At 48.9% G+C, this 70,753-nt stretch overlaps 3 protein-coding genes across 8 annotated transcripts; 2 read left to right on the plus strand and 1 right to left on the minus strand.

Moving 5' to 3' along the window:
* Nucleotides 1-5,181: 5,181 nt before the first annotated feature.
* On the minus strand, nt 5,182-16,929 carry LOC127307303 (protein SLOW WALKER 2). The gene is made up of 16 exons (XM_051338033.2): nt 15,954-16,929; nt 14,559-14,634; nt 13,129-13,248; nt 12,533-12,608; nt 11,520-11,588; nt 11,276-11,356; nt 11,051-11,122; nt 10,756-10,848; nt 10,279-10,473; nt 9,838-9,921; nt 9,586-9,729; nt 9,293-9,382; nt 7,918-8,000; nt 7,554-7,841; nt 6,967-7,204; nt 5,182-6,233 (listed from the first exon to the last, which is right to left on the minus strand). The coding sequence occupies exons 1-16, from the start codon at nt 16,795-16,797 to the stop codon at nt 5,553-5,555; spliced, it is 3,234 nt and encodes a 1,077-aa protein (XP_051193993.1). The 5' UTR covers nt 16,798-16,929; the 3' UTR covers nt 5,182-5,552.
* Nucleotides 16,930-25,614: 8,685 nt separating this feature from the next.
* LOC127307301 (uncharacterized) lies at nt 25,615-38,687 on the plus strand. Of its 6 annotated transcripts, none has more exons than XR_007855394.2 (6): nt 25,615-27,106; nt 36,009-36,116; nt 36,261-36,365; nt 37,254-37,544; nt 38,135-38,229; nt 38,413-38,687. XR_007855394.2 is itself a non-coding variant. In XM_071822738.1 (6 exons), the coding sequence occupies exons 2-5, from the start codon at nt 27,084-27,086 to the stop codon at nt 37,524-37,526; spliced, it is 345 nt and encodes a 114-aa protein (XP_071678839.1). In that variant the 5' UTR covers nt 25,615-26,618; nt 26,799-27,083; the 3' UTR covers nt 37,527-37,544; nt 38,135-38,687. The 6 variants fall into 6 exon arrangements, 5 of the variants coding, with proteins under 5 accessions (XP_071678839.1, XP_071678837.1, XP_071678840.1 ...); XM_071822738.1 differs by having other exon boundaries at nt 25,615-26,618; nt 26,799-27,106; nt 37,418-37,544; nt 38,135-38,687; XM_071822736.1 differs by having other exon boundaries at nt 25,615-26,398; nt 26,487-27,106; nt 37,418-37,544; nt 38,135-38,687.
* Nucleotides 38,688-41,249: 2,562 nt separating this feature from the next.
* Nucleotides 41,250-42,694, plus strand: LOC127310327 (MEIOTIC F-BOX protein MOF-like). Its single transcript, XM_051341010.1, has 3 exons — nt 41,250-42,236; nt 42,313-42,468; nt 42,581-42,694. Exons 1-3 carry the CDS (start codon nt 41,250-41,252, stop codon nt 42,692-42,694), a joined length of 1,257 nt encoding a protein of 418 aa, XP_051196970.1.
* The last annotated feature ends 28,059 nt before the right edge of the window (nt 42,695-70,753 follow it).

A 70,753-nucleotide genomic window follows, 5' to 3' on the forward strand; every position in this document is an offset into this window, starting at 1 on the left:
ACACATCGCCTTTTTAATGCATTCTCTGCAAAACAATGTTGCATTTCTAAAAATGCTACATACATAGAAAATATTGTTATGTTCGGGGTTTTTTTGCAGCATTGAGAAAAAAATTTGTGACTTCTACATACTCTGGAAAAAAATTATTACATATGAAATTTTGCTATTCCCTCCATCTCGGTTTATAGGTTTTGCACGTATAGGTTGCTAATTTCACCAACGTAACATAAGATATGTATTACAAAATATATATCGTTAGAAAGCTTAGATCTTATACTTTCTAATGGTATAATTTTTATAGTGCAAAATTTATATTATATTGATCAAATTGATGATCTTGGGATACGTGTAGGCCCTGTAAACCGGGACGGAGGTAGTACATTGATTGGACGCGCGGGATTTGCTCACTTAAATGCATCGGACGAGACTTCGAAGATGGCTGATGGTTTACAATCTGCAGCCACTTAAGGACATCTCCAACGAGGCGACCCATCCCGTGCCCGCGCGTCCGGATGGGTCGAACCGGACAAAAACCCGACCAGCGCGCGGACCAATCCCAAAACGGATGGCCGAGGCATCCGGGACGACCCAAAGTCAGCCCAAATCTGGGGCGAGTTTCCGTGGCCGCGTACGTCGATCGCTGGCCGCTTGCGTCATCCCCTTATTCGCCCCTGGCCCGCGTGTCATAGGGAGATAGTTTCTTTCTTCATTAAAGTTAGCCATTACATTTTTCTTAAATCTACTACTACTAGTCTTGGTACGTATGGGACCGGCGGCCTCGTCGGTGACCCGCCGTCGACTCGCCACCGGGGCCGTGGATTTCGACGCGGGCGGCTTGTACGCGTTAGGATTCCACTCCAACTTAGTGGAGTGGCTCGGCGGCGGCCCTCTTGCTGCGTTCCGCGGCCGCCCTCCTCCTTTCCGTCCTCGCAGCTTGGGCGCGCTCGCGCTCCGCCTCCTGCGGTGGCACCAGCCGCTTCCCGTACAGCTCGAGCTCCTGCAGGGCGGCGCGTTTCACAGCGATCCGTGCCTCCAGGCGGACGCGGCCGGCGGCCTGGGCCTCGTGGTTCTCCTCCCGACAGCGCATGCGCTCTTGGCGGACGCGCTCCGCCGACGCAGCAGCCTCCCGGGCGCGCCGCTCGGGCGAGGCAGCTGGATGAGGTGGTGATTTGCTCGCATAACGAGGAACTGGTTCTTCTGGCCGAGGAGGTCGCCTAAACGGCGGCGGCCGGCTCGGCAGGTGGCTACGTGCTCCTTCATCACGCGCGTGAGGTCGGCTAGACGCTCCTCGATGGCGACGTTGATGTTCGCCAACGCGAGGTCGTCGAAGAAGTCCTCCGCGTCGACGGACTCCGCCTCCTCCTCCGCGGCCTCGTACCAGCCGTCCGCGGTCTCGTGCCAGCCGTTCGAGGCTGCCTCCACCAGCTTTGTGTCCTCTTCATTCTTCGCCCCCTCAGCAGCGACGCGGAGCGTCTCATCGTCGGCGACCCAACTCGCGTCCTGCCACTCCTCCTCCTCCGTCCGCGGGAACCTGGCCCGAGCGGCGAGGGAAAGCTTGGCCCACGTGGCTTGCAGGGTGCGCGGCATGGCGACGGAGGTGTAGATTGCGCCGGAGAAGGAGGAGGGGGAGAGGACGGCGGAGCGTCTGTGAGGCCGGCGCCGTCTTTTATAGTTGTCGCCCACGGCGGGAAACTTGGGCGCGAGCATGCGCCCATGGCCTTTTCGCGCGCGCGGGTCCCGCCTGTTCTCCCGCCCGCTATTGTTGTCCCGTCGAGACATGCCATGGCGCAGCGCCGCCCAGGGAAGACAAACCATGTTGCGGCTTTTTGAGTCGCCGCATTGGATGCAGTGTGCGATCCAAACAGACCAGCGCGTCCATTTGGATCGCCGCGTTGGTTTGAGATGCCCTAAGTGCATTGGACGACTCCGAAGGAGGTTGGTGGTTTACAATTTGCACCCACTTAAGTGCATCGGACTCCGTATGTTTTTTTTCTCAAAAAAGACTGACTCCAAGGGCGGCTGATGGTTTACAATTTGCAGCCAGCTAATGCCAGTGCTTGCCTAAATTTTATTGCCAAGTCATTTTTTTAAGGATACGTCATGGAAAGACGTATCGGAATCAAGAAGAAAGGCCAGAAGGCCTAAGGTACAACACGTTCGGGGCACAGACGCCCGCGCAACGCAACCCCACTACCCAGAAGGCAGCACACACACGGAACCAGACTACTCGCGGCATCTCCACTTACCCACTGAAGCAAGAGAGCCTCTAAAAATCCTAGCAATTCTCCACATCTCCGCCTCAGTGGCGATCGCTGAAAGCACGACGGCTTTGGAAGGAGCAGCCTTATCGAACACAATGTCGTTGCGGTGTCGCCAAAGACACCAGCAAACGAGGGCAATACCTGTCCAGAGGTCACGGTCCCCTCCAGGTCCACTACGCTTCTCCTGCAGCCAGGCCACGAAGCTCGAATCCCACTGCGGCATCCAGCGCGGCTTTCCCCACCAACGCAGACACGCTGCCCAGACATCCCGGGACAGCACACAGCCCAAGAGCAAGTGGTCTAGAGTCTCGGTGCTCTGATCACAGAAGGGGCAAGCAGCCAGATGTGGGAGGCCCCGCCTACTCAATCTGTCAGCGGTCCAGCATCTGTTCCTGCTTTCCAGCCAGAGGAAAACTTTGCAATTAGGTGGCGCCCTCGAACGGCAGATCTGGAGCGCCCCTGGCATATCCACCCTGGCTCCAAACAAGGCTCGGTAACCTGAGTGCGCGGTGTAAGAAAAGTCTTTCTCCCAGCCCCATCTGAAGCTGTCGTCCACGCCCTCAATAAGGGCAACATCCACCAGCATATCAGCGACGAGGAAAAGCTCCTGGATCTCTAATGTATCAAGATCCGGCGAAATATCATCCAACCAGGCCCCGGCCAGCCCTTCACACACTTTCCGCGTTCGGAGCGAGCGTTTAGGCACCGCCCTCAGAAGATTTGGAGCAATATCAGTCAGACGGCCCAGCGGTAACCATCGGTCTGTCCAGAAGAAGGTGGACGCTCCATCCCCTAGTATCGAGGAGGTAGCACCTTCAAAGAGATGCCGCACCACTTGTGGGACCTGGATATTGAACTCCTTCCACGGCTTTGAGTCATCAACTCGTTGAAGCCAACCATCTGGCCCTCAAGGCAATGTTCATAAACCGGAGATTGGGAATCCCAAGCCCCCCCCCCCCCATTCCTTTGGGGCACAGACTTTGTCCCACGCCACCAGGCAGTGGCCCCCTCTCACATCCTTCCTACCCTTCCAGAGGAAACCTCTGATGATCTTTTCCATGGCTGAGACCGTCTTCGCTGGGATGTCGAGAGACATCATGGAGAAAATGGGAATCGCCGAGAGGGTCGCTCGAACAAGCTCAAGGCGTCCGCCCCTGTCCAGAAGGGAGGCCTTCCAACCTGGCAACTTGTTGGCCACCTTATCCACTAGGTACTGTAATTGAGCAGCAGTCGGCTTCCTCAACGTCAGGGGTAGACCAAGGTATCGAAGAGGGAAGGGGACCACTGGACAGCTTAGCTCCCGAACCACTGCCTCCTCATCCGCCTCAGAGCATCTAATGAGATTAGCTGAGCACTTAGCCATGTTGGTGCGAAGCCCAGAGGCATCCCCAAAGTCCTGAATGATCGCTGCGAAAACCTTGAGATCGAGCGCCAGGGGGCGTAGGAAAGAAACCACGTCGTCAGTGTAGATGGAGGTGCGGTGGCGCAGACCAGATGAGGCCAGCGGGGTGAGCAGCCCTACAGCCGAGGCCTTCTAAATCATCAGGTGAAGGACCTCAATGATGAGAATGAAGAGCTGCGGCGATAGGGGATCTCCCTGCCTAAGTCCACGCCTATTGGCAATACGAGATCCGGGGCAGCCATTAAGCAGCACACGAGTCGAAGCCGTGGAGAGAAGAGCGCAAATGCAGGAGAGGAACCTTTCCCAGAAACCTAGCCTCCTCAGAACCTCAATAAGGAAAGGCCACTCCACTGTATCAAACACCTTCGTAATATCCAACTTCAAAAGAACAGCAGGGGTTGAGCAGCTGTGAAGCTTGTGAGCTGTTCCCTGTACCATCATGAAGTTGTCATGGAGGCACCTTCCACGCACGAATGCACTCTGATGCACCCCCACCATCTGGGGTAAGATAGGGGCTAAACGGGTGGCCAGCACCTTGGCTACAAGCTTGGCGAAGCCATGTATAAGGCTAATAGGCCTGAAGTCCTGCACCCTCTCAGCTCCCTCCTTCTTAGGAATAAGAGTGATGAGCGCTCCGTTAACCGCCCCGAATCCACGACAATCAAGACGGGACATAGAGTTGAAGGCTGCCATAATGTCCGTCTTAATGATACCCCAACAAGCCGTGAAGAAACGAGCGGAGAAGCCGTCCGGCCCAGGACATTTATCCCTCGGCATACTCTTAAGAGCAGTCCACACCTCCTCAGAAAAGGCACTATCAATATGCTGAAGATCCAATGTCGGGACTCCAAGATACTCCAAGTCAAGGGAGAATCTCCTGTCTGACGCGGATCCAATCAGATCATCATAAAAGGAGTCTACGGCTTCGGCCTTATCTGCATGTTCTGTGATCCGCACATCATCCATGATCAGGTGACCAATGGAATTCTTCCTCCTCCTATGGCTCGCATGCAGATGGAAGAAACGGGTGCAGGCGTCTCCCTCCTGAAGCCAGAGGATACGGGAACGTTGCATGGCGATTGTCCTCTCTAGGGAGGCGAGTCCAAGTAACCTCTTTTTGAGCATAAGACGTAGAGCTCTCTCGTCACACGACAACTGTCGTGAATCTATTGCCAAGTCATATCCACGTACGTAAGTATCTATGATTAGGAAGTCCATTAACAGACCCAATGATGATTTTCTCTTCACAAACTTAGCCTGGATAATTAATTGCTACTAAGATAAAATATACGAAAAAATCATATTATGAGTATTTTACTATTTTTAGATATGTATGTACATGGCCGACTCTAGGATTTGGAGGGCCCTAGGGCAAATTCTATAAATGGACCCAATTTAAGCTACGTGCATGCTAGATGGGCTTAAAAAAAAGTCTTCTACCTTTTTCTATATGCACTGTGCCAGAAATAATGGCCAGAGCCGGCCCTGTGTATGTATTGCACATGTATTTCGCAGGGATTTTATGACGAAGGGGATAATCCCATGTGAAAATCGTTTCTTCTCAGCATTCCGTTTAAATAATTGTCAAAAAAATTGCATGAAGCATGCACCAAATGTCAAAATTATAGCATACATGCTGTTCCACGCGACCGATGCTAGGACGAGATAGCTGATGACAATGATACCTTGACGTTCTCTTCCTGCAGGAGGAAGCCTTCCACCGGTCACAGAGGTGACAGGGGCAACTAGGGAAGCGAGTTTCAAAAGGTAACTTAACTTGCTGCAGCCACTTGCACATCAAATGATCCCCTTGCGTCTTCCATCCAGAACTACAAAACTTCAACGAACGTAATCTGCAGGAACATTTCCATCATGTTATATGCTCGTTCTCATTCAGATCTCTTGGACTTTCTCTTTCGTGATCCTGACTGTTTCGGCCTCTCCTTACGGCCTACATTGTCGCCAGCTTCCTTGTGTTTCCTCTTCTTATTCTTCAACGTAGACTTCTCGGCATCCCCATCCATGAGATGTTCGTACTCTTCTAGACTTGCAAATGGAGTTGAGCCGCTCTTTGCACCATGCTTCCGCTTTTGCCCACGGGCTGCAGCCTTTACGTCAGGAATGTTATCATCTGAATCGTCAGCACTCTCGGCTTCAGAGTCCACAAAGGACATGTTAAGATCATCATCTTCGTCTTCATCATTTTCCATTCCTTCATCGTCGTCTGAAATGTCAACCAACTCATCAACATCACTGTCATCTCTAAGCATATCCTCATCCTCCTCAAATGCCTTGGCATCCAGATTGTCGTAGTCATATTCGCCATCCGACGCAGACCCATCTTCCAGCTCCTGCATCTCGTCGTCACTTTCATCACTAGCATCATCAGCTTCATCAGCTAAGAGCTCTCCAGTATCTTCATCGACAACTGAAGCTTTCTTCTTTGCCTTCGGCTTGATAGGGCCAGTCTTGTTCATGTAGAAACGATGGAAAACAACATCTTCTGGAGGAACTTCATTTTCTTCAAGTTCTAGCAGATCTTGTCCAATGAGACGATGACCCAGGTCAAGCTGCGGAGACACGACAGATAGATCAGCCAATGAAATTGCAGCAGTGGCAACTCGTACTAAATTTACATTATGGAGAGTGCCACATATGCTGCGCATGATGATAGAATGCACAGCAGATAACACAGTCAAACATCATTATTGAACATGTGGCCAGGTAACAAATAGGCAGCTATCTTCAGTGGCCAGCAAATATATGCAGAGAGATTGATCTTACGTAAGCATATTCAAATTAATTATGAAGAAGATAAATGTGTTTGTGTAATGACCCTTAGGCCTGATCGAGGTGTCACTGCACTTAAATGGGGCATGTACAGAGGAGCACACACGCAGGGAGAAAGTTAAGAATGAGGAAAACCGATATATATCTCGCTTAATTCCAAATGTAACAATGGCCATTCTTACGGAAAGGTGGTACAACCTAGAGGATGGAAACACACAAAAGATAGCACTAACTTAAAGGAAGTACTTTGTAACAAGTATTGAGAAATGATCGCAATTTAGCAACGGTTGCAGTACACGCTAGTCTATGAGTGGTTTACTGGCTTACTGTCCATGACACATACGGGCATTATCTGACACATGACCAAGGCAAAGCAACAGTACCAATACATCATCTCCTATTAGTGAGGCTACATGGGAACCATGACAAACATACGAAAAAATAACACAAAAAATGTTAAACAAATGCACAATTCGAATTCAACAAAAGAAAATAAAGGGAAAAAATCCATACCTTTTTAGCTGGTGCAATTTGTGATCCACCATGCCATTTTCCTTCAGCAATGCGGTTTCCTTTCGGTTTCTTCTCCATGAATTTGTCAAGGAAGGCAGGAAGCGACAGGTCTGTCAATGGATCACCATTATAAACAATATTGTTCCCAGATAGCAATGTCCTAGCCATTGTAAATACTGAAGGGTGCACATGTGAGGCCAATAACGTTAGCTCCCACCAACTGGCACGATCTGCATTGCTGAGAACACAGCAAAAGGCAAAGGTGATGAAAAACACTGCTTGTAGTACAAAAAAAAGGAGAGAACAAATATCATGTTATAAGTTGCTAGAGATCTTCAGTCAGAAAATATGGTGGCTGACTATGTATAGCAAGTGACCAATACTTTCTGAGATTTTTCTTGCAACTGGATTGCAATAGTATAGCATTTTGAGATAAAATAGATTACATATTAAGAATGGTACACGATAGCATTGCCACTAGTGGTTCACAACGTATAGCAAGAAATTTATTATACACTTGGATAAGATAGTAGTGCTAATCATAATAATTCCCAAATTATGCAAAATATAGGGCAAAAATACAATACCAGTAAGAAGGCTCTCTGTGTCGTGGATTATACACTTGGATAACATGTGATGTCGACCCCTCAGCTGATCCATTGGTTTGACCCTTCTCATGACCAGAGACAACTTTTGCTTGCTTCGTAGTATCAGAACCATCCTCAGAATCAGAATTGTATTTCTCATGTGAAGCCAACATACCATCCTGCATATTTGGAGTTGTTGAAGCAATAGCAGGTTCCTCAGGATTCTCAACAATGTCCTCAAAGTGTTCAATACCATCATCGACAGATTCATTCTGGAGCACAATCGACCTGAATTTTTTAAATGTAAATTATGCATTCAATAATATTCGATGACATGCCATGGTATTGACAAGTAACCACATACCATAATGGTGGCTTTGCTTTAAGAACCTCAGACAGTATGAAAAGGCATCCACAAGCATACTGTGGAGGGCGTTGAAGAGCCACCTGTTTAGAGACATCACGATTAATTATAGATCCCTAGTTCCGTTATATTCCGTAAAATAATTAATAATACTGGTAAAACTGAAACATTGAACACTTCAAATTTGTATATTTCATTTTGCTACTCCAGTGAGCTGAAAAAACGGACCGCTAGTTGCGTGCTATGGCGCCAGCTTTGATATACATATTGTCCAGATTTAGAAATGACTATGGTCTAAACATCGATTGAAGTCTTTAAAATGAGGTTGGTTTTAGTCCTGAAATTTTGCACGACTGCATCAATGTACAACATATAATCTTCATCTTTTCTCAACAACAAAAAAAAAAAAAAACATATAATCTTCATAGTACTACAAATTATGAGTTTTTAGGCTTCACTTGATTGGTTGTATTTCAGCCCATTACCATTGTATTCACTCAGCCCAGGTCTGCAATAGGAGCTAGTATGGCTAGTTTTGGGCGGCAAAAAACCAGTTTTGATACGCCCAGAAAAAGCATAAACTAGTGAGACATTCATGTTTCTTTATCCACAAACATCGCGCAAACCGAGAGCGCCTAAGGGCCGCGAGGCGGCGGCAAACCACCACCGGAGAGAGCGACGCACGGCAGCCAATGATTAAAGTGCAGCAAGTGTCCACCTGGGTTGCGGCAGCCAGCTATTTGAAGCATGCATTCTGATGCCACCTCAACGCATCCAGTCTTCTCGGCCGGAATGGAAGGCACCGGTGGTTCTTTTCCAAATCCAGAGCTGCCGAGCTCAGAGTTCTTGAATCCTCAGACATGGCAACCGTCATTCCCTCCACCAGACCTATCCTTCCAGCAGGCAAGGAGGTGACCATTCATGTTGGTTAGCTCAGCGCTTGGATCGGCACTGCAGCCAAGTCTGCTGAATTGACGGTCGAGGATTTGTTCGTAGCGCTGGGGAGTAGCCGGCGGATCATTACACAATTATGCCTCTTCTCCCTCAAGAGGCATTGAACCCAAACACAATAAATTGCAGAGGCTTCATTTATGCCCAAAATATGCGAATGCATATTAATTACAGGCATTACAAAGCTCCACAGAGGAGCCTTATGGAAATTTTAAACCCATTTTCATGGAATTTACAACTTCTGGGAAATTTTCACTTGGTATTTCCATGTGCAACTGTGTAGTTTTTAGCTCTAGTGTATTTGTTTTAGTGTTGTAGAATAATGTTAGTGCCGTAGAGTTGTAGTGTAACTAGTGTCAGTCCTTTATGCTCTTCCTGGTCATTCAAGTCAGCTATCATGTTAAAAACAATTCAAACAACAGACCTGCAGTAGTCGCTTCGAAAATGCAGCTACTCTCTTTAACATTACATCATTCTTCATCGCTTTCACCAGTAGACCTAGAAATAATTCCGGCTGAAATATGCAGACATAACTAGTCAGGTAAACTATAGAAAAAAGACTACTAACAATATATGAGGGTGCAAAGAGCATAGCCACATTTTCATGGTTGCGTTATGCCAGTAAGAGACATCAAAACCAAGTTACTGTTTGAAGATCAAAGTATGCTAAAATATAGAACAAACAGAAAGCATGACAAAAGGACCAGCCACTGAAACCTTTGATGAAGTAACAGCTGAAGGACTCAACAGTTTCGCATATAATGCACGGTAAAAACGGTCACTTGCAATTTGATTTTTTGTCGAGATCTGGTACAAAAGCATTAACGACTGAACACCAACATTGAAGTTCTCAGAGTGCACCTACATGCAAAATAATTGTCAGATAGGGTCCTTACAGAAAGCTCTATGTGCTTCAGACAGCAACTTATCAATGTACTTTTGATCTTTTATATTAGCTAATAACCTCACCAGTCTAAAAAGAATTGGTGTCTGAACTTCCACAATATCATCAACTTCAGAGCTTGCAACATATGGTAATGCTCTATTTACGCCCTGCATAGATGAAAGGATTAATACACAACTAGAGACACGAGTCATTAACCAGTTTGAGCACCATAAAGGGAAACACATGCATGTAATCATACTTAACACATACTCCCTCCGTTCTGAAATACTCCGCATTCTAGGAATAAAATTTGTTCTGAAATACTCTACATTCTAGCTTTTAGTCAACAAGAATACGGAAAACGACGTGGTCCTCCTTTATCTATTGGATGTCACTATTTTCAATGTAGTAAATGACTACTAATTTGTCTTATTTTTCCTAGAATGTAGAGTAAAAGAGAACTGAGGGAGTAATACGACAAAGCAAAGACAATACTACGCAAGTCTGCAGAGTGCAAAACATACAGTTAAAAGTGCAGAGAGAAGGCGGGAATCCATCTCTAAATCTGATCCTGCTGGTGGATTCACTTCATGGCTTTCATGTGAATTAGAGTCATTGACCTTGTCCTTTCTTCCCTTTGTTTTTCCGTTTTCATCTTTTTTCTTGCCATGTTTACTTCGTTTTTCTCCTTTAGTATCACGAGGGCAAGACATGAGTACCTGACAACAGTTCCATAGAACAAGAAAGACAATTTTAAATATTTAAAAACAATTAACACCATACAAGTGAGCAGACTATGAAAATGAACTTTAAGCCATAGGAAAAAAATTACATTTAATGTGAAAGGCAGAAGTGCAGAGAGCCAGAGAGAAACGGGGCTAACAAGATGGAGAACTGAGGATGTGATGAAAAGACAGTAAAACTAATGGTTGGCAGGAAAAGGGCCAACGGCTAACAACTCCTAAGCACAACAATTATAAACTGCTGAACCACATCCAAACCTTGAAAAGGGCAATGTAGACATCCACCAACCGCTTAGCAAGTTTAGGTCCATCTCCTTTTTTGGCAAGAAAAATATGGCTCAAAAAGTTGACCTGTACAATAGTACCTTCAGTTAAAAAATGCATAGGTAGGATACTTCCAATACATAGCAGCTTGGATAGATGAGCATATTTCGGTCACTCAAAAAGTGAAACTTTTCAAAAATGTTAACAGTAAGAGAACCAATTTACCAACCTGCACTGTTTATGAAAGTAAGAAGCAACGAGTAAAATAGTAAGGAAAACAATAACATACAGCTTGGTATTTGGCCCTAAGCCCAACATGTGGTCTGAACAGAAATGAGTCCACCTCATCTATCACAACCATCTGCAAATTTTAAAATGTCCAAGAACACAAAAGAATTAGGTTTTTTAAGTCCTTAGTCAGCAAAATATTATACAGTTAACTATCTTGATCAAATAGATAATTCATGACAGTAACACAGGTGATGCATCTTTTTAACGAAACAAATGAATATACCTTCATATTGGGATGAGTGGACAGGAGACCTGTTAACAGATAAGCGGCACTTGATGCTGCCCTTCTTTCAGGATCTCCAAGCTGCCATAGATTTGCAACAGGATGACTAAGAATAAGGCCGCTTCCCGTAAAAATTGAAGGTATTGCTTCTCATAAGTAATCTAGTATTGTACTATGAACTATATCTGCTCTGGGCACATTATAATAAGTGAAAATGGAGGAATAGCAGAAAATAACAACTTACTTTGTTAACAAGAGCTGTAAGTAACCGGCGCTCCTGTTCAGATTTACTCTTTAAAAGGGTGGAAACCGTCTGCAGAGAGAGGAAAACAACGAACACGCATTCATGACAAGGAACCTTATGAATATTCTTAGTGATCCTAGTAATAGCACAAATTAGCGAGAATTATATTTAACGAAGCTAGGATAACTAAATCCTCGAAAAAGAATGCCAGCCATTTGCCAGATAATCTCATGAGGGACCAGTGGCAGAGTTAAAGCTTCCAGATTCGTCAGAATCCCCACACTTAGCCAGAATCGGAAACCAACCAGTTACAGGTAAGAGCAGTTTCGAACCTCCTGGTTTTCTTTCAAACTTCAATACTCAATAAGGCAACTACGCTTTCACAACTGGTTGCTGGGGAACTTCGGCTGATTCGACAAATTACTGCCAGAAACTAAGCTGGTTTTCAAATTTTCTGATGCCTGCCAGGAAATCCAGTTCCCTACAGGAAGCTAGTTCCCATGCAATATATATCTGAACAAAAGACTGACTTGAAATTGTCTTGCTTAATAACCCATGTTAAATCAGTTTGAAAGATGATGCAATATCAACTCAACAACTAATCTCCGCAATTTAGTTTTAGACAAATTTGAACTAAAACTACGACACTTATTATGGATAGGAAGGAGTTAGGGATGCAGCTTCAGTCCCAAGACAGACACAGCTAAACTAGATGTGATGCAAGTTTGTCTTGACAAACCATGCTTAGCTGTCTCAAAACCGTACTGTTGTAGCAATTTTTACTGCAGCTCCAACACATCTTGTTAAATGTTTGCTATGATGTTTTGATTTTTCGCAACTACTTTCTTGTGCTCAATATTTCCAAGTATCTGATGTGATGCAGAAAATAATAGAATATGGCGCACTACAAGTTCCCCAATACGCTCATTCTGTGAGGGCATAATGTTATGTCTTTGCCCAGAACCAGAGCAATGATAAGGTTTGTTTCATATAAATACACAATTTGGGCTAACCTTCATTGCTTTGTCCTTAAGACTTGGCAGCATATCTTTCAATGCATCCTCCAGTGCAATAACAAACTTCTCATACCTGTAACAGTAATCAGAAAATTAAAACAGAAAAATAGAATGATCACACACCAACAAACAACATGAAAGAGTTTGTTCATGCATGTATATCATCCATTTCTCCATTAACAATCAATTCAGATCAAGTGTTCTGTAAGAATCATGGGTAAATTTCACATAACTCGGGTTTTTGAGCATTGGCAAGTGGCAACATAAAGCTACAGTTTTTCTAAAACTTTCACATAACCATAGATATTTGGAAAATTGGTAGCATAGACCCTAGCTAGCCCATTTTCTCCGCTAATCCTTGTTTCTGACAACAGAGGAAGTCCTCCCAGTGCAGCAGATATAATAATGGCAAGGGAATTAAGACCTAGACAGCACAGAAGGTGTAGTGCCTACATTTGATAATAGTGATACTAAAACCCTTGTTAGCAACTGTTGCTTTTTAAGTCAGTAGGTACCTAAATTGAAGGCTTTCTTCTTCCAGAGTTCAAACCTACATATAGCATCTACTTAATACCTAGTAGACTGAAAAATACCTCTGTTTCAAGCAGTCCTCCCAGTACCAGAATAGCAGAAGCGAGTAGCCATCTTTTGTTTCGGGTAAAATGTCCAATGGGCGCTGAATAAGACTTTTCAACTTTCGATCTGGCAATAACCTAGCAAGAGAATGCAATTAATAACCAAGATGACAAGAAAATAAAAGAAAACAGAGAGCTTATGTGATAATAAAATTGGACAGTGCTAATTAAATAGTCTGGTTAATGTTCTAAATAATGTCAGTAATAAGACAGCCATTACCCTCTCCATTCGCCTGTACACATGCAGCATAGTTCGTTCACAACTTAACTTTCCCACATTACTGCCCCAATAAAAGTAGAGAAAAGGGAACAGAACAGGTATGCATCGTAACTTGTTTCTTTAAGTATGTACATGTAGACTGACCCTTGCAAACCTCCCCCCCCCCCCGCCCCCTCCCCCACCCCACGCACACATACACACTTTCATGTATGGGAATTTAACCCAAGTAGAGCGAAAAGTTTAGTTGAAATCCAGTAAGAATATTGACAAAAATGGCAAGTGGTAGACCATATTAAAGCAAGACTTATTTCAGCCTTTGTGTTGCAGGCGTAAAGCATTATTTGATTTCTCTACACAAATAATACTGCACACTTAACTCATATGTGTGTACCAACTAAGCGGGCAAATAAAACCCACCAGTGAAGACATGGTAAGCAAGAGTACAGTTTTCAGCGTTTATGTTCAAATAGAACATTCTTATGCAAACTAATATTAACATGTCAAATTTTCATTGACAATTTGACTAATTGCGGGCATGTTCAAATGAGCTACACTGAAATCTGAACTAGTATCAAAGGTGTAAACACAGGTGAACCATTAACCCGTTTCCAGCTTGCCATATCCAAATAACTATTGTGTCATCAGATCAGGCTTTTATGGCTGGTGCATTTTAATGTGAATATTTTTTCACTAGACAAACGATGCGCATATTGTAAGTAGTAATCATAGCGGAAGAAAATTAGAGAAAACTAAAATAAGAGGTAACAAAAGCAGGTAACGTGAGACGGCCTAGTCAGATGTTTAGAGCAAGAAATTACTATGCTTGAAAGTCAAGACATGCAAAATTCAAATACATGTGTTCTGAAATGCTTTTGCAGGCATGTAGTTTCTTTTCCCTAACTTGTGTAAGCCTAGCAAGTCTAGCAAAAGAAGACAGCGAATAATTAATTTAAATTAATAAACCAATGGTGCAGCCCATTCAGGTGGCTCCTGCAAGGATGCATTCTATTTAAGGACATGGCAGTGGCAGTGGCAGAAGGATCAAGAGAAAAAAAAAAGGAGGAAATATAGCAAAAGAAACGCCACCAATTTTGCTTTAGTGTGTCCCAAGAGGGAAAAATAGTATAGCTACAAGATAATAAAAGAAAAAAGTCCAGAAGATGCTAACCTCATTTCAAACAATTCCCTCAGTGCATCAAAGCCTGTGAATGCATATCTCTTACCAGCCTTTGATGCGACCATACCTGTATAAAAAAATAAAAGGAGGAAGAATCTCTTTAGGATATTCAGAAAAGAAGAAAACAGAAACAAGATAATCTGCAAAATGGCAGATGACATGAAAAGTCTACTCCCTCCGTTTCATAAAAGGAGTGTAAATTTTGTCCAAAGTAAAACCATGTAAAGTTTGACCAAACTTCTAGAAAAAATATCAACCTCTACAATGTCAAATCAATCGCAATAGATACATTATTAAACATATTGTCATGTATGTCTATACAGTATTATAAGTGTTGATAGTATTTTATATAAATAAACTTGGTCAAACTTTACATGGTATGACTTTAGACAAAATTTATGCGCCTTCTTTTACGGAAGGGAGGTGGTAGCTATACTGATCGCAAAAAAAAAAAATGAAGTAATCCCAAACAAGGTAAAAAATGCTTTACACAAACTTAGAACTGCAAGAAAAACAAATTTCAGAACATGTAACTTGAGACGATATCAATTTGCTATTCGTGATATATCTTGAAATTTTCAACAGATGATGAAATTTATCTGAAATCATGTTAATCCATCGATATCATAATGGCCTTCCGGTGTGCCTGGATGAGTCCAGCAAGATTCCACTACTAAAAGGATTGGTTATATACTAATATTATCAACAGACAACAGTAAAATTGTGACCTCAGTTTTAAAAAGGAAATTTACAAGAAGATGAAACTAGAGGCAGAAGGTAAAGCTTGACTCGTAAAGATGAGTCATCTTGTAAACTTGAGCCATATTTCTGCAGTGGCAACGAACACATTCACAGACAATGACCTTTGCTGGTGTTTACACAAGACCACTGGCAGTGATTATATTAAGTTGCCCACTACTACCTAATGATAACAACGTTAATAGTACAAGCCAATGAGTGCAGCCACTTAAATAAAGCCTACTGAACATATTTATCTCTCTGCACAACTGCACATAATGAACAGATAATCTACTCTGGAGTTCCTCGGTCCAGCATGATATAGGTTCACTCATGACTCATCTAAGATCAAAACATTCATGGTTCATTTTCTGATCTGACTCACTGGATCCTTTTCCTGGTTGCAGTTACAGTTCATGTTGGCGAATTGTTTCAAAATACAACTTCAACTCAGAGTGTTAATGTGATAAAAAAGCTGCCACTATGATCACATCAGTTGCTAAGTTATCAGGATCACTTCCCACATTTTTTCCCAGCACATGAAGAATCTCAAATCTAGCATTCTAGGTCTGTTTCCATGATATATGAAAAAAAATGCATCAATGTGTTCAATAAGCACTGAAGAGAGTATTCAATAGTGCAACTCACCGATGAGAGAGTCAAGAGCCCGCATGTTTGCTATTGGATTGTCCTCAACGAGACACGTGAACGCCGACACCTTATCGGACGATGTACCGGACTTGGCCGACATCTCCAGGAGCTTGAGGTCACCAGTCCCCCGCCGCCCCGTGTCGTAGTCCCTCGAGTACTGCGCCATGAGCTTCTCCGCCAGCTCCCGTTTCCGCTCCACCAGCCGCTGCATCTCCTGAAGCCCCATCGCTGGTGGGGCATGCTTGCGGTCCCCTAGGACCTTGGTCTCCAGCTCATCAGCATCCGCGTACCACTGCCCAGAGAGAGCACCCGCCTTTACCAGCGGGTAATTGGTGGCGGCGCTAGTAGTGGCGGCGGTATGAGGGCCATGGAGCTCGAGAGGATGCGGCTTCTTGGTGGGTTTGGGATTTTGGGTGTTTGGGGCCGCTTCTGGGGTTTGGGGATGCTTGGGCGGTTTGGGGGCGTTTATGGGGCCGGACTTGCGGAAGTCGGAGTCGTCGAAGCCGGACGAGCTACCGGCGCCGGGGACGAGTCCCAGAGAGGAGGCGAACGAGGCGACGTCGGACTTGATTGCGTCAAGGTCGCCCTCCTCCCCACTGGCGGCGAGCTTCTTCTTCTTCTTCTTCTTCTTGGCGGACTTGGGGTTGGGGTTTACGTCGAGCTTGACCGCGTCCGCGGCCTCCTCCTCCCCGTCGGCAGCCGGCTTCTTGGATTTCTTGGTGGGCTTCAGTCTGGTGGGGCTTGCGTCGGACTTGAGCTCGTCCATGCTCTTCTCCTCCCCGCTGGCGGCGGGCTTCCTCGCTTTCTTGGCGGACTTCGGTTTGGGATTTGGCTCAGTCATGGCTGGACGCCTCGGCGACGGGATATGTAGGCAGCAGTGGGGCGGGATAAGGACGGCGAGGCGGCGGCGGAGGCGGAGGCGAGGTGGCGCCGGTGGGGGGAGAGAATTAGGAGGCGGCTGGGTGGGCGATGTTGAGAAGGGTTTTTCTCGAGGGAGAGGTTGAGGAGATGGACACTGACGGGCCGTGAGGCCGTGATGATTAAAATTAGGCCCATCACGAAGGCCCGTTTATTCTTTTTGTTTACATCATCTCCAACATTTGGAATGCCTTTACCTAGCTCCTGGCGGCTAGGGTTTAGGCGATTACCCCACCGGCGATCGGCGATCACCGGAGGCAGGGGCCATCGATCCCGCGATCTGAGCGCTTCCTCTCCCTCTCGCGGGCAGACTACTCGGGCTGACCAAGGGGCCGACTGGCTCGGCTTCTCGGCCTTGGTAGTTTTCTGTCTGTGGGTTAGGGTTTGCGATCGCTCGGGTATGGCGGCGGCAGGAGACGGTAAGGGCGAAGCCAGCGGCAAGGCGGGTCAGTCCTGGACGGAACCAACACTGGAGGAACTGCTGAAGAGTATGAACCTCAAGGGTGAGGACATTGGGGGAGTTTTTGTGCCGAAGAGCGAGGTGGAAGCTCTAAAGGAGGAAACAAAGTGGATGGCGGTGATGCGTTTGCTCACTACGAAGCCGTTCAGTGCGACGTCTCTGAAGAAGACGATGAGATTCACTTGGGCTCCAGCGCAAGAGGTTTCTTTCCGTGATGTGGAAGCAAATAGATTCCTGGTACAGGCGAATTGCTTGGGAGACTGGAAGAAAATTACGGAGCAGGGTCCTTGGCTGTTTCGGGAGCAGGGACTACTCATCAAGAAGTATGATGGGAGTTGCAGTGCTAAGGCTGTTGAACTAAACATGATTCAGGCATGGGCACAGATTCATGATGTGCCAGAACTCTACCGTAAGAGGCATCTGGTAGCAGGGCTTGCGGAGAGGTTGGGAGAGGTGCTGATGGTGGACATGAATGGAGCTGGTTTTGAAGGAGGAAACTACGTGCGAGTCCGCGTTTGGCTCGACGTAAGGAAGAGGCTCACGGCGTTTGTCTCTTTTGATCCTGAAGGTGAAGCAAAAGTGATCATGAGGGTGCGTTATGAGAAGATCCCGCGCTACTGCGGGGTTTGCGGGCTGCTGGGCCATGAGCAAGACGAGTGTGGCACGGGCGAACATGCCCAGGAAGCAATCAAGTATGGGACATGGCTCATGGCCGAGTCGCCATGGAACTGGACTAGGCTGCATGGAGATATCCCGAAGCGTCCTATGGGAAGGGAAAGACAGAATGATAGCTACGGCACGCCAGGTCGTGGGGCGGGGCGCGCTGGTAGGGGTGGCCGGGAAGGTGGTCGAGGGCGAGGCGGAGGACCTGAAAACCGTAAACGCTCTTCTACTGATGCCCCACTGACAGAGGTGAGCCCCGTCAAGACAGGGGTGGTAGACACTAGTGACAAGGGACCTTTACTTCTGGGGTGGAAGGATGCCAAGTTAGATGGCAGCCCGGAGGGGAGCGCAAGGACGAAACTAAATTTTGAAGAGAAGGATACTGAGATGGCGGCGGGCCGGGGAGCGCCTGAGGGGGTTCCTCCTCCACCACCGTCAGCTAGGGAGCCCAAACACACAAAGAAGCTGGCGGCAGCAAAGAAGGACAAGTCCGTGACTGGAGTGGCGGCCTCCGCATCGGAGGGTCGCCAGTCGCAATGAGTGTTCTCAGTTTAAACTATCGTGGCCTAGGCGGGGCTGCAGCAGTTCGAGATCTCCGTCTCTTGGCGGAGCGCCACGCTCCCTCTATCCTATGCGTTGTGGAGACCCAACTCCATAAGTCAAGGGTGGAGATTTTACACCGTTCTTTAGGTTTTAATAAAAGTTTTGCTGTTAGTAGTAGTGGTCGCAGTGGCGACATTGGTGTGTTTTGGAATGATGAGTTAATAAAGATGGAAGTTTTACCCTACTCGCAGTATCACATTGATCTTGTTGTTACGGAGGAGGGGAAGGATCCCTGGCGTCTCACGGTGGTTTATGGTGAGGCACAGGTTCAGGAGCGCCACAAAACGTGGGATATGCTCAAATTTATCCGATCGGCTAACGATCTGCCATGGATGTGCATTGGAGACTTCAATGAAGTTCTCCGGCGTGAGGAGCATGACGGCGTGGCGGAAAGGAGTTGGGGACAGATAGCGGGTTTCAGAGACGTTGTTGATGTCTGTGTCCTGTGTGATTTGGGCTATAGAGGTGTCCCGTGGACTTTCGAGAAGAAGGTGGCTGGAGGAGCTTACTGTAGAGTACGTCTTGATCGTGCCCTGGCGTCACCGGCGTGGTGTGCGCGGTTCCCGTCAGCTGAGGTTCACCACCTAGCAAGCTATGCAACATCTGATCATCTCCCTATTCTGTTGAGGATGTCGCAGCGGCAACAGAGATCGAGTGCGCAGGCCAAGCTGTTCCGGTACGAGGTAATGTGGGAAACCCACGACCAGTTCGCACCGGTTTTAAATGACTCGTGGCAGGCTTCCAGCCCGAGCGGTACGATAGAGGACTTGAAGCATAAATTACAAAACGTCTCCTCCAGCCTGGCATCTTGGGGCAGGGAGTCGTTTGGCAGTGTGCGTCATCAAATCCGGATGCTACAGCGTGAGTTAGCAGAAATGAGGTCCCAGGAGAACCGGGATGGACCTTCAATCGCTGAGCTCAGGCTGGTTGAAAAACTCGCTGAAGCACTGCACCGTGAAGAAGTAATGTGGAGGCAGCGCTCTCGTATCCAATGGCTCGCGGAGAGGGATAAGAACACACGTTTTTTCCATCTCCGAGCTAGCCAACGGAAGAAGAAGAACCGGATCCTCGAGTTAACTAAGGCGGATGGTTCTGTTACCAGAGATGAGGCTGCCATGGGCCTAGAAGCGAATGGTTTCTACCAGAACCTCTACACGTCCGAGGGTGTCTCGAACATGGAGGAGGTCCTATCTTCAGTACCGAGGAGGGTGGACATGGCGATAAATAGTAAACTCGACGCCCCATTCACATGTGAGGAGGTAAAAATGGCACTCTTTGAGATGTACCCAACGAAGGCGCCGGGTCCAGATGGTTTCCCAGCACACTTCTTTCAGCGCCATTGGAGTGTGTGTGGGGAGGAGGTGACAGGGGCTGTCCTTCGAGTTCTGGCTGGCCAGGATAGCCCTGAATGTGTCAACAAGACTTTTATTGTGCTCATCCCAAAGGTAGCGAGCCCGACGAAATTGGGACAATTCCGGCCTATCAGTCTGTGCAATGTGATGTACAAGATTGCGTCCAAGGCGGTTGCAAATAGACTGAAAGTTATTCTACCGGAGATTATTTCTGAGGAGCAGTCGGCTTTTGTTCCTGGAAGACTCATCACGGATAATATTATTACGGCGTACGAGTGTCTACATTTCATGAAGCGCACAAAGGCCAAAAAAACACCGGTTTTGTGCCCTGAAGTTGGACATGCGGAAGGCATATGATCGGGTCGAGTGGAGTTACCTCAAGGCCATCATGCTGAAGCTTGGGTTCAGCACATCCTGGGTGACTCTTGTTATGAGACTAGTTTCTACGGTCTCCTTTTCAATGCTCTTTAATGGATCACCGCAAGAGGAGTTTCGGCCGTCAAGGGGTATTCGACAGGGCGACCCCATCTCTCCATATTTGTTCTTGCTGGCAGCGGAGGGCCTTTCGTGCCTTTTAAAAAACCAAGTTCAATCATCAGCGCTTCAGGGGATTAAAGTGGCACCGACTTCACCACCGGTGAACCACTTACTTTTTGCGGATGATAGCCTGCTGTTTGTCGAAGCAAGTATTGAGGGAGTAAATGAGGTCAAGACTGTCTTAGAGAAGTATTGCCAGGCTTCGGGGCAGCGTATAAATATGGACAAGTCTTCTATCTTCTTTAGTAAGGGTTGTTCAGGAGATCTGAAGGAAAGCATTAAGGGGATCCTAGAAGTTCAGAGGGAGACCCTAAATGAGAAGTATCTTGGAATGCCATCTGATGTAGGGAGATCCAAGAGTGGAGCTTTCAAGTACCTCAAAGATCGAGTCTGGAAGAAAGTCTTGGGGTGGATGGAACAACTTCTGTCGGTGGGGGGAAAGGACATCTTATCAAATCGGTTGCACAAGCTGTTCCTACTTTCTCTATGTCATGCTTCAAGTTACCAAGGGGATTATGTGACCATATCAATGCGATGCTCAGGAAGTTTTGGTGGGGAAACAAAGAGGGTTAGAGACGAACGTGTTGGGTTTCGTGGGAGAAAATGACTCAACCAAAATCTGATGGCGGCCTGGGCTTTCGGGATATTGAGCTTTTCAATTTGGCTTTACTAGCCCGGCAAGCATGGAGGCTTCTACAGGAACCAGGATCGCTGAGTGCGCGAGTACTCAAAGCAGTTTACTATCCGGATGCTGATTTGTTAGAGGCCGAGCTGGGCTCCCACCCGTCCCAGGTTTGGCGGTCCCTTCTGGAGGGACGTGATGCCTTGAAGCTAGGCCTTATACGGAGAATTGGTGACGGTGCGACTACGCATGCTTGGCGAGATAACTGGCTGCCGCGGGAGGAGCGGATGATGCCAGTTGCGCCTAGGAAGCAAGGGGAGCCCCAGCGTGTGTGCGACTATATTGATAACACGACAGCTTCCTGGAAGGAGGACAAGCTCGAGGAGTTTTTCTGGCCCATGGGTGTCGAAGTGATCAAAGGAATTCCGCTATGTACCAGGCGGCAAGAAGATTTCTGGGCGTGGCAGTTTGAAAAAACAGGTGTGTTCACTGTCCGTTCAGCACATAGAAACTTGGTTCGAGTTCGCCGGACTAGGGGCGATTGGCTTGAGAACCGCGCGGCGGCCTCGAGCAGCGCAAAGGAAGGGAAGGATTGGTCGAAGCTGTGGAAGACCGCCGTCCCGTCAAAGATTCGAGTTTTTCTATGGAGGCTGGCGCACTGCTCGCTTCCAACCGGCGATGTCCGTCATCATAGGCACATGGCGACGTCGGCGACTGATGCGCGTGATTGACGTATTGTCATTTCGTTCGACACGCGTCCGTTGGGAACCCCAAGAGGAAGGTGTGATGCGCACAGCGGCAAGTTTCCCTCAGTAAGAACCAAGGTTTATCGAACCAGTAGGAGTCAAGAAGCACGTTGAAGGTTGATGACGGCGAGATGTAGTGCGGCGCAACACCAGGGATTCCAGCGCCAACGTGGAACCTGCACAACACAAACCAAGTACTTTGTCCCAACGAAACAGCGAGGTTGTCAATCTCACCGGCTTGCTGTAATAAAGGATTAGATGTATAGTGTGGAAGATGATTGTTTGCAGAAAACAGTAGAACAAGTATTGCAGTAGATTGTATTTCAGTATAGAGAATTGGACCGGGGTCCACAGTTCACTAGAGGTGTCTCTCCCATAAGATAAACAGCATGTTGGGTGAACAAATTACAGTTGGGCAATTGACAAATAAAGAGGGCATGACCATGCACATACATATTATGATGAGTATTGTGAGATTTAATTGGGCATTACGACAAAGTACATAGACCGCTATCCAGCATGCATCTATGCCTAAAAAGTCCACCTTCAGGTTATCATCCGAACCCCTTCCAGTATTAAGTTGCTAACAACAGACAATTGCATTAAGTATTGCGCGTAATGTAATCAATAACTACATCCTCGGACATAGCATCAATGTTTTATCCCTAGTGGCAACAGCACATCCATAACCTTAGAGGTTTCTCACACTCCCTGCATTCACGGAGACATGAACCCACTATCGAGCATAAATACTCCCTCTTGGAGTTACTAGTAAAAACTTGGCCAGAGCCTCTACTAATAACGGAGAGCATGCAAGATCATAAACAACACATAGACATAAATTGATAATCAACATAACATAGTATTCTCTATTCATCGGATCCCAACAAACACAACATATAGCATTACAGATAGATGATCTTGATCATGTTCGGCAGCTCACAAGACCCGACAATTAAGCACAATTAGGAGAAGACAACCATCTAGCTACTGCTATGGACCCATAGTCCAGGGGTAGACTACTCACTCATCACTCCGGAGGCGACCATGGCGGCGTAGAGTCCTCCGGGAGATGATTCCCCTCTCCGGCAGGGTGCCGGAGGCGATCTCCTAAATCCCCCGAGATGGGATTGGCGGCGGTGGTGTCTCTGGAAGGTTTTCCGTATCGTGGCTCTCGGTACTGGGGGTTTCGCGATGAAGGCTATTTGTAGGCGGAAGGGTAGGTCAGGGGGCGTCGCGAGGGGCCCAGGAGACAGGTCGGCGCGGCCAAGGGTGGGGCCGCACCGCCCTACCCCCTGGCCACCTCGTGGCCCCACTTCGTTGACTCTCCGGTCTTCTGGAAGCTTCGTGGCAAAATAGGACCCTGGGCGTTGATTTCGTCCAATTCCGAGAATATTTCCTTACTAGGATTTCTGAAACCAAAAACAGCAGAAACAAAGAATCGGCTCTTTGGCATCTTGTTAATAGGTTAGTTCCAGAAAATGCATAAATATGACATAAAGTATGCATAAAACATGTAGATATCATCAATAATGTGGCATGGAACATAAGAAATTATCGATACGTCGGAGACGTATCAGCGACATGCTCGGTCTGTGGACAAGAAGATTCATGGCGTCACTCCCTGGTGGAGTGTGCTATGTCGCGATGTGTGTGGGCTTTGTCCAACCCAACAATCGTGGAACACATTTGCATCTCGATGGAGCCTGCTGCCCGGCAATGGCTTTTCTCGATGATGCGGACGATGGAGCATGATGACTTTATTCGGATGGCTGTTACCCTTTGGGCTATTTGGCACGCAAGGAGGAAAGCAATTCATGAAGACATCTATCAAAGTCCGCAGGCGACGCATCAGTTCATTGAGAGTTTCTTGCATGATCTATCCTTGTCGGAGAAACCGAGAGCTACGGCTGCAGCGAAGGTGCACCCTCCGCTGGCACCAAGATGGATACCTCCTCCACAGAACCAGAGCAAGGTGAATAGGACGGCGCTGTTGCAAAGATATCTAATAGAGGAGCTGTGGCGGCTGTCTGCCGCTCCCATGCAGGCGTTTACCTCGGTTCCTCGGCGGTGGTTTTTGAGGGGATTACACACCCTGGCTGCCTCGAAGCTATGGCCTGTCGCGAAGCTTTGGCGCTCACGGCGGACCTGGGAGTGGAAGGGGTCACGGTGGCTTCGGATTGCATGGAAGTGATCCAAGGCCTGAAGGGCAACAACCTGGGGCTCTTTAGTCATGTGCTCAAGGAGATCAAGACGTCGGCCGAACAGCGGGGAGGTTTCTGTTTCCGCCATGAGAGCCGGCGGTCGAATGGCGAAGCTCATAGTCTAGCTCGCTCGGCAACATCACTTGCAGCGGGTTGCCATGTTTGGTTGGGAGTTATACCTCCGTTTCTTTCATTTCTTGTAAACATTCTGGGTAGGAATGAATAAAGGGGGTCAGAGTTCTGTTCTCAAAAAAAATATGGGGGTTGCTGTAGACAACCAACCTCAGATTGGGTGGCTGTATCTCCAGGCCACTCGAGTTTTAACCCCCGGTTTGATACATGTGTGTCTCGTAAAAGCGGAATATTCATTTAGTGGGAGACGACGTTCTCGTCGACAGCGAGGCGCATGTGGTGATTTCGTCAATTACAGGGTGTGCGTGTGTGCCTTTATAGGGGTGAGTGTATGCGCGTGTATATAAGCTTATGTGTTTATACTGTGTTTCTTAGAAAAAAACAATGGAGGGTGTTGTATAGCGACAGGTCGGCACGGACCAGACGCCGCACACCCCCAAAGGAGGGTTGTCGGGCAGGCCCACCATTCCCCCATTTTTTTGCTTATTCGTTTTTTCTGTTCTATTTTTATTTTTACGTTTTCCAAAAGCTGATTCTTTTTAGATTCGATTTTTAAAAATTCAGAATTTTAAAATTTTAGTTTTTCTGAAATCTAAATATTTACAAAAATTGAACATTTTTCAAAGTTGAACATTTTTTCAGGTTTTTTTTCCTCAAAATTTAAACATTTTCGAATATGAACATTTTTTGAATACGGATAATTTTTAAATTTGAACACTTTTCTAATTTAAACATTTTTCAGACTTGAACATTTTAAAATTTGAAATATTTTCATATTTAAACATATTTTAATTTGAACTATTTTCGAATCTGAAATTTTTGAATTTGAACAAACAATAAAAAACAGAAAAGAAAAGGAAACAAAAAAACAGAAAAACAAACAAAAAGGAAAGAAAAACAGAAACAGAAAAACGAAAAATTAGGGAAAACGTAAATTGGCCTGGTCGGTGTATAAGATTGGCCTCGCCCAATAGCATGCGGTAATACGCCTGTCACACTAATGGGACGACGTGGGCCGTGGGCAGCGGCCCAATAGCACATGCTTGCTATGGTTCACTCGGTTTTGAAAGTTTTGGTTCGGTTTTTTTCATTTTTTCTATTTTGTCGGTTCTCTTCTGGTTCAGTTGTTTTTCTATTTTCAACATCTTCGAATTTGATCAAATTTCAAATTTGAGCTAATTTTGCTTATATTCGAAAAAATTAAAAATTAGTTTTTGTTAGATTTGAATTTTGTTTAAAATTAATTTTTTCTCAGATTTCAAATTTGTTCAAAATAAAATTTTGCTCGGATTCGGAATTTGAAATTTGATCAGATTTGGAAAATTCGAAAAATGGTTGTGCATACTACGATTCAAGCTTGAGTCTTCGCGGAAGTGGACCAAGGTTGGAACAAGTGGGCTATAACTCAGATCATATACATCTACACTACTTAAAAAGGAGGAACATGTTCCTTATTCTGCCAATACGTATTTTGGTCGTCCTTCGTCGCTCCCCTTGCGCTCGCCCCGCGTTCCTCCTCCGCCACGACTAACCCTCTCCTCCAACTTTCCACCGCCAACTATACCCCTAAATCCCACTTCCTCCGCCTCCACTCGCCACGCCGCCGCCTGCCCGTTCCCCGTCTCTCCCTCACGCCCCCCGCCGCTGCCAGCGCCGGTTCCGCCCCCTCGCCTTCCCCCTCCGTCTCCGTCCCCCCCACCCCCGCCCCCTCTCTTCTCCAACTGGTCCCCGCCGCGCGCGATCTGGCGGGTGCTCTCCGCGCTGCTCCTGGCAGGCCAGGTCTTCCACCGCATCCTCACGGGCCGCATCCACCGCCGCAACCTCCTCAAATCTGCAGGATACAGGGGCGAAATTGTGCGCTTGTATAAGAGAGAGATCGAATGGATCCTGGCCGCCGCCGCTGGGCATCACGAGGAAGAGTGGAGGCGGATTCGATTCGCAGAGTTGGGACGAGATGAGAGGAAGAAGGGGGCCGGACGAACTCCAGCGAGGGAGCGAGGGGGGCGAGAGTGGAGATAGCGACACCTCATAGTTCAAGCCTGCGGCGGTGACACCGTCCTCCTCCCTCGCGCTGGAAGGCGGCGAAACAGCCATCCATGGAGACGGAGGGCGCCACAGGCGCACTCACGCTGGTCACGCAGAACACATCAACGCGTCGAAGGTTAGATAAACCTCGAGCTCCAGTAGCAGCAGCTCATCTCCAAGGTATTCAGGTTTCACCCTTCCTTCCCGTGCTCGCACTACTTTCTGAACCCAAGCTTACTTTAGGCCATGGATTCTTGGACCAAATCAGCGTGCTGGGCAGCAACCTGTATCTCTTGGTGACTACAGCAGCAAGGGCGGTCGATGGTGTCCTCTGGAAAAGTAGCATTGGAAGCCACAGCCAAAATCCGCTTGTCACTTTTTGGATTCTACCACCTACAGAGTATGTCTCATCAGCTCACAAACCTGATGCGCACCATCTGGTTGAAGGAATGGCTAAACGATCTTGCTGTAGCCTTTTATGTTACTCTTATTTGTTCCTTTATCCTGCCTAAGTTATAGTATTACTGCTTCACAACAATGATGAGCTGATGTCAATATGCCAAACATTTTGTGTATCTAGGTGGCTTTGACTGCATAGAATCTGTGTTGATGTATTTAGCCATGGCCTTTATGTCACATGTATGACACAGGCGTATTTAGCCAAGGTATTTTACCTATCCTTTTTAGATTATTCTATAGCATGTATACTTGTGGTGGTTGATTGCCGCTGTCAGAGCAGCGACTATGCGGGTAGAGGAAGTTAGAAATAACCACCTTTGAGCAGAATGCTGCATCCAGCATCACAGTTTTGTGCAGGTCTCGATTTTGTTCTTTTTTCTTTGAGTAACAAGAGAGGGTTGCATGGATGAACCTGCACCTTTTTTTGCGGTATGTGTGTTCTCTTTTGCTGCAACAAGAGTTTATCGCTGCATCCGCAGCTTGTAACTTGCTGAGTGTAAAGCTCTCTTTGAATTAGTTGCCTATTTTGTAGGATAACGTTGCATAGAAAACAAAAATTTTCCTACGGCGAACACGCAATCCAAGCCAAGATGCAATCTAGAAGACGGTAGCAACGAGGGGGTATCGAGTCTCACCCTTGAAGAGATTCCAAAGCCTACAAGATGAGGCTCTTGTTGCTGCGGTAGACGATCACTTGCCGCTTGCAAAAGCGCGTAGAAGATCTTGATCACGATCGGTTCCGGCGCCACGAACGGGCAGCACCTCCGTACTCGGTCACACGTTCGGTTGTTGATGAAGACGACGTCCACCTCCCGTTCCAGCGGGCAGCGGAAGTAGTAGCTCCTCTTGAATCCGACAGCACGACGGCGTGGTGTCGGTGGCGGTGAAGAAGTCCGGCGGAGCTTCGCTAAGCTACGCGGGCTATATGGAGGGGGGGGGGGCTTGGGTTTGGGAGGGGGTGGCCGGCCACTTCAAGGGGGGCGGCCAGCTTGTGGTCTTGGGGTGGCCGGCCCCCTCCCTTGGCCCCTCATTATATAGGTGGATCCCCAAGTGTTGGTGTCCAAGTCTTCGAATAAGACCCGAACCAAAACCTTCCATAAGAGGGGAAACCTAGCCCAACTAGGACTCCCACCAAAAGGTGGGATTTCCACCTCCCATGTGGGGGGTGGCCGGCCCCCTATGGAGGAGTCCACTTGGGACTCCTCCCCATCTAGGGTTGGCCGGCCATGGAGGTGGAGTCCCATGTGGACTCCACCTTCCTTGGTGGTTTCTTCCGGACTTTTCTAGAACCTTCTAGAACCTTCCATAGAACCTTCCGCGACATTTTATTTCACATAAAATGACATCCTATATATGAATCTTATTCTCCGGACCATTCCGGAACTCCTCGTGATGTCCGGGATCTCATCCGGGACTCCGAACAAATATTCGAACTCCATTCCATATTCAAGTACTACCATTTCAACATCCAACTTTAAGTGTGTCATCCTACGGTTCGTGAACTATGCGGACATGGTTGAGTACTCACTCCGACCAATAACCAATAGCGGGATCTGGAGATCCATAATGGCTCCCACATATTCAACGATGACTTTTAGTGATCGAATGAACCATACACATACATTACCAATTCCCTTTGTCTCGCGATATTTTACTTGTCCGAGGTTTGATCTTCGGTATCACTCTATACCTTGTTCAACCTCGTCTCCTGACAAGTACTCTTTACTCGTACCGTGGTATGTGGTCTCTTATGAACTCATTCATATGCTTGCAAGACATTAGACGACATTCCACCGAGAGGGCCCCAGTATATCTATCCGTCATCGGGATGGACAAATCCCTTTGTTGATCCATATGCCTCAACTCATACTTTCCGGATACTTAATCCCACCTTTATAGCCACCCATTTACGCAGTGGTGTTTGGTGTAATCAAAGTACCTTTCCAGTATAAGTGATTTACATGATCTCATGGTCATAAGGACTAGGTAACTATGTATCGAAAGCTTATAGCAAATAACTTAATGACGAGATCTTATGCTACGCTTAATTTGGGTGTGTCCATTACATCATTCATATAATGATATAACCTTGTTATTAATAACATCCAATGTTCATGATTATGAAACTAATCATCCATTAATCAACAAGCTAGTTTAAGAGGCATACTAGGGACTTCTTGTTTGTCTACATATCACACATGTACTAATGTTTCGGTTAATACAATTCTAGCATGATATATAAACATTTATCATAAACATAAAGATATAAATAATAACCACTTTATTATTGCCTCTAGGGCATATCTCCTTCGATCTCCCACTTGCACTAGAGTCAATAATCTAGATTACATTGTAATATACCTAACACCCATAGCATTCTCGGTGTTGGTCATGCTTTGCCCTAGGGAGAGCTTTAGTCAACGGATCTGCTACATTCAGATCAGTGTGTACTTTGCAAATCTTTACTTCTCCATCTTCGATGTACTCGCGAATCGAGTGGTAACGCAGCTTGATATGCTTCAGCCTCTTGTGTGACCTTGGCTCTTGTGCATTGGCGATGGCACCCATGTTATCACAAGAAATGATTAATGGGTCCAATGCACTAGGAACCACACCGAGCTCTACAATGAACCTCTTCATCCATACCGCTTCGATGAAGCCTCTGAAGCCGCTATGTACTCTGATTCTGTTGAAGACTTCGCCACCGTGCCTTTGCTTCGAGCTTGCCCAGCTTCTGCGGCACCATTCAATATAAACACGTACCCAGATTGTGACTTAGAGTCATCGGGATCGGTGTTCCAACTTGCATCGGTGTAGCTGTTTACAACGAGCTCTTGGTCACCTCCATAACAAAGAAACATATCCTTAGTTCTTTTCAAGTACTTCAGATATTCTTGACCGCTGTCCAGTGTTCCATTCCTGGATCACTTTGATATCTGCTAGTCAAACTAACAGCATGTGCTATATCCGGTCTAGTACATAGCATGGCATACATGATAGATCCTATTGCCGAGGCATAGGGGATATTACTCATCCTTTCTCTTTCTTCTGCCGTAGCCGGTCCTTGAGTCTTACTCAATACCTTGCCTGGTAACATAGGTAAGAACCCTTTCTTACTTTCGTCCATTCTAAACTTCTTTAGAATCTTGTCCAGATATGTACTCTGTGATAGCCCTATTAGGCGTCTTGATCTATCTCTATAAATCTTGATGCCTAATATATACGATGCTTCACCAAGGTCTTTCATTGAAAAACTATTATTCAAATAACCTTTAACAACTGCTTAATAGTTCTATATCATTCCCAATCAATAATATGTCATCTACATATAATATCAGGAATGCTACTGAGCTCCCACTCACTTTCTTGTAAATACAGGCCTCTCCATGACACTGTATAAACCCGAAGTCTTTGATCACCTTATCAAAGCGTCGGTTCCAACTTCTTGATGCTTGCTTCAGTCCATAGATTGAACGCTGAAGTTTGCATACTTTGTCAGCATTTTTAGGATCGACAAAACCTTTGGGTTGTACCATATACAACTCTTCCTCAATGTCTCCATTAAGGAACGCCGTTTTGACATCCATCTGCCAAATCTCATAATCGAAAAATGCAGCTATTGCTAACAAAATCCTCACAGATTTTAGCTTCGCTACGGGTGAGAAAGTCTCATCGTAGTCAACTCCTTGAATTTGTCGGAAACCCTTTGCGACAAGTCGAGCTTTATAGACGATAATATTACCATCGGCATCTGTTTTTCTCTTGAAGATCCATTTATTCTCGTGACCTTTCGGCTATCGGGTAAGTCTACCAAAGTCCATACTTTGTTATCATACATGGATCCCATTACCGACTTCATGGCTTCTTGCGATTTGTTGGAATACGGGCTCATCATCGCTTCTTCATACGTCGCGGGGTCCTCATCATTGTTATCCACAATCATGACATTTAGACAAGGATCATACCAATCAGAGTGGCACGTTCCCTTGTCGATCTGCGAGGTTCGATGGTTGCCTCGTTCGAAGTTTCATGATCATTATCATTAGCTTCCTCTGTTGCCGGTGTAGGCGGTACAGGTACAACTTCCGGTACTACGCTACTCTGATCAACGAGTATAGATTCATCAATCTCATCGAGTTCTACTTTTCTTCCAGTCACTTCTTTAGTGAGAAATTCTTTCTCAAGAAAGGTTCCGTTCTTAGCAACAAAGATTTTGCCTTCGGATCTGTGATAGAAAGTGTACCCTATAGTTTCCTTAGGGTATCCTATGAAGACGCATTTCTCCGCTTTGGGTTCTAGCTTGTCCGGTTGTAACTTCTTTACATAGGCTTCGCAACCCCAAACTTTCAGGAACGACAGCTTAGGTTTCTTATTAAACCATAATTCATACGGTGTCGTTTCTACGGATTTTGATGGTGCTCTATTTAAAGTGAATGCGGCTGTCTCTAATGCATAACTCCAAAATGATAACAGCAAATCAGTAAGAGACATCATACTACGAACCATATCTAAGAGAGTTCGATTACGACGTTCGGACACACCGTTTCGTTGAGGTGTTCCCGGCGGTGTCAATTGTGAAAGTATTCCGCATTTCTTTAAATGCATGCCAAACTCATAACTCAGATATTCACCTCCACGATCAGATCGTAGAAATTTGATCTTCTTGTTACGTTGATTTTCTACTTCACTTTGAAATTCCTTAAACTTCTCGAAAGTTTCGGATTTATGTTTCATGAAATAGATATACCCATATCTACTCAGATCATCTGTGAAGGTTAGAACATAACGATAACCACCGCGCGATGCTACACTCATTGGTCCACATACATCGGTATGTATGATTTCCAATAAGTCTGTAGCTCGCTCTATCATACTGAGAAAATGGAGTCTTTGTCATTTTTCCCATTAGACATGCTTCGCATCTATCAAGTGACTCAAAGTCAAGTGATTCAAGTAATCCATCGGTATGGAGTTTCTTCATGCGTTTCACTCCAATATGACCAAGGCAGCGATGCCACATATAAGTAGAATTATCATTCAATTTAATTCGCTTAGCATCAATGTTATGTATATGCGTATCACTACTATCGAGATCTAACAGAAATAAGCCATTCTTTTGTGGTGCTCGACCATAAAAGATATTATTCATAAAAATAGAACAACCATTATTCTCAGACTTGAATGAATAACCGTCTTGCATTAAACAAGATCCAGATATAATGTTCATGCTCAACGCGGGTACAAAATAACAATTATTTAGGCTTAAAACTAATCCCGAAGGTAGATGTAGAGGAAGTGTGCCGACAATGATCACATCGACTTTGGATCCATTTCCAACGCGCATCGTCACTTCATCTTTCGGTAGTCTTCGTTTATTCTTTAGTTCCTGTTTCGAGTTCTGAGATATGAGCAACCGAACCAAAGTATCAAATACCCAGTACTAGTACGAGAACCAGTGAGATAAACATCTATAACATGTATATCGGATATACCTTCTTTCTTCTTCTTGACAAGGCCGCTCTTCGGATCAGCCGGATACTTGGAGCAATTACGCTTCCAGTGTCCCTTCTCCTTGCGATAATAGCACTCAGCATCGGGCTTAGGGCCGTTCTTAGGTTTCATAGGAGGCGTGGCAGCTTTCTTGCCACCCTTCTTGAATTTTCCCTTAGACTTGCCTGTTTCTTGAAACCGGTGGTCTTGTTGACCATCAACACTTGGTGCTCTTTCTTGATCTCAATCTCAGCAGCTTTTAGCATGCCAAAGAGTTCAGGTAACTCCTTGTTCATGTTACGCATATTGTAGTTCATCACAAAGTTCTTGTAACTTGGTGGCGGTGATTGAAGGACACGATTAATCCCCGATCTGTTAGGAATCACTATTCCCAAGTCACCGAGTTTCTTCGCATACCCGGTCATGGCGAGCATGTGCTCACTAACGGAGCTGCCTTCTTCCATCATACAGTGAAGAAATGTTTCGATGCTTCATAGCATTCCACGGCCGCATGAGTCTCGAATATAGCTTTCAGCTCATTCATCAACTCATGAGGATCGTGGTGCTCAAAACGTTTTTGAAGATCGGATTCCAGATCGCACAGATGGCACACTCGAACTTGAGAGTACCGAGTTTTCCGAGTCGCGTAAACAGCTTTTACTTCATCGGATTCATCTTCTGCAGGAGGGTCACCTAGCGGTGCATCAAGCACAAATTGCAGATTTCCGCCAGAGAGGAAGATCCTCACATGACGGAACCAGTCGGTGAAGTTGCTACCGTTGCTCTTAAGTTTCTCTTTCTCTAGGAACTGATTAAAATTGATTGGGGACGCCATCTCTACAACATATATTTGCAATAGTTTAGACTAAGTTTATGACAAATTGAGTTCAAATTTTAATTCAACATAATTAAAAATCTAGGTGAACTCCCACTCAAAACAATATCCCTCGCATTGTCTTAGTGATCACACGAACCAAATCCACCGCACCTAAGCCCGATCATCACGAGAAAAGGTGTGACTTCAATGGCGAACACTCAAAGTGTTCATCATATCAACCATATGATTCATGCTCTACCTTTCGGTATTACGTGTTCCGAGACCATGTCTGTACATGCTAGGCTCGTCAAGGCCACCTTAGTATCCGCATGTGCAAAACTGTCTTGCACCCGTTGTATGCACTTGTTGATTCTATCACACCCGATCATCACGAGATGCTTCGAAACGACAAGTCTTGGCAACGGTGCTACTAAGGATGAACACTTTATTATCTTGAAATTTTAGTGAGGGATCATCTTATAATGCTACCGTCGCGATCTAAGCAAAATAAGATGCATAAAAAGGATTAACATCACATGCAGTTCATATGTGATATGATATGGCTCTTTTGTCTTTGCGCCTTTGATCTTCATCTCCAAAGCACGGACATGATCTCCATCATCTTCGGGCATGATCTCCATCATCATCGGCGTAGCGTCAAGGTCAATGGCGCCGTATTCATGATTGTCCTCCATGTAGCAACTATTACAACTACTTTGAAATACTACTCAACATGAAATTTAAAGACAACCATAAGGCTCCTGCCGGTTGCCACAATACAATAATGATCATCTCATACATATTCATCATCACATTATGGCCATATCACATCACCAAACCCTGCAAAAACAAGTTAGACGTCTCTAATTTGGTTTGCATATTTTACGTGGTTTAGGGTTTTCGAGAGAGATCTAATCTACCTACGAACATGAACCACAACGTTGATACTAATGTTTTCAATAGAAGAGTAAATTGAATCTTTACTATAGTAGGAGAGACAGACACCCGCAAAGCCTCTTATGCAATACAAGTTGCATGTCGAACGAGGAACAAGTCTCATGAACGCGGTCATGTAAAGTTAGTCCGAGCCACTTCATCCCACTATGCCATAAAGATGCAAAGTACTCAAACTAAAGATAACAAGAGCATCAACGCCCACAAACCATTGTGTTCTACTCGTGCAACCATCTATGTATAGACACGGCTCTGATACCACTGTAGGATAACGTTGCATAGAAAACAAAAATTTTCCTACGGCGAACACGCAATCCAAGCCAAGATGCAATCTAGAAGACGGTAGCAACGAGGGGGTATCGAGTCTCACCCTTGAAGAGATTCCAAAGCCTACAAGATGAGGCTCTTGTTGCTGCGGTAGACGATCACTTGCCGCTTGCAAAAGCGCGTAGAAGATCTTGATCACGATCGGTTCCGGCGCCACGAACGGGCAGCACCTCCGTACTCGGTCACACGTTCGGTTGTTGATGAAGACGACGTCCACCTCCCGTTCCAGCGGGCAGCGGAAGTAGTAGCTCCTCTTGAATCCGACAGCACGACGGCGTGGTGTCGGTGGCGGTGAAGAAGTCCGGCGGAGCTTCGCTAAGCTACGCGGGCTATATGGAGGAGAGGGGGGCGGCTAGGGTTTGGGAGGGGGTGGCCGGCCACTTCAAGGGGGGCGGCCAGCTTGTGGTCTTGGGGTGGCCGGCCCCCTCCCTTGGCCCCTCATTATATAGGTGGATCCCCAAGTGTTGGTGTCCAAGTCTTCGAATAAGACCCGAACCAAAACCTTCCATAAGAGGGGAAACCTAGCCCAACTAGGACTCCCACCAAAAGGTGGGATTTCCACCTCCCATGTGTCGCGGTGGCCGGCCCCTATGGAGGAGTCCACTTGGGACTCCTCCCCATCTAGGGTTGGCCGGCCATGGAGGTGGAGTCCCATGTGGACTCCACCTTCCTTGGTGGTTTCTTCCGGACTTTTCTAGAACCTTCTAGAACCTTCCATAGAACCTTCCGCGACATTTTATTTCACATAAAATGACATCCTATATATGAATCTTATTCTCCGGACCATTCCGGAACTCCTCGTGATGTCCGGGATCTCATCCGGGACTCCGAACAAATATTCGAACTCCATTCCATATTCAAGTACTACCATTTCAACATCCAACTTTAAGTGTGTCACCCTACGGTTCGTGAACTATGCGGACATGGTTGAGTACTCACTCCGACCAATAACCAATAGCGGGATCTGGAGATCCATAATGGCTCCCACATATTCAACGATGACTTTTAGTGATCGAATGAACCATACACATACATTACCAATTCCCTTTGTCTCGCGATATTTTACTTGTCCGAGGTTTGATCTTCGGTATCACTCTATACCTTGTTCAACCTCGTCTCCTGACAAGTACTCTTTACTCGTACCGTGGTATGTGGTCTCTTATGAACTCATTCATATGCTTGCAAGACATTAGACGACATTCCACCGAGAGGGCCCAGAGTATATCTATCCGTCATCGGGATGGACAAATCCCACTGTTGATCCATATGCCTCAACTCATACTTTCCGGATACTTAATCCCACCTTTATAGCCACCCATTTACGCAGTGGTGTTTGGTGTAATCAAAGTACCTTTCCAGTATAAGTGATTTACATGATCTCATGGTCATAAGGACTAGGTAACTATGTATCGAAAGCTTATAGCAAATAACTTAATGACGAGATCTTATGCTACGCTTAATTTGGGTGTGTCCATTACATCATTCATATAATGATATAACCTTGTTATTAATAACATCCAATGTTCATGATTATGAAACTAATCATCCATTAATCAACAAGCTAGTTTAAGAGGCATACTAGGGACTTCTTGTTTGTCTACATATCACACATGTACTAATGTTTCGGTTAATACAATTCTAGCATGATATATAAACATTTATCATAAACATAAAGATATAAATAATAACCACTTTATTATTGCCTCTAGGGCATATCTCCTTCATATTTGACTGGCCTACCAGTTCTAGATATTCTTTGGCCATTGGGAAGGGGCATGTTAATTTGGTCAACGAGAAATTACAAAAGTTGATATACAGTGTATATCAACTTGATCAGAAGGAATTGGACAGGTAAATCTTGATTCTATGCCCATTTTCTTTTCTGTATTCTAATTTACTCATTTAACCTGATTATTACACTGCCCTTTGCCTAAAAACCATTGCCAAGATCAGCTACATGAGAAGCTACTGACTCACATGAACAATTTCCATCAGGTTAGCTGTGATCTCAATGGTTGGGCTGGCTGCTGAAGGTCTAGAGTACAACAAGGTTGTTGGCCAATCATCAGATCTCTCCACCCTTCAGGTGATGTGCTTCAGGTGATAAACTAATTCATCAGCACATTTTAAAGCGTTTATCATTGTAATTTCCATTTATATAATTCTCAGATTCTCAGACAGAGCTGAGGAGAAAATACATGCACAAAACAACTGCTCTTGATTTTCTTATAATAATCACGTCATATGAGATGTTCATGTATAAAGTGTCTCTAGGTTTTCGTTGGCTGTTGACTGGCATTATCAATCCATGTCTCTGTGATCAACAACTTTAAGGGTTCAGAGTCGCTTATATTAAGCGAGAGTGGATTATCGTTTATAGACAGTTTACTATTATTTTGCTGAACATTATTTTAATATGCAGGCAAGTCAACATCATCTGTCGTCTGAAAATTTCAATTACATTTTCAATTGTTCACAGTAGTAAATACAGTTAGCCCTGAGATGGATCTAGGAGTTACGACCTTGAAAGAAGCATGTCCGATGCAGCCACTTAGGTAGTTGTCCTACCTATTCCTGAAAAACTTGCAGTCACTTAGGTTCTTGGAGTCTGTACTCTGGAATATTGGCTGAAAGAAGTATTTTGTTTAGTGCTCTATGTAGACCTGAATGCGTAGAAATATATCGGTTATTGGTCTTACAAGTTTGAACTGTTAGGTTTTATACCATCCACAGATATTTGCTTTCATACTAATACTAATATTAGTGCAACCTTGATATTGTGCTCACATCAAAGAAACACCATACTCTGTGAAGCAATCCATAGAAAATTGAATAGATAAGTAACCAGGTGGTTAACAGCTACTTATAAGTGGAAATATGTTGTTTTAGGTGAGGTGATAGAATAGTACCATCTCTGAATTATTGTCCTTGCATGTTTCTCCCCCTTTCCTATGTATTTATGTGACATCCCGGTACTTCTCCTTCTAGGGGCATCGGCTGAAAAATAAGAAATTTTAATTATTGAGGGAGTTAATGCGCATTCCAATGGATAGCAACAAGCTCTTTTTGACTGGACAACCCCTTCAAAAAGCCTAGCAGAACTGTGGTCACAGTTGGACTTCATTCTGCCTAATATATTCTCATCCCATCAGGAATTGGAGCCATCATATGATTTGTTGTGCTAACACATGCATCACTGCCGCTCTCTACTCTACGGAATGTCTGCGTATGCTATTATTGTTCAGGGTTTCCATATTCTGAGAGCACTTTTGTTCACCGGTACCGCTTTCTGTCTTGTCACCTTTTTTGCTTTCTATTAATTGTAATTATAAGCTTCTTGAATCATCCAATGTGACATTTGTTTAGCTCTCACAAAGTTTTGATCTGTCACTACATAGACTTTTATTGAGTGATCTCTATATGAATCTTATCGCACCTATGTCTGTTGGGTAGTCAAGAGTCATTGCATTTGTTAGGATTCGTGAAGCTATCAGTGTTTAGTCCTTAGTTGCATATTATTATGAAAAACTCAGTTTCACAGCTTAAGCATAAATATTTGTTGCAATTATAGTAATTTTAGTACTCCCTCCATCCATAAATAGATGTCTTAGATTTGACATCTATTTATGGATAGAGGAATACTATGCAACTCATGAATTATCTAGATTTTTTAGTAACCTGGCAGAGGCACCGCAGAAAAAGAATATATAAATGGCTAATAACCTTGTTAGGATTTTGGCCCAGCTGGCGAAAGTTTTACATTTTTCTATGGATTGGCATATAGTGATTTTCTTGTTGCACTGTTACTACTCTTAGCTATTTCCCCGCATTACTAGAATGTTCCATTCTAATGGTTTTGTTTTGTTCAGTCTCATTTTCAGGTTCATTTCTTTGGAAAATTCTTGGATACCTGGTTTTATATTGGTTTGGGAAATCTACACCTGACATTTTGCAATGGCTAATGGTCAGAATAGTTTCTTCAGTTTGATATCCTATTCCTTAGTACTTTAATATGTAACTAGCAAATGGGAGGGCATCAACTGTACTCCTTTTAGAGAAGAGTATCTTTGTCAATGTGTCAAAATTGATTGGGAAATGCATTTCTTGACTCATGGACATTCACATTGATCGCGGATGGTCGGATCAGTGGCAGGCTGGGAGCGGCTGCAGCAAGGGTGTCTGCGTGCCTGATCTATCGCTTAAGGTTTTCTCCATCTCGAATTCTCCAGCTGATTAACTTCATTTATTATGTAAGCATTTGTCTGTAATATGTTGAGTACAATTTCTCCAGGCAAACTATAGTGCTTATTGTTTCCACTTTTATACTGTCAGATGTTGCTGGGAAGTCTTTTGAACTTGTACATATGCTGATGTGACCACTATGATCAAATGCTCCGTCTCATGACAGAAGTTAGAGAATTTTGTATTTTAACCATCATTTTAATTTTTTTTACCCGTGGCAACGCACGGGCATTTTACTAGTCCATAGAAAAATATGTTACTACTTCTTTGCAGCGAGCGAACAGGCTAATAGACTGGCCTACCCGGAATCGCTTTAAGCAATGGTTCGTCTCCCACGCTGTTGAGCATTGTATAGGTCCTCCCTGCCTTTAGCATAGGCAGTGTATACGATTCGCGCCGCCCGCGGGAAAACTCCCTAGGCCAGGCCCATTTAATAGTTAACGGATTTTGTTTTTGTTCAGATTTTGATTTTACTTCAATTTTGAAATTGTTCAGATTTTGAACTTGTTTGTACCAAAAAAAAAAAGAACAACAAACGAAGCCAACGAAGGAAGAACAAACGCACTAAATGGGTTGGCCCATTTGCAGGGCCGGCCCTGAGGGGGGTAGGCGGGGCGGCCGCCCCGGGCCCTGGGAATCAGGGGGGCCCAAGTCCCAGCTAGGTAAGGGAGATGCACCAGCTGCGCCATTAGAGTAGGTTGCGAGTTCTTCACTTCTTTTCACGAACTGTTCAGGATGACGGGGAGGAAGCTTTATGTTGTTTCAGTGGACTGAATCTAGGCCTGCTTTCTTTTGTTAGTTTGGGCTTTATTTTACTTCTTTACCTTGGGCTTCTCTTAGATGAACGGATTAAAATGGACGGCCTGGTTGATTAAAAACAATGGGACGTTGTTTCTAGCGTGGTCATAAGAACGATCCAATCAATGTGGCACTCCTTTTTACAAGAAAGAATACAGCACACAATATTGAGTTACTCTGAATCTCGTTGATAGACGTAGCACACTTCAAGCCATGGTTAGGTAGAGTCTTCTTCATATCCATCTAATGTAGTTCAAGTATGGGTTTATGTAAGCCGATGATAATTAGCCTAATTCTTTGTTACGGAATGTCGCAGTGTCTTGCCACGCTACCTTGACCCAAGCTCATCCTCCGCCGATCCATCGACAGGCACATCCAACTCTTTAAGTCATGCCCCCTTTTTCTCTTACACCGGCAACCCCTCACCTCGCACCCCCAATGCTAAAGTTCTTCCTCACCGAAGTCCTGCCCGTTGTTGTCGCTTTCGCCGAGGCCAGTTGCGGCGTCACCTGCTCCAGCTCGGTGGTATCTCCTCATAGGTTTTGTGTAGGTTTTGTTAAGATACTATCGTGAGACATATGGTCTAAAAGTATATCTTTTTACGGTTAGCGATTTGTTCGACATGGATTAAGTTTGTTTCACATTGTCGAGTAATAAACAATAAATATGAATGTGTGCAGAGGTCAAGGATCATTCACCTTTTTTCGTGATTTTTTTCGCATGCATATAAAGTTTATTTTATACGTATAGGGTCCATGAGTTCTAGTTTCGCCCCGTCAGGACCGGCCCTGCCCATTTGGGATGGCTTCGCGCGGCGTGTACGAATGGCCTTATGCATGAGTACGCGATCTAGTTTTTCATATGTTGGCTCTAGGAAATTGTTAGGCCAGGTAAATTGTCTGCCAATCATTGACACCTCCCTCAAATCCAAGCTATCAATGATCGCATTAAACAAGAAGGGCCAGTGATTTTCAAAACTGCCCCTACTCTTCTCACATGGAAATCTCAACAAAACTAAAATCTCCCCTATGAGAATAGGATGAGGGTTTTCCTTTGCTAGATTCACCAATTCACGAAGAAAGGCGGCTTTTGAGCAGCACCATACACGGCCATTAGACTCCAGATGAAATTGTTAGCTCTATTACGGATGTGGAATTTGATATGAAATTCTCCAACCGAATGTGCTAACACTTTCATTGAGTTCGTTCTGACACACCGAGTAAGATACCTCCAGATCTCCCACGGGGTGGACAAGATATTCAAGTAAAGTCTATACCACCGGATATACGGTTTAGAAGATTTTGCGAGAAATCCCGTCTCCCCGTCTCATAAATAGCAAAAAAAAATCCAAATTATGATCCCTAATGCAATCGGCAAAATGTAAGTATTTAGCCAAGTTACCAAGACCTCTACTATTCGTAAACATGTCATTTATTGGGAAACAATTGAAGATTTGGAAAATCAAAAGGTTTGGAGACTAGCACTCGATTTGCCAAGCCCGGATTATAGAGTAGGGTAATGTTGTAGCTGTAAAATTGGGGTTTCACGTGGTAATAAAAATGTTTGGAGACAAATAGAATATGCACAAATTAAATAGTACGGTGAAACCAATGGCAGCAAGTCTATCCACACACACACACACACAAATGCATCATGCATGTCCGGTATCGTTAGATGAAATTCATTCACGCAAATAATACTCCTACTGTAGTTTATTCTGGGAACTGTCAAAAAAAAATACAGTACGGAGTAGTTTATTCTCGGAATATTTTGGACATGTAAACTCCCCGTCCAAAACGTTTGCATGAGTTGGGCCAAAGCAAAAGAATGACTGTCCTCGAAACCAACCGCGCCCGTGTTTCTGCACAAGTGTAGGGATCCGTATCAATCTCCTACCTTCCCATATGTAGGCAGCCGCCGTGACACGATCCAATCTGCATCTGCATGGACTCCAGCAAGCGCCGCCGCATAGAGGACGACGATGCCGCCGACCGGCTGGGCGACTTGCCGGACTGCCTCTTGCATGACGTAATCTCCCGCCTGGGACCCCGGCAGGCCGTGCAAACGAGCGTCCTGTCGAGGCGGTGGCGGCAACTGTGGCGCCAAGTGCTCCGCGCCATCGTCGTCATCGACGAGCGGGGGTTCGCCGGCGACCAATGGGAGCTCTTCGAGGACTTCGCCGACCGCGTGCTGCTGTCCATCCCACCGGAGAAGGAGCTCGACTTGTTCCATCTGAACCTGGTCAGCCCAAGGGGCATGTACGACAACCGCTCGTTCGAAACCACCGACAGGTGGATCCGCCGTGGCCTCCGATACTGCCCGGCTGCCGTCGACATCCGCACCGCTCACGAATCCACCATCTGCTGGAAGCCGCACTGCTCCTACTTCTCTGACCCCCGGCCGCAGCCCGACCTATCGGCCGCCGGCTCATGTGCCGCCGGCTTCACACGCCGCATGACCAAGCTGAGCCTGGTAGGAGTTGGCCTGTCGGCCACCTTCGTGGAGGACCTGGGGAAGTACTGCCCGGCGCTCCAGGAGCTCCACATCGAGAGCTGCAAGATGGTGCACCTCTGCGCCGTCGCCTCGCCCACGCTCAGGAGTCTCGCGATCGTGGAGCCCCAGCGCCCGCTCGCCTGCGCCCACCTCAGGATCGTTGCTCCCCTCCTCGTCCGCCTGCGCCTCGAGCTCGCCTACGACTGGCAGGGCTGCTACTGTGTCGCTGCCAGATTGGCCACCGGGACGGAGCCGCCGCCGCTGGCGTCACTCGCGGTCACCGAGGCGTCCATCCGGCTCACGGACACCACCTTCGACTGGCAGCTGCACCAGCGGGCACGGAAGAAGCATAAGGTCGAGTTCCTCAAGTCCATGCACGGATTACTGGCGCTCCTCCCCAACGTCCTCAAATTACATCTCACCGGGTTCACAACGACGGTATGCATGCATGCACGCCATGATCCATGCATCCCCGGCCGACTCAGTCTTATTGTTCCCAACTGAATGAATGCAGGCATTGCTAGAGGAGGAATCCCAGGAATTCCCCGTGCTCCATGGCTTGAAGACCTTGATCTTGGAAGGATGTGATCTTGGAGTGGACTTGCAGGCGCTGGCAGGCATCCTCCAAAACACACCTGGCTTGGAGAAGCTTGGGTTGCACCATTGCACGGTAAGTTTAACAATCATGAGACCTTCGTCCGTTAATTTTTGGGCTGGCAAGAACTTGTCTGACATGTACCGAACGTTGTGAATGAACCGCAGTTTTTAGGTCCTAAGGTCAGGAAGAGGAGGAAGAGTGGCCAACAACCTTCAAAGCGCCGCCGTACCTCAACACCGTATGTTTTTTGGTGCCAACAGCTGAAATCGATAGAAATCAAGCGACGTCAGGAAGATGAGCCACACCTTGATAGGGTTTTGTTAGAAATCTGTGAAAGAATGCAGCCAGCACAGTGGCAGCGGGTCATCACATCGAGTACTATTGTGTAGAACAAAATAAATGCAACCTGAATGAAACGTACACTGGGAGATCTGAATAGAAAGCACTATGGGTCAATCAGAAGGTTAAAAAACTTCGAATGATGGATCCAAATTTATAGTATAACGCAAATTTAGGAGCAAATTATTTGCAATTGCAATGCAACCACCATTATTTCTTGGAAAAGTCTTGCTATCAACCCTCTGTAGCTACATCCGGTTGTTCCGAATCTCTTCGCTCTCCTTGCACCACATCACCAACATTTGGCACGCGCCCGAACGCTGCAAGAGGAGAGGCTCACGTGTCGCCGAGGAGATATAGGCCGCCACGTTTCTCCTTCTACCATCGTCATGAGATCTTTTTCAAATGCATCTGAAATGGGCGATTCATAAGTTTTTCATGTGCGGTTATATGTGGGGTTTTGATACGTCTCCGACGTATCGATAATTTCTTATGTTCCATGCCACATTATTGATAATATCTACATATTTTATGCACACTTTATATCATATTTATGCATTTTCTGGAACTAACCTATTAACGAGATGCCGAAGAGCCAGTTGCTGTTTTCTGCTGTTTTTGGTTTCAGAAATCCTAGTAAGGAAATATTCTCGGAATTGGACGAAATCAACGCCCAGGGGCCTATTTTGCCACGAAGCTTCCAGAAGACCGAAGAGTCAACGAAGTGGGGCCACGAGGTGGCCAGGAGGTAGGGCGGCGCGGCCCCACCCTTGGCCGCGCCGACCTGTCTCTTGGGCCCCTCGCGACGCCCCCTGACCTACCCTTCCGCCTACAAATAGCCTTCGTCGCGAAACCCCCAGTACCAAGAGCCACGATACGGAAAACCTTCCAGAGACGCCGCCGCCGCCAATCCCATCTCGGGGGATTCAGGAGATCGCCTCCGGCACCCTGCCGGAGAGGGGATTCATCTCCCGGAGGACTCTACGCCGCCATGGTCGCCTCCGGAGTGATGTGTGAGTAGTCTACCCCTGGACTATGGGTCCATAGCAGTAGCTAGATGGTTGTCTTCTCCCCATTGTGCTTAATTGTCGGGTCTTGTGAGCTGCCGAACATGATCAAGATCATCTATCTGTAATTCTATATGTTGTGTTTGTTGGGATCCGATGAATAGAGAATACCATGTTATGTTGATTATCAATTTATATCTATGTGTTGTTTATGATCTTGCATGCTCTCCGTTATTAGTAGATGCTCTGGCCAAGTTGATGCTAGTAACTCCAAGAGGGAGTATTTATGCTCGATAGTGGGTTCATGTCTCCGTGAATCTGGAGGAGTGACAAGAACCTCTAAGGTTATGGATGTGCTGTTGCCACTAGGGATAAAATATTGATGCTATGTCCGAGGATGTAGTTATTGATTACATTACGCGCAATACTTAATGCAATTGTCTGTTGTTAGCAACTTAATACTGGAAGGGGTTCGGATGATAACCTGAAGGTGGACTTTTTAGGCATAGATGCATGCTGGATAGCGGTCTATGTACTTTGTCGTAATGCCCAATTAAATCTCACTATACTCATCATAATATGTATGTGCATGGTCATGCCCTCTCTATTTGTCAATTGCCCAACTGTAATTTGTTCACCCAACATGCTATTTATCTTATGGGAGAGACACCTCTAGTGAACTGTGGACCCCGGTCCAATTCTCTATACTGAAATACAATCTACTGCAATACTGTTCTACTGTTTTCTGCAAACAATCATCATCCACACTATACATCTAATCCTTTGTTACAGCAAGCCGGTGAGATTGACAACCTCACTGTTTCGTTGGGGCAAAGTACTTGGTTTGTGTTGTGCAGGTTCACGTTGGCGCCGGAATCCTTGGTGTTGCGCCGCACTACATCTCGCCGCCATCAACCTTCAACGTGCTTCTTGGCTCCTACTGGTTCGATAAACCTTGGTTTCATACTGAGGGAAAACTTGCCGCTGTACGCATCACACCTTCCTCTTGGGGTTCCCAACGGAAGCGTGCTGTACGCGTATCAAGCTCTTTTTCTGGCGCCGTTGCCGGGGAGATCAAGACACGCTGCAAGGGGAGTCTCCACATCCCAATCTCTTTACTTTGTTTTTGTCTTGCTTAGTTTTATTTACTACTTTGTTTGCTGCATTATATCAAAACACAAAAAAATTAGTTGCTAGTTTTACTTTATTTGCTATCTTGTTTGCCATATTAAAAACACAAAAAATTAGTTACTAGCATTTACTTTATCTAGTTTGCTTTATTTACTGTTGCTAAAATGGGTACTCCTGAAAATACTAAGTTGTGTGACTTCACAACCACAAATAATAATGATTTCTTATGCACACCTATTGCTCCACCTGCTACTACAGCAGAATTCTTTGAAAGTAAACCTGCTTTACTGAATCTTGTTATGCGAGAGCAATTTTCTGGTGTTAGTTCTGATGACGCTGCTGCCCATCTCAATAATTTTGTTGAACTATGTGAAATGCAAAAGTATAAAGATGTAGATGGTGACATAATAAAATTAAAATTGTTCCCTTTCTCATTAAGAGGAAGAGCTAAAGATTGGTTGCTATCTCTGCCTAAGAATAGTATTAATTCATGGACTAAATGCAAGGATGCTTTTATTGGTAGATATTATCCCCCTGCTAAAATTATATCTTTGAGGAGTAGCATACTGAATTTTAAACAATTGGATACTGAGCATGTTGCACAAGCATGGGAAAGAATGAAATCTTTGGTTAAAAATTGCCCAACCCATGGACTGACTACTTGGATGATCATCCAAACCTTTTATGCAGGACTGAATTTTTCTTCGCGGAACCTATTGGATTCAGCTACTGGAGGTACCTTTATGTCCATCACTCTTGGTGAAGCAACAAAGCTTCTTGATAATATGATGATTAATTACTCTGAATGGCACACGGAAAGAGCTCCACAAGGTAAGAAGGTAAATTCTGTCGAAGAAACCTCTTCCTTGAGTGATAAGATTGATGCTATTATGTCTATGCTTGTGAATGGTAGGCCTAATATTGATCCTAATAATGTTCCGTTAGCATCATTGGTTGCTCAAAAAGAATATGTTGATGTGAATTTCATTAAAAATAACAATTATAATAATTCTAGGCCATATCCTGCTAATGGTAACTCTTATGGTAGATACACCTAATGAGGAAAAGATGTTAGAAATTGAAAGATCCACCAAGAACTTTATGCAATCACAATATGAGCAAAATAAATTGTTTACTAAAACTATGAATGAGCAATCTACCTTGTTGAAGAATATAGGAAATCAACTTGAAAACTTGAATATGGAGATCTCTGGGCTACAAACTAAACTTGCAAATGCTGAAAACCGAATCTCATACATGTCTGCGTCACAATCTTCTTTAATCAATAAAATGGCTGCTAAACCTGAGGATATTGATAATAAAATTTCTACTACAGCAAATGCCATCCAAGTTAGAATTAATGAGAATATAAGATTGATGGCCGAATTGCGTGCTAGGTGGGAAAGAGAAGAAAATGAAAAAGAAGATAATATAGCTAAAGTTTGGACTATTACCACCACTAGTAATGCTAATGCTCCACATGTTGCTGCACCTCCTACTATTAATAATAAAAGAATTGGTGTTAGCAATGTTTCCACTTCTAATGCAAAGCGCGAAAAACTGCCTGAAACTGCTAAAACTGCTGAAACTGCCTGTGATAAAACTGCTGAAATTTTTTCCAACATTGGGGATGATGATCCCATTGCTTTAGATTATAATGGTTTGAATTTTTATGATTGCCACATCTCTGAAGTTATAAAGTTCTTACAAAAACTTGCTAAAAGTCCTAATGCTAGTGCTATAAATTTGGCTTTCACGAAACATATTACAAATGCTCTCATAAAAGCTAGAGAAGAGAAATTAGAACGCGAAGCTTCAATTCCTAGGAAGCTAGAGGATGGTTGGGAGCCCATCATTAAGATGTAGGTCAATGACTTTGATTGTAATGCTTTATGTGATCTTGGTGCAAGTATTTCTGTTATGCCTAAGAAAATCTATAATATGCTTGACTTGCCACCACTGAAAAATTGTTATTTGGATGTTAATCTTGCTGATCATTCTACAAAGAAACCTTTGGGGAAAGTTGATAATGTTCGCATTACCGTTAACAATAACCTTGTCCCCGTTGATTTTGTTGTCTTGGATATTGAATGCAATGCATCTTGTCCCATCATATTGGGAAGACCTTTTCTTCGAACTGTTGGTGCTATCATTGATATGAAGGAAGGTAATATTAAATATCAATTTCCTCTCAAGAAAGGTATGGAACACTTCCCTAGAAATAGAATAAAGTTACCTTTTGATTCTATTATTAGAACGAATTATGATGTTGACACTTCGTCTCTTGATAATACTTGATGCACACTTTCTGCGCCTAGCTGAAAGGCGTTAAAGAAAAGCGCTTATGGGAGACAACCCATGTTTTTACTACAGTACTTTGTTTTTTTATTTTGAGTCTTGGAAGTTGTTTACTACTGTAGCAACCTCTCCTTATCTTAGTTTAGTGTTTTGTTGTGCCAAGTAAAGTCGTTGATAGTAAGGTTCATACTAGATTTGGATTACTGCGAAGAAACAGATTTCTTTGCTGTCACGAATCTGGGAAAAATTCTCTGTAGGTAACTCAGAAAATTATGCCAATTTACGTGAGTGATCCTCAGATATGTACGCAACTTTCATTCAATTTGAGAATTTTCATTTGAGCAAGTCTGGTGCCTCAATAAAATTCATCTTTACGAACTGTTCTGTTTTGACAGATTCTGCCTTTTATTTCGCATTGCCTGTTTTGTCATGTTCGATGGATATTTCGATTCCATTGACTTTCAGTAGCTTTGTGTAATGTCCAGAAATGTTAAGAATGATTATGTCACCTCTGAACATGTATATTTTTATTGTGCACTTACTCTCTAATGAGTTGTTTTGAGTTTGGTGTGGAGGAAGTTTTCAAGGATCAAGAGAGGGAGATGATACAACATGATCAAGGAGAGTGAAAGCTCTAAGCTTGGGGATGCCCCGGTGGTTCACCCCTGCATATATCAAGAAGACTCAAGCGTCTAAGCTTGGGGATGCCCAAGGCATCCCCTTCTTCATCGACAACATTATCAGGTTCCTCCCCTGAAACTATATTTTTATTCCATCACATCTTATGTGCTTTGCTTGGAGCGTCGGTTTTTTTTTGTTTTTGTTTTTTTTGAATAAAATGGATCCTAGCATTCATTGTGTGGGAGAGAGACACGCTCCGCTGTTGCATATGGACAAGTATGTCCTTAGGCTTTACTCATAATGTTCATGGCGAAGTTTCTTCTTCGTTAAATTGTTATATGGTTGGAATTGGAAAATGATACATGTAGTAATTTGCTATAATGTCTTGGATAATGTGATACTTGGCAATTTTTGTGCTCATGTTTAAGCTCTTGCATCATATACTTTGCACCTATTAATGAAGAAATACATAGAGCATGCTAAAATTTGGTTTGCATATTTGGTCTCTCTAAGGTCTAGATAATTTCTAGTATTGAGTTTGAACAACAAGGAAGACGGTGTAGAGTCTTATAATGTTTACAATGTGTCATTTATGTGAGTTTTGCTGCACCGCTTCATCCTTGTGTTTGTTTCAAATAGCCTTGCTAGCCTAAACCTTGTATCGAGAGGGAATACTTCTCATGCATCCAAAATACTTGAGCCAACCACTGTACCATTTGTGTCCACCATACCTACCTACTACATGGTATTTCTCCGCCATTCCAAAGTAAATTGCTTGAGTGCTACCTTTAAAATTTCTATCCTCTACCTTTACAATATATAGCTCATGGGACAAATAGCTTAAAAACTATTGTGGTATTGAATATGTACTTATGCACTTTATCTCTTATTAAGTTGCTTGTTGTGCGATAACCATGTTCCTGGGGACGCCATCAACTACTCTTTGTTGAATATCATGTGAGTTGCTATGCATGTTCGTCTTGTCTGAAGTAAGGGCGACTTACCACCTAATGGTTAGAGCATGCATGTTGTTAGAGAAGAACATTGGGCCGCTAACTAAAGCCATGACCCATGGTGGAAGTTTCAGTTTTGGACATATATCCTCAATCTCATATGAGAAAATTAATTGTTGCTACATGCTTATGCATTAAAGAGGAGTCCATTATCTGTTGTCTATGTTGTCCCGGTATGGATGTCTATGTCGCGGTATCGTCACGACATATGCCATAGGGTGGCTAACGAAGGTGGTTCCTGAGAGATCTCACGGCGGTATCCGGATGCGGGTATGGGGACGAGCGACACGGCGACGTACCCAGGTTCGAGGCCCTCCGATGGAGGTAACACCTCTACTCCTGCTAGGGATATATATGATGATCACACAATACAATGTTGCTCCTAGAGCTGTATCTGGCTGCTCCTGGGAGGCTAAGGAAGACAAGAGTCTCTCTCACAGGGCAGCGCTAAGGGTGGAAGTGAGGTGAGAATGATCCATCCCCTGCACGAGAGGGGGTAGTGCGGCTTATATAGGCACCGACACTTTACATATAAGACCCTATAGTCTACTGGCCGGCTTGGCCGGCTCCGACTTCCGCTCCTTCCCGAGATACTGACGTCAGGAGCCGTTGAGGCCTCATGGCCTGTCCCATCCGGCTGCCGAAGTCAGCGGTATGGAGAGGAAGTGTCCCTGTCGCCATCAGCCACTGTAGCCAGTACGGATTGACGTATGCCATGATGGCCTGTCCGGCGCGTGGCACTATTGCTCCACAGTGCCCCGCGCTTTACGGGAGATGAAGTCAGCGTGGACTTCGCGAACCCGGATCACCAACCCGGTTCCTTCCAGTGCAACACTCGCCAGCCTCGAGTCGGTCTGAGGTACAAACCCCCAGTCGGATATGGCTTGTAGAAGCCGGCCCAGCTACAGCATTGGCGGCCGTAGCCAGGCCGACTAGGACCTAGAGCCAGCCGGCTTCCGGACCAGCCGGCCACGGCTCCAGCTGGCTGCTCCTCAGCCGGCCTTCGCCGCGAGCCGGCCAGTGGCCAGCCGGCTGCTCCGCGTCCATTGCCCTACCCGGGGTCTTTCCCCCGACATTAGCCCCCGAAGCTGGCAAGGTCCTGCGTTTAGAAGGACCTAGGCAGGTTTTCCTGGCTTTTTGATCTCTCGAATATGCTTGACGGCACTCGGAGGGGCCGACTGAGAATTTCCATTCAGCCGGCTGCGCCCTCATCCGGCTCGTTTCGGCCGGCTGCTCCTAGCCGGCCGTGATTTTCACTTCTGCAGCTTTTACTTTTTCACAAGTCCTGGTGGTGTCTCCGCCTTGTTGGGATAGTTTTGGGCCGAGTTGAATTTAATGTCCGGCTCCGGCTTGCGGCGCGCCGGAGTCTCCGCCGCCTCGGGTCCTGCGCCTGAGTTGACCGGTCTGACGTCAGGCCGCTGCTGCCGGTTCGTCTGGTCACATCAATGTCTCCTCCGGATCCGGTGCGGTCGTGGGCGACGTGGTGTGCCGGTTTCTGGTAACCGCAGCGATCGTGGGAGGAGTTATGGCGCAGAAAATCCGGGCGACGTGGCCACGTCTGCCACTTGGAGGCCAACCGTCCGCCGCGGGCGGCTATAAATGCCGCGCGGGGGGGGGGGGGGGTACCGAGGCGGCCACTACCTCACTTCTTCTTCCTCGCGCTCTCGCTCCGCTCGCTCTTCCCCGCGCCCAAGCTTCTCGCTGTTCTTCCTCGCGCTTGAGCTCCTCGTCGCTCCGGTGGAGGTTCTCACTGGCGAACTCCGGCGGACGAATCTCCGCCGATCCGCCGCCGCTACTCCGACGAGCCGGCGCCACGGGGCCCCGCGTTTCCACGGTGCGTCCTCCGCCGCCGCCGTCGCGAGGTTCTTCTTCGCCTTTTCGCCTCTCGTGGTCTTCTTCCTCCTCCTCTTCATCAATGGCCAGCGCGAGCGGGTCTTGGAGGGGGTCTTACATGAGGGAAGACGACATCGAGCGTCTGGTGCGCCTCCGCCGGATCCCGTCGACGGTGAGCACGAGGGCGCCCGGCGCGGAGGTGGAGCCCAAGCCGGAGCCCGGCGAGCGCGTCGTCTTCGGCGCGCATCTCGACCGCGGGTTGGGCTTGCCGGCGTCCAACTTCTTTCGCCACTTCCTCGAGTACTTCAGCTTGCAGCCGCACCATCTTCCGGCCAACGCTTGCGTCCTCCTCAGCTGCTATGTGGCTTTTATGGAGGCGTATGCCGGCTTGTGGCCGGATATTGACTTCTGGAGCCGCCTCTTCTTCATCAAGGCACAGACCACCGACGGCCACCTGTGGACCTGCGGTGCCGCCTCGATCTACTCCCGGCCGGATACGCCCTTCCCCAAGATTCCGACTGTCGACTCGGTGAAGAACTGGCAGATGTCATTCTTCTACGTGCGCAACGAGAATCCGGGCTTCGACCGGATCAACCTGCCGGAGTTCAATCCGGCTCCTCCAGTCGGCCGGATCAACTGGGGCTACAACGCCCGCACGACGGACCCAGACGCGGAGGTGAGCCAGCTCTGGGATTTCCTGGGGGCCGCCGTCGCGAACGGGCTGACTGCCGAGGACCTCCTCTGCACCATCGCCGAGCGCCGGGTGCTGCCGCTTCAGCTGCGCACCCACAAGATCGGGCACATGTCCGGCCGGTTCGATCCGACCCGGACGTCCAAGGCGCCGCTCAACAAGGCCCAGGTGGCCCACCGGGTGAACAACATCACCAAGGCCAACATGCCGGAGGACTGGAACTACGGGCTGGCGCCCCGCAACCGGGACCTGCCGCCTGAGCTGGTAAGTTTTGTTGTTTGGGCCGACTTCCGGCTTGCGGCTGCGTGGCCGACTTCTCTCTTTGCCGACTTCCGGCTTGCTGCTTACTTATCTTCTTTTTTTCTAGCTCTTCGACCGCCAGAACGTCGAGGACGGCGACCTGGCGACAAGGAGGTGGACGCCGGATCACGCCGATCCGGCTGACCAAGCCGGCGACCAGGCCGGCGACGACGATCTGCTGCAGGTGCCTGACCAAGGCGGCCAAGGGGAGCATAATCCGCCCCCTTCGCCAGAGCAGCAGGAGGACGACGAGCCGGCGACGTCCACCACGGGGCCGATCCCCGCAGTGCCCCTGCGCGCGAGGCCGCCTAGCACCACGGCGACTTCGGCGCCCAAAGGGAAGAAACGGGTCGGCGACCCCCGCTCCACCGTCGCCTTGGAGGCGAAGGCGAAGAAGCTGCGCCGGCAACAGCCGAAGAAGGTTCCGGAGCAGGCCGGGTGAGTTCTCTTTTTCTCTTGTTTGATTCCTTTTCTTTCCTTTCTCTTTATGCTTATCTTTTTCTTATTTGTTCGGCTAGGGCCCCCATCAAGTTCACCCAGGGCGGCGGCTCCCGGCAGGTTCCGCGCGTCGTGTCGCCGCCTCCGCGACAAAGGAGGGAGCCGACGCCACAGCCTTCGGCGCGCGCGCCTACGCCGCCGCCGCCTGCGGGTACTCCACCTCCCGCGGGGGCGCCTTCCTTCGCTGTGCCTCTGGCTTCAGCACCTGGCTGCGGCGCACGGGGCGAGTCGACATGCCAGCCGACGCTGGACGACATGTTCCCGCGCCGCACTCGTCTTCTGGATCCAGCGGCTGGAGCCGGCAGGGGCATGCCGCCTTCGTCCGGAGCCGGAGCCAGCGGGGCTGCGCCGCCTGCGACCGGAGCCGGAGCCGGGCCGAGCGTGGTGGTGTTGGAGGAGAGCCCGGAGGGGGCACCTCAGGCGCCGGAGACGGCTGCCCTGACCGGGCCGACTACTTCGCCCGGAGCGCCTCCACCTCCGGAGCCGTCAAGGGAGGAGCCGGCACGGGACGAGCCGGCGCGCACGGAGGACACCGGCTCGCGCGCACTGGTGAGGATGGAGGACCCGTCGGCGCCGTTGGAGGGCCTGCATGTGGCCAAGGGCGCTCGGCTTCTGCACGTGCCGTCCGCCTCCGACTCCAGCCTTGGCTCGGCTGGTACTATGGAGCAGGCGTGGCTCAGCTCGGACTCCTACGAGGTGACCAGCCGGGAGGGGAACCCAGGCCAGGCGTCGGTGAAGATGTTCTTCTCCGGCTTCCAGGCCAACCTCAAGGCCAGGGCTGCTGAGACCGCGGCCAACCTCACCAAGGTGGAGGAAGCCAGCAAGGTAAGCACTTCATCTGTTTTTCAATTTGGTTATTATCCTGGTAGCCCTCCGAGGCGTGGGCCGGCTGCTTGGAGCCGGTCCGGGTTTCGTCTGGTTGACTGATTCTCTTTTTCCTTAGGCGGTTACGGAGCGGCGTACCAACTTGTACAACCGCGCCGTGACCCATTATCACAAGGCCAAGCTTGACCGGGCCGACTTGGCTCGCGAGCTGGAGGCCGTCAAGGGTAAGATTTTCTTCGTTTGACTTGGTTTCTTCTTTCTTGATCTTGGTTGGCTGACGCCTTTTCTGGCCGTCTTGCAGCTGAAGCCGCCAGGGTCCCGCAGCTGGAGGCGGACCTTCGGGCTGCTCGCGCTCAGTGCGCCGAGAGCGAGGAGGCGGGCCGGTCTGCTGCCGCCAAGCTCAAGGTGGCTGATGGGGAGCTGGCGCGGCTGCGCCGGCTTGAGGAGAACCACCTCAAGGAGCTTGCCCTTCTCAGGACGGCTGAGAAGGAGAAGGTGGACGACCTGAGCAGGCGGCTGACTGAGGTTGAGAAGCAGCGGCTTGCGCTTCAGGAGGAGGTGACCGCCAAGTCTGCGGAGCTGTCGGCCACCGCCAAGCGCTGGGTGGAGGAGATTGGCACGCTTGACCGCGGCTTGTCGGGTGAGTGCTTTTTTTTTTCTTCCTTTCCCTTTGCCGGCTTTCGGCTGTCGGCTGCCGGCTTAGGTTGGCAGCCGGCAGCAGAAACTCTGATTTTTTCGCTATCTCCATCTTTGGACTGGGGGCAGTCGGTTCTTGCCGGCTGCCGCCAGGCTTTTTCTTTAGAGCTTCGGAATCTCCATCTTCGGGCTGGGGGCAGTCGGCTCGTGCCGGCTGCCGCCAGGCCTACTTTAGGACTTCGAAAATTCGCATTTTCAGCTTTTTTCGGCTTTGACAGATTCCTGACGTGTTTTTTCTTTGCAGCGGCCTTCCCGGAAGCGCAGGAGGCGGCATTAGCAGCCATTGGCGTTGCGCGCGAGGCTAGGAGGCGGGCGACTGGCGAGGGCAGCGTGGAGTACTTTACCATGGAAGATTACATGGCATCCATGGCCGCCCGCGTCGAGCCCATCACCAAGCTTGGCTGGGAGCTCCAGAAGGCGGCTGAGGAGCCGATCCAGATGTTGTGGCCAGCGGAGACGTTGCCACAAGGCTCTCCAACCTCATCTCCTGGCTGGAGCGGGCGCCGGATCGCTTCCTCGACTGGAGGGAGTCTGCCACGCGCGCTGGAGCCGACATGGCGCTGTCCTTCGTCCTCTCCTTGTACAACGAGGTGGACCTTGGGCAGCTCGAGTACCGGCGGGCCGGCGTGGAAGACAAGCTTCCGGCTGAGATCAAGACGGCCCGGCTCGCCCGTGCCTGCGCCATCGCCGACTTCATCGACAAGGGCCTCTTCATCCCGGACCCGAACCCGCCGTCTGATGACGAGGACGAGGAGATGGAAGACGAGGAGGCGGAGGACGCGCCTGAGGATGACCCGGCAGCCGGCTCCGCTGATGCTCCTCCGGCTGTTCCTCCTCCAGCCGGTGCTTAGTTTACCTGTCTTTGTGTTGCTTTTACCAAGACAATTTGTTAAATCCCCGGAATGCCGGGTGCATATGTATGAATATTGTCGTCCTTTTATTATGTCACACTTTAATGTGTTTGTTAATCATTTGTGTGCCGACTTGCTTTCTTTCGACTTGTTCGCTTTTTCCCATCCGCCCCACTCTTTGGCTTTGCTCTTGCCGATCGTACGTCCGACTTGCGATCCGTCGCCGGATCAAGAGCGGGCCGCTGAGTGAGGCCGACAGTATTTCAGTCGAACGAGCCGAGTTCGGCAATCCGGCACTTTTATGAAAAGTTGCAAGTCAATTCGCTTTCACTCTTTCCCTTAGTCGTTTTTCGCGTGCCGGCTCCCTAAACCTTGCTCCCGCCAGCCGGACAGCCGGGTTGCGGTCTGTAGCTGGATCGGAAGCCGGCTGTCGGAAACCGAATCACGTTACTTAGCCGGCCACATGAGAGGGTGTAAGCCAACTGGCGAAACAAAGTAGAGTACGCGAAAAACTTGTCGGAAACGGCGCTCTTGGCGCATGTTCTTTCATAGCTTACAAAAGGAGTACAAGGGATACATACATTCCTGCTCTCAAGTGTAAAATGGGCGGAGCAAGTTGACATTTCAGGGACGTTTAGTCTCCTCGTCAGCCTTGTCCGGCTTGTTTTCTCTAGCCTCTTGGGCATCTATGAGATAGTAGTAATCATTGCCTACTGCCTTGCTCACGATGAAGGGACCCTCCCATGGGGATGACAGTTTATGCTGTCCGGCTGTCCGCTGGATCAGCCGGAGCACTAGGTCTCCTTCTCGGAATGCTAAGGGCTGGACCTTCCGGCTGTGATAGCGTCGGAGGCTCTGCTGGTAAATAGTAGATCTGGACGCAGCCAGCAGCCGTGCCTCTTCGACCAAGTCGACTCCATCTTTGCGAGCTTCTTTGGCTTCAGCTTCTGTGTAGAGCTTGATCCTTGGCGCGTCGTGCTCGATGTCAGTCGGCAGGACGGCTTCGGCCCCGTATACGAGGAAGAATGGTGTGAAGCCGACTGAGCGGTTGGTAGTTGTTCGTAGGCTCCACAGCACATTGGGCAGCTCTTCAATCCAGCAGCCGGCTGCTCGCTCGAGCGGCTCCACCAGCCGGGGCCGGATGCCGGCTAGGACCAGGCCGTTGGCCTTTTCCACTTGTCCGTTGGACTCCGGGTGTGCCACGGAGGCTAGGGCCATCCGGATCCCCATTTCCCCGCAATAGCGAGAGAAGATGCCTTGGGAGAAGTTGCTGCCGTTGTCGGTGATGATGCTGTGGGGGTAGCCGTATCTCACGATAATTTCCTTGAGGAATGTGACGGCTGTGGAGCCGTCCAGCTTCTTGATTGGCTTGGCTTCGATCCACTTGGTGAATTTATCAATCATCACTAAGAGATGTGTCATGCCGCCTCGCGCCGTTCTGAACGGGCCCACCATGTCCAAGCCCCATACGGCAAACGGCCATGTGATGGGGATGGTTTTCAAGGCGGAAGCCGGCTGGTGCCTCTTTTTTGCGAAGCGCTGGCAGCCGTTGCACTTCTTCACCAGCTCTTCTGCGTCTCTGAGCGCAGTCGGCCAGTAAAAACCGTGCCGAAAAGCTTTGGCCACTATGGCTCTGGATGAGGCGTGATGTCCGCACTCTCCTTGATGGATTTCCCGTAGGAGTTCAATCCCTTCAGCCGGCTCGATGCACCGCTGGAACACCCCACTTATGCTGCGTTTGTACAGCTGGTGGTTGATGATTGTATAGGCCTTGGCCCTTCTCTCAATCTGCCTGGCCTGGACTCTATCATCAGGCAGCACACCGTCGGTGAGGTAGGAGAGGAATTCTTGTGCCCATGAAGGTACGCATCTTATCTCGAATACGCTAACCAACAAGGCCTCCTGCGTGGGTGTTATCACCAGATTTTGGGCAAATCCAGAGGTGGGCCGTAAGAGAGATGGGCTTAGAGGACTACACGTGGAAGATCTCTGAAGCAGCCTTGCACGGAGAATTTGGGCTAGTTTGCCCGTGTATCTTTAATTGTAGTAGGTTATATCTTAGATCAAGATTTAGAGTTTGTATCGCACACGGTGGGATATTCCCACGTTAGAAAGTCCGCTGGACTATAAATATGTATCTAGGGTTTATGGAATAAACAACAACACAACGTTCACCCCAAAACAAACCAATCTCGGCGCATCGCCAACTCCTTCGTCTCGAGGGTTTCAATCAGGTAAGTGACATGCTGCCTAGATCGCATCTTGCGATCTAGGCAGCACAAGCTCCACGTTGTTCATGCGTTGCGCGTACTGAAGCGTCTTTGATGGCGCGCAACGTAGTTATCATAGATGTGTTAGGGTTAGCATGGTTCTTCGTATAAACATGCTTACGTAGTGCAACCCTTGCATGTCTAGCCGCCCTCACGCCTATCTCAGGCGTGGGGGCGGCACCCTGCTTGTTCATCATCTAGTAGATCTGATCCGTTACGATTGCTCCTTGTTATGCAAGGATTAGTTTAATATCTGCAATAGTTAGGCCTTACAAAGAGGGGGAGGATCCAGTGGCATGTAGGGTGGCGTTCGCAAGTCCTAAACAGGATGTTCCGCGGATCAACATCATTGTTGGTTCTTTGGCCTTGTTTAGGATCGGCTTATGAGCACCGTGCGTGGCCGCGAGGCCCAACCTGGAGTAGGATGATCCGATTATGCGGTGAAAACCCTAAATCGTCGTAGATCTCATTAGCTTTATCTTGATCAAGCAGGATCACCAAGTATTCGTGCACCCCGTACGAATCACGGGTGGATCGGCTCTTTGAGCCGATTCACAGGATAACCTGAGAGCCGATCGAGGCTCGTATTTAATGTTTACGTGTATGCCATGCAGGAACTAAGCGAGGCATCCCCATCACCTTCCTGACCAGGTATAGGTCAGGTGGCACGCCCTTGCACTTCGCATCGCCGCGTGTGACCAGAAGAGCATTGCGGGCCGTCGCTCGGAGGGGTCTCAGCCAGCCGCAGCTCTAGGCTCTTCCCGGCTCTACCGTGTTGACAGGCCGCTGCCCGCCGGTGGGTTTTGGCGATCAACACATTCTGGCACGCCCGGTGGGACTATCATCTACATCAACCACATCGCCATCTACATCTGAGATGGCGACGGACGGCACGCCGATCACCTACGAGGAGCTGCACGACGAGCTCAAGAAGAGATATGACGAGATCAAGGTCACCCTCGAAGCCGACCTCATCGGCTCTTTTCAGAGAACCCGTTCCCATGGCATCAGATGGAAGGGATTCTCACCGCAAGGTGCACTCGATGGGATAGATCTCTCTGCCCCGTCGGAGGAACGCACCAGGGGCCTACGGCAGGAGATCAACTACTTGGTGGCTCACTCGCTACACCGCCACTCTGAAAACTTGGTCAACGTGTTGGAGCGTCTTGCTCTGCGTGTGATCCAGGAGATCATGAGCCACCAGTACTCGCCGTCAGGACCAGCTCTCGGGACGCATCAAGGAGAGTTGCCACTCCAGTCCCGTCCACCGCTGCCATATGCATTGGCAGCACCACCTGAAGTGCCGGCTACACCGGCATTCGTCGTCTACAAGATCGGTGGTGACCCTAGTGACTACCAGTTCTTGGCTGAGGCGCCTAAGGAGATCCCTCAAGGATACGCGTGCACGTATGTGCCAGATTGTGGCAACTGGGCACTCTCAAACCAGGCCACAGCGTCAGGGACTCCGGCGCAGACAGGAGGGACGTCAGCGACAGAGCTTGAGAAGTAGACGTGGCTAACTAAGTACGCCACCCCGACGAAACTCCAGAGCCCAGCTCCTGCAGTTGGCTCAGAGCTGGAAAAGCAAACATGGCTGGCTAAGTACGCCACCCCGGCGAATCTTCAGAGTGCATCTCCTGCAGCCAGCACGGCGGATCAGATCAGTACCATACTGAGAGACCAGTTCGGCATTATGCCGAAAAGGAGGGCAATCGGCTATTCCAAGCCGTACCCCGACGAGTACGAGATGATCCCGCTGCCACCTAAATATCGGCTCCTGACTTCTCCAAATTCAGTGGATCGGATGGCTCCAGCTCGATCGTGCAGATCGGCCGATCTTTGTCGCTACTAGGACCGGCTTCGGTGTCGGATCAGCGACGCGGGAGGCTCTTTTCACAGTCCCTCACGGGATCGGCTTTTGGATGGTATACCTCTTTGCCAGCAAACTCCATCCAGTCTTGGAAGCAATTGGAAGAACAGTTCCATATGCAATACCATTCAGAAGCTTCCGAGTCTAGCATTGCCGATCTAGCACAACTACGCCAGAAGCGCGGGGAAACGGTGATAGAGTACATCCAGCGCTTCAGGAATCTTAGGAACCGATGTTATTCGGTTCGTATAACTGAAAAGGAAGCAGTCGAGTTGGCGATGCTGGCCTTGCAACACAGCTCAAGGACATGGCCTCCCAAGCAGATTATCCCTCGCTGGCGCACATGGTTCGAAACTATCAGCATATGAACAGCGCCACCCAGACTGTACCAAGACAAGTTCAAGCGTGCGATAGTCATGGTCGATACGAGAGGAAGGTGAAGTGCCTGCGGGAGACCAAGAAGTAGCAGTGGCTGAATGGACTCGGGGAGGAACCCCTGTGTCCTGCAAATGGGTAAAGCCACCAGGGCCGCCCAGGGGATTTGATTTTGACGTGACCAAGACTGAACAAATCTTCGACCTCCTGCTCAAGGAGAAACAGTTGACGATTCATGAAGGTCTCAAGTTCCCTACGGCGCAAGAGCTAAACGGAAAGCCATACTGCAAGTTCCACAACTCGCTTTCCCATGCCACCAACGACTGCAGGGTGTGGCGTCAGCACATCCAAGCGGCGATAGAGAAGGGGCGTTTAATTTTCAACCAGTACGCCATGAAGGTAGACACCCAGCCCTTCCCCGCCGTTAACATGGTAGAAGTCATCTACCCTGAGGGTTGCCAGCCAGGTCCCACGTTCAGCATCAACATGGTAGGACCTGGGAACCACTCTGGCAAAGATGGAGATGAGGGCAGCTGCTCTCATAGCAAGAATACAGAGGCCGCTCCACGCGATCGGCTCCATCATGATGGCAAGCGCTACGGTACAGAGGGAGAAGTGAAGAACATAAGATATCAACGACCTCTCTCTGATCACCTCCTCAACAAATATGTGAGACAGTATGACCAACGCCGACGGTCCAACTATGATGATGAAGGAGATCGTCTGGCTAGAGAAGCCAGAAGACATCGTCGGCAGGATCGCGATGAGGAGGAGCACGAGCGCCGTGCCACGGACACATCAAGGGAGCAAGATGACAACGCCAGACACTGGGACTGCCCTTTCTTCAGACACTGCTGGGATTCAGGAATGAGCCGATTGCCCACAATCGGCAATTGCCCAGAATGCAACAAGAAGAAGAAGGAGGCAGCCAACGTGTCTGTGTTTGAGCGCTTAGGGCCTCTCCCACCACCAAGCAAACGTGCTGAGTCACTTCGTTGGGAAGATCTTGAGGATTCCGAAGACGAAGGACTAGAAGAAGAAGAAGACAGGTGCCACCGTCCAAGGTGGTGCCCTGACGGACTCAGCCGTTCACAAAAACGCAGGGTTCAGCGGTTGCGCGGCCTGGAGGAAGCCGAAAGGTTATACCTGCATACGCTAAGGAAGGCACGGCCTGATCTGGCCGCAAAGGTTCAGCGAGCCCTGGATGAAGAGGGTCGTCCACGAAGAATGGAGTGGCGTCCCAAGCAAAAGAAAGCCGATGATGAAACATCGGCTGGCACAAACATGGTGCTTGTCTTGCCGACGGAGCTTAGTGTTCCACGATTATACGATGCACTTAAGGTGGACGACAGCAGGCGCGTCAAGTCAGAGGTTGGGTTGGTTTTATCCAGCCTAACCGAGTAGCAAGATTAAACCAATGAGCAAACCGTGCGAGGCTGATCCTTGTGATCGGCCCCAAAAGTTTATGGAGGGACATTACAAAACCTTCATCGAACGAGCAAGGTGGAGGCCGATTCCAGCAATCGGCCAAAATTATCTTACGCACATATTCTGTTTGTGGTCGACAACGATCTCTTGGGCGGTGGCCACGTCGGCGGATGAAAGTCAGCATAAGTCTTTGCGAAGCCGACGTGCAGGTACGGTGCACGACTAACCAAGAAAGCCGATATCTGCGGTCATTCGGCGAGATTCGGCTCGGGGGCATATAGTCGGATGAACATATGCGAGATAAACATGTGCGGACATGCGTGCGATGGAACATTGGGGGCCGGTTAAGGAAAAATCGGCCAAATAAAAAAAAATTTCAGAAGCAAAGCCGATGCGCAGCCATCGACTTTAGTACAGTTGCACAGGACCAAGACCTACTGGCTATGTGCTCAAGGGTTTACATCAACGTCGATGTTCAGTAGAAAGAAAGCTGATCAACGACTTATGCATCCTCGCCGGTATTCTTGCCTTGATGAAAGCTCGGGGGGCAGCTCGCCCTGGAAGTTCTTCGAGAGAGCCGATTTTGATGGAATCGGGCGATTCTCACAAGATGCGTTACGGTTCGGAGGCTGATGGTGACACATGTGGTTGGCTCACGATTGTCCTCGCCTTGATGAAGACTCGGGGCAACGGACTACATGAAGATTTGGTTCTTTAGAAACCAATTGGAGTTGCATCGGTTGATCTGCGTCGTGATCCTCTCTCGAAGCGATTACGAGTCGCGAAAGAAGATTCTTTGAAGCTATGGAGAGGAATCAGGAAGGGAGGCCGTCGGCTTTACAGATTTTGGACTGTCCTGTCGCTGCAAAGGGATTGGATTCTCAAAATAGCCGATGAGTGGTCATCGGCTAAGGGATTGCGAAGAAAATATGGTCAGATACCAAATCGCAGCCTGAAATTGAGAAGTTCTCGGCCTACGAGCTAATCGACATGAGAATCCAGCTTCATGGGCGTCCAAAAGAAGAAAAAATCGATACATTGCTATCGGTCTTGATATGACAGGCGGAAGGAATGAAATTGGGGCAATTGAAGGATGAATCAAAAGAACAATTTCATTAATTCAGAGGAGCGGCTTTACAAGAAAGAGCCGAAGGCTCTCAAAAGAGGGATCTAGTGCCTAGCGCACTTTGCTACTACTAGTCCTATTCTACTAGTCGTCGCTGTCCTCGTCGTCACCGCCGTCGATGTCGTCGGCACGCTCTCCCGGGAGCTCCTCGTCGCTGCTACCCCAGCCCATGGCCGGAGCCTCTTCCTCCTCGTCATCATCATCGTCCTCGCTGTACGCCGGGAGCGGAAGCGCTTGGTTGGCGGGTACCGGCGGAAGAGGAAGATTCATCTTCCTCCTCCTCTTCTTCTTCTTCGTCGTCATCTTCATCCTCGCTGTCCGCCCACATGCGGGAGCGCTTCTTCAGCGGGAGCTTGGCGGAGGAAGGTCTTGGCCTTCGCTACTTCTCCTTCTTTCTTCTCATCATCGGAGGGGAGGGGGTCCACTTCGGAAGAAGGTTTGTCCTCGTTCTTCTTCGGCGAGAATGGGGGGAAGAGGTTTGAGAAGGAGGAGGAAGAGGAAGACATTGCTGAGGGAGAAGAGGGTTTTTTGGGTGCCGATGGCTGGAGCAGAGAGGAAGGGGATGAAGAAAGCTAATCGATCGGCACGGTTAAATAATGAGGAGCCTGGTGGAAATTTCTGTCATTACGGTTTCCAAGGAGATGACGCCTTGAGCTATCGAATTTTGCAGAGAAGCTGAGAAGACAGGGCATAATGATAACGGATACTGCAACAGCTCTACTCTGCCACGACATGACCCGACGGAGGAACGCTTAATGATTTTGGAAAAATTATTTCCAAAACCAGGGGGGCATGTGTTATCACCAGATTTTGGGCAAATCCAGAGGTGGGCCGTAAGAGAGATGGGCTTAGAGGACTACACGTGGAAGATCTCTGAAGCGGCCTTGCACGGAGAATTTGGGCTAGTTTGCCCGTGTATCTTTAATTGTAGTAGGTTATATCTTAGATCAAGATTTAGAGTTTGTATCGCACACGGTGGGATATTCCCACGTTAGAAAGTCCGCTGGACTATAAATATGTATCTAGGGTTTATGGAATAAACAACAACACAACGTTCACCCCAAAACAAACCAATCTCGGCGCATCGCCAACTCCTTCGTCTCGAGGGTTTCAATCAGGTAAGTGACATGCTGCCTAGATCGCATCTTGCGATCTAGGCAGCACAAGCTCCACGTTGTTCATGCGTTGCGCGTACTGAAGCGTCTTTGATGGCGCGCAACGTAGTTATCATAGATGTGTTAGGGTTAGCATGGTTCTTCGTATAAACATGCTTACGTAGTGCAACCCTTGCATGTCTAGCCGCCCTCACGCCTATCTCAGGCGTGGGGGCGGCACCCTGCTTGTTCATCATCTAGTAGATCTGATCCGTTACGATTGCTCCTTGTTATGCAAGGATTAGTTTAATATCTGCAATAGTTAGGCCTTACAAAGGGGGGGAGGATCCAGTGGCATGTAGGGTGGCGTTCGCAAGTCCTAAACAGGATGTTCCGCGGATCAACATCATTGTTGGTTCTTTGGCCTTGTTTAGGATCGGCTTATGAGCACCGTGCGTGGCCGCGAGGCCCAACCTGGAGTAGGATGATCCGATTATGCGGTGAAAACCCTAAATCGTCGTAGATCTCATTAGCTTTATCTTGATCAAGCAGGATCACCAAGTATTCGTGCACCCCGTACGAATCACGGGTGGATCGGCTCTTTGAGCCGATTCACAGGATAACCTGAGAGCCGATCGAGGCTCGTATTTAATGTTTACGTGTATGCCATGCAGGAACTAAGCGAGGCATCCCCATCACCTTCCTGACCAGGTATAGGTCAGGTGGCACGCCCTTGCACTTCGCATCGCCGCGTGTGACCAGAAGAGCATTGCGGGCCGTCGCTCGGAGGGGTCTCAGCCAGCCGCAGCTCTAGGCTCTTCCCGGCTCTACCGTGTTGACAGGCCGCTGCCCGCCGGTGGGTTTTGGCGATCAACAGTGGGAGCTTCCGGATTCGACTGCATGGTCGCCGGGTTCGGCTTGCTAGCCCCCGAGTTTGGTGATGAAGCCCCCGGGTTGGACTGAGAAGTCCCCGGGTTCGGCATGGTAGCCGGCGGGTTTGGCTTGTTAGCCCCCGACTTGGGCGATGAAGCCCCCGGGTCAGCCGGCACGAATATTGAATCCGAGTCCGGTGACGGTGTGATGGACGACTTATTTAGAACCGCCAAGGCGACACCCGGCGGAATGGCTTGCCGGGTTGAGCCAATCTTGGACAAAGCGTCAGCCGCCTCGTTGTTTGCCCGTGGCACGTGGTGGAATTCGCAGCCGTTGAAGAAGCCGGATAGCTGCTGGACGTGGAAGCGGTACGAGGCCATGTTGGTGTCCTTCGCATCCCAGTCGCCAGACGCTTGCTGTATAACCAGGTCGGAGTCGCCGAAGCAAAGTATGCGGCGCACGCCGATCTCCTTGGCCAGCTTCAGCCCATGAATGAGCGCTTCATACTCCGCCACATTGTTGGATGCGGCGAAGTGGATCTGCAGGACGTAGTCCAGCCGGTCTCCCTTGGGAGAGGTGATGACGATGCCGGCTCCCAAGCCGTTGCGCATCTTCGAGCCATCAAAGTGCAGCTTCCAATGTGTGGAATCCGGCACAGGCGGCAAGTATTGCATCTCGGCCCAGTCGATGAAGAAGTCCGCGAGGATCTGCGACTTGATGGCCGTGCGAGCCTCGTAGAGGATGGTGTGGGCGGCTAGCTCCAGAGCCCACTTGGCAACCCGGCCGTTGGCATCCTTGCTGCCGATGATTTCCGCCAAGGGTGCTGTGGCAACCACCTTGATGGGGTGCTCTTGGAAGTAGTGCTTGAGCTTCTTGGCCGCCATGTACACGCCGTAGGTGACCTTCTGGTAGTGGGGGTAGTTTTGCTTCGACTGGGAGAGCACTTCGCTGAGGTAGTAGACTGGGCGCTGAACCAGCTGCTCCCTGCCGGCTTCTTTGCGCTCCACCACCAGGACAACGCTAACCACTCGATTGGTGGCTGCGATGTACAACAGCATCGGCTCCATTGAAGCCGGCGTTGCAAGGATTGGCGCGGTTGAGAGTACGCGCTTCAAGTCACGGAAGGCTTCGTCCGCCTGCGGTGACCAGGTGAACTTGTCTGACTTCTTCAGCAATTGGTACAAGGGCAGTGCCTTCTCCCCCAGCCGGCTAACGAAGCGGCTCAAGGAGGCCAGGCAGCCAGTGAACTTCTGGACGTTCTTGAGGCACTACGGCAGTTCCATCTTCTCCAGGGCACTGATCTTCTCCGGGTTGGCTTCGATCCCTCGCTGAGAGACGAGGTAGCCAAGGAGCTGGCCAGACGGCACGCCGAATGTGCACTTGGCCGGGTTGAGCTTCATCCGGAATCTTCGCAGATTGGTGAAGGTTTCTCTCAGGTCATCAAGGAGGGTAGTCGTCTCATTGGTCTTTACAACGACATCATCCACATATGCGTGAACGTTTCTGCCGATTTGATCCTGCAAGCATTTTTGCATGCACCTTTGGTAGGTGGCGCCTGCATTTTTCAAGCCGAACGGCATAGTCGTGTAGCAATAAGCCCCATACGGGGTAATGAACGAAGTCTTTATTTGATCATCCGGATTCAAAGGAATCTGGTGGTAGCCTGAATAGGCATCTAGAAAAGACAACAGGTCACAGCCGGCAGTCGAGTCTATGACTTGATCTATGCGCGGCAGGGGGAAGGGGTCCTTCGGGCACGCCTTGTTCAGGCTGGTGTAGTCGATACACATGCGCTAGGAGCCGTTCTTCTTCAAAACCAGGACCGGGTTCGCCAACCAGTCCGGGTGCAGCACTTCCATGATGAAGCCGGCTGCCAGCAGCTGGGCGATTTCTTCACCGATGGCCTTCCTTCTTTCTTCGGCGAAGCGCCTGAGAGGTTGCTTCACCGGCTTGGCTTCAGGCCGGACGTGGAGGTGGTGCTCAGCCAACTCCCTCGGCACACCCGGCATGTCTCTTGGAGTCCATGCGAAGATGTCCCGATTCTCACGGAGGAAGCTGGTGAGCTCGCTTTCCTATTTCTTGCTCAAGCCGGCACCGATGGTGACGTACTTGTCCGGCTGCGCCGGGTCCAGCAGAATCTTCTTGGTGTTGTCGGCCGGCTGGAAGTGAGTCGTCCCAGCCGGGTTGCCTGCAGCCGGCATGTCTGTCTGCGCGGCCTTGGCGAGGGCGACGGCGTCGTGGATGAGCTGCTTCTCGGTGGCGATGACCAGCGTCTGGGCCATCTTGGAGCTCTGCGTGGCGCAGTCCATGGAGTGGCGGTAGTCGCCGGCTATGGTGATGACCCCCTTGGGGCCGGGCAGCTTCATCTTCAGGTACCCATAGTGGGGCACCGCCATGAACTTGGTCAGGGTCGGCCTGCCCAGGAGCGCGTGGTAGGGACTGACGAGGTCCACCACCTCGAACTCGATCTTCTCGGTGCGGAAGTGATCCGGCTTCCCGAACATCACCTCCAGCGTGATCCGGCCGATCGGCTGGCAGCAGTGGCCTGGCACGATGCCATAGAAGACGGTGGGGGTGGGACGCAGCTCGGCCTCTTGGATGCCTAGCTTGCGGGCGGTGTCGCGGTAGAGGATGTTGATGCTGCTTCCGCCGTCGATGAGGACGCACGAAAAACGACACTGCGCCGGGTTGTGCCAATGGTGGGGTCGAGGACCATGGCGTAGCTGCCCGGCTTTGGCAGGACAGCCGGTGTGTCGCGGCGATCAAAAGTGATGGCCTGCTCTGACCAGTTTAGGTACTGGGGGACCGGCGGTATGACCGCGTTGACCTCGAGGGAACGGCTCTGCTGGCTCGTCTTGTCCTCGGGCTCGGAGGTGAAGATGATGTAGGTAGCATCTTCGGCCAGATATCGGCCATGGTGCACTTGGTTAGCCTCGTGGTGCTCGAGGTTGGCGTTCTCTGCGCCGGCTGTGCCACCCGGCCCGCCGGCTGGAGGGGGCGGGGGTGGAGGCGGGAGAGGTTCACCGCTTGTCAGCCGCTTCATGAAGTGGCAGTCGCGGGTGGTGTGGTTGGAGGGGTTCTTGCCGCTGTGGTACTTGCACGGCGAGTCGAGCATCTGCTCGAAGGTGTACTTCGGCTTCCACTGCCGGTCTTGCTTCTGGCGGCGGCTGCCGCCTGCCGCGTTGTCTGCCACGGCTGCCACATGGGCGGAGCCGTACCGGCGGTCCGGCTGGTCGCTGTGACGCTTGCCGCGGTAGTTGTCCCGCCGGCTGCCATGAGAGGCGCCGTCTGCCGGCTTGTGCTCAGCCGACTTGTGGTGGTCCCGCCTGGAGGGAGCCGGCGTTGGCTCAGCCGCCGCCTTGCCGGCTTCTTCGGCCAGCGCGTACTTGTCGGCGATGGCCATGAGGGAGGCCATGGACTTGGGCTCGCTGCGGCGCAGCTTGTGCCACAGCATGGTGTTGGGCCGGCAGCCGCCCATGAAGAAGCTGATGGCCTGGATCTCGTGCACGCCCTCGCAGGAATTGCGCATCTCGCACCAGCGCATCAGGTGCGCGCGATCCGTCTCGTCCGGGCCCTGCTTGCACATCTCTAGCTGCTGGGGGCGACCCGGCCGGCGATAGGTGCCGGTGAAGTTGCTGATGAAGGCTTCCTCGAAATCAAGCCAGCCGTTGATGCTGCCGGCTGGCAGGTTGTTGAGCCAGGTGCGGGCGGAGCCGACCAGCATCAGGGGGAGTATCGCACCGCCCAGCGCTTGTTGCCTCTGGAGATGCCGACTGCGGTGGAGTAGTCCTGCAGCCAGTCCTCCGGCTTGGCGGTGCCGTCGTACTTGGGCGTGTCGCGGGGGAGCTGGAAGCCGTCGAGCATAGGCTCGTTGGCGATGCGGGGCCCGAAGCACTTGGGGCAAGCCGGTGCTTCTTCTTCCGCGATGCGGGATTCGACCAGCCGATCGAGGCGGTCTCTGGCATCGGCGGGCTCGATGCGGGGGCCCAGCCGGGAACGTGCCGGCTGGCGGGTGCCGGTTCGCTCTGGAGCCGGCCTGTGCTGGCGCCTTGGCGCCGCCTGCTCGGAGTCATGCTCCTGGTTCCGGCTTGGTGGCCGCCGTCCAGCCGGCTTGTCCGGCTTGAACCTGCGCGTGTGTCGCGGGAATCTCTGTGCCGGCTTGGTGCGGGCGAGGCAGACTCGGCCGTGTCCCTGTGGGGGTCCTTGCTGTTGCCTGCAGCAGCGCGGACGGGAGGAGCTTTGGGAGCACCATACCTGGGGTCCTTGGTCTGCTCAGCTGCAGCCCGACACAAGTCAGCTACGCGCTGCGTCTGGCGGCGCAACTCTTCTCCTTCGAGGAGGGCCAGCTCCTTCGCAGCGGCTTCGGCTGCGAGGATGTTCTTGTCGGGGGTGTTGTAGACGGGCAACTCTATGGATGGAGCCGGCGCTTCCGCGCCGTCGCGCTCGATCTCGGCGCCCAGGGCGCCTCCTCGCCGGCGGATCATGCCGGCTCGGCTGGGGTTGTTGCCGCCTGGCGTGAAGCCGTGGGCGTGCTCGTACTCGCGCTGGGTGATGGCCAGCTGGCGCTTGGCGGTAGCCAGCTCGTCAGCCTGCTGGAGGAGGAGCTGGCGATGCGCTTCCAGGTCTGCCTCGACGGTGGTGGCGTCGGCGCCTGCGGTGAGCGGAGAGCTCAGCTTCGCCCGGACTTCGTCCAGCCGGGATGGTGGCGGGGGCGCCTTTGGGCCCGAGCCGGATGCGTTGGGGTCAACGTTGCGCTCCAAGTTAGGGCCGCGAACGCGAGGGTTCTTGGTGGGGAGCTCCTTGCCAGCCATCATGACTTGCACGACGGCGGGGCTGGCGGGAGCGCTGCTGCCGGCTCGCGGAGGAGGGCTTGCGCAGCGCAGCACCTGCCGCGGGTAGCGCGGCGGTGCGACGGTGGCGACGTAGACGTCGTGGCCGCCGAAGGAGATGACGCTGCCACCGGCTGGGAAGGGCCGGTCGGCGAAGCAGCCAGCGTTGTCGCTGACGCAGTCGAGGGAGCCGAATCTCCAGATCAAGCCTGAAGCGACTCGCTCGCCGGTGGTGATGGTGAGGCCCGTCCGGATGAAGACACCGGCCGAGGATGCTGAAGGCCCCACGGTGGGCGCCAAATGTCGCGGTATCGTCACGACATATGCCATAGGGTGGCTAACGAAGGTGGCTCCTGAGAGATCTCACGGCGGTATCCGGATGCGGGTATGGGGACGAGCGACACGGCGACGTACCCAGGTTCGAGGCCCTCCGATGGAGGTAACACCTCTACTCCTGCTAGGGATGTATATGATGATCACACAATACAATGTTGCTCCTAGAGCTGTATCCGGCTGCTCCTGGGAGGCTAAGGAAGACAAGAGTCTCTCTCACAGGGCAGCGCTAAGGGTGGAAGTGAGGTGAGAATGATCCATCCCCTGCTCGAGAGGGGGTAGTGCGGCTTATATAGGCACCGGCACTTTACATATAAGACCCTATAGTCTACTGGCCGGCTTGGCCGGCTCCGGCTTCCGCTCCTTCCTGAGGTACTGACGTCAGGAGCCGTTGAGGCCTCATGGCCTGTCCCATCCGGCTGCCGAAGTCAGCGGTATGGAGAGGAAGTGTCCCTGTCGCCATCAGCCACTGTAGCCAGTACGGATTGACGTATGCCATGATGGCCTGTCCGGCACGTGGCACTATTGCTCCACAGTGCCCCGCGCTTTACGGGAGATGAAGTCAGCGTGGACTTCGCGAACCCGGATCACCAACCCGGTTCCTTCCAGTGCAAGACTCGCCAGCCTCGAGTCGGTCTGAGGTACAAACCCCCAGTCGGATATGGCTTGTAGAAGCCGGCCCAGCTACAACATTGGCGGCCGTAGCCAAGCCGACTAGGACCTGGAGCCAGCCGGCTTCCGGACCAGCCGGCCACGGCTCCAGCCGGCTGCTCCTCAGCCGGCCTTTGCCGCGAGCCGGCCAGTGGCCAGCCGGCTGCTCCGCGTCCATTGCCCTACCCGGGGTCTTCCCCCCGACAGTCTAAGTTGAGAATAATCAATAGCGAGAAATCCGATGCGAGCTTTCTCCTTAGACCTTTGTACAGGCGGCATAGAGGTACCCCTTTGTGACACTTGGTTAAAACATGTGCATTGCGATAATCCCGGTAATCCAAGCTAATTAGGACAAGGTGCGGGCACTATTAGTATACTATGCATGAGGCTTGCAACTTGTAAGATATAATTTACATAACACATATGCTTTATTACTACCGTTGACAAAATTGTTTCTTGTTTTCAAAACCAAAGCTCTAGCACAAATATAGCAATCGATGCTTTCCTCTTTGAAGGACCTTTCTTTTACTTTTATGTTGAGTCAGTTCACCTATCTCTCTCCACCTCAAGAAGCAAACACTTGTGTGAACTGTGCATTGATTCCTACATACTTGCATATTGCACTTGTTATATTACTTTACATTGACAATATCCATGAGATATACATGTTACAAGTTGAAAGCAACCGCTGAAACTTCATCTTCCTTTGTGTTGCTTCAATACCTCTACTTTGAATTATTGCTTTATGAGTTAACTCTTATGCAAGACTTATTGATGCTTGTCTTGAAAGTACTATTCATGAAAAGTCTTTGCTATATGATTCATTTGTTTACTCATGTCATTTACATTGTTTGGATCGCTGCATTCATTACATATGCTTACAATAGTATGATCAAGGTTATGATGGCATGTCACTCCAGAAATTATCTTTGTTTATCGTTTACCTGCTCGGGACGAGCAGGAACTAAGCTTGGGGATGCTGATACGTCTCCGACGTATCGATAATTTCTTATGTTCCATGCCACATTATTGATGATATCTACATGTTTTATGCACACTTTATATCATATTTATGCATTTTCTGGAACTAACCTATTAACGAGATGCCGAAGAGCCAGTTGCTGTTTTCTGCTGTTTTTGGTTTCAGAAATCCTAGTAAGGAAATATTCTCGGAATTGGACGAAATCAACGCCCAGGGGCCTATTTTGCCACGAAGCTTCCAGAAGACCGAAGAGTCAATGAAGTGGGGCCACGAGGTGGCCAGGAGGTAGGGCGGCGCGACCCCACCCTTGGCCGCGCCGACCTGTCTCCTGGGCCCCTCGTGACGCCCCCTGACCTACCCTTCCGCCTACAAATAGCCTTCGTCGCGAAACCCCCAGTACCGAGAGCCACGATACGGAAAACC

Source organism: Lolium perenne, chromosome 6 (assembly GCF_019359855.2).
Source record: "Lolium perenne isolate Kyuss_39 chromosome 6, Kyuss_2.0, whole genome shotgun sequence".
Classification (NCBI taxonomy): Eukaryota; Viridiplantae; Streptophyta; class Magnoliopsida; order Poales; family Poaceae; genus Lolium; species Lolium perenne.

Coding starts and splice junctions, on each gene's coding strand:
- LOC127307301 (XM_071822735.1), top strand. CDS start 27,084: ATGAACCTGCACCTTTTTTTGCG. Junction 36,117..36,260: donor GATCAGAAGGAATTGGACAG/GTAAATCTTGAT, acceptor AATTTCCATCAG/GTTAGCTGTGATCTCAATGG. Junction 36,366..37,417: donor CTTCAGGTGATGTGCTTCAG/GTGATAAACTAA, acceptor TCATCCCATCAG/GAATTGGAGCCATCATATGA.
- LOC127307303 (XM_051338033.2), bottom strand. CDS start 16,797: ATGACTGAGCCAAATCCCAAACCGAAGTCCGCCAAGAAAGCGAGGAAG. Junction 13,249..14,558: donor AGGGAATTGTTTGAAATGAG/GTTAGCATCTTC, acceptor TTCTCTTGCTAG/GTTATTGCCAGATCGAAAGT. Junction 11,123..11,275: donor CCACTCATCCCAATATGAAG/GTATATTCATTT, acceptor TAAAATTTGCAG/ATGGTTGTGATAGATGAGGT.
- LOC127310327 (XM_051341010.1), top strand. CDS start 41,250: ATGGACTCCAGCAAGCGCCGCCGCATAGAGGACGACGATGCCGCCGAC. Junction 42,237..42,312: donor TCACCGGGTTCACAACGACG/GTATGCATGCAT, acceptor GAATGAATGCAG/GCATTGCTAGAGGAGGAATC. Junction 42,469..42,580: donor TTGGGTTGCACCATTGCACG/GTAAGTTTAACA, acceptor TCCTAAGGTCAG/GAAGAGGAGGAAGAGTGGCC.